At 38.7% G+C, this 59,434-nt stretch overlaps 6 protein-coding genes across 6 annotated transcripts; all 6 read left to right on the forward strand.

Moving 5' to 3' along the window:
* The first annotated feature begins 3,455 nt into the window (after window positions 1–3,455).
* On the forward strand, window positions 3,456–4,354 carry LOC143883211 (germin-like protein 8-2). Its single transcript, XM_077386561.1, has 3 exons — window positions 3,456–3,573; window positions 3,798–4,061; window positions 4,149–4,354. The coding sequence occupies exons 1-3, from the start codon at window positions 3,456–3,458 to the stop codon at window positions 4,352–4,354; spliced, it is 588 nt and encodes a 195-aa protein (XP_077242676.1).
* A 12,710-nt stretch (window positions 4,355–17,064) lies between these two features.
* On the forward strand, window positions 17,065–18,060 carry LOC143883212 (germin-like protein 8-2). The gene is made up of 2 exons (XM_077386562.1): window positions 17,065–17,182; window positions 17,409–18,060. The coding sequence occupies exons 1-2, from the start codon at window positions 17,065–17,067 to the stop codon at window positions 17,963–17,965; spliced, it is 675 nt and encodes a 224-aa protein (XP_077242677.1). The 3' UTR covers window positions 17,966–18,060.
* A 4,104-nt stretch (window positions 18,061–22,164) lies between these two features.
* LOC143883213 (germin-like protein 8-2) lies at window positions 22,165–23,063 on the forward strand. The gene is made up of 3 exons (XM_077386563.1): window positions 22,165–22,282; window positions 22,507–22,770; window positions 22,858–23,063. The coding sequence occupies exons 1-3, from the start codon at window positions 22,165–22,167 to the stop codon at window positions 23,061–23,063; spliced, it is 588 nt and encodes a 195-aa protein (XP_077242678.1).
* A 12,737-nt stretch (window positions 23,064–35,800) lies between these two features.
* LOC143883214 (germin-like protein 8-2) lies at window positions 35,801–36,796 on the forward strand. The gene is made up of 2 exons (XM_077386565.1): window positions 35,801–35,918; window positions 36,145–36,796. Exons 1-2 carry the CDS (start codon window positions 35,801–35,803, stop codon window positions 36,699–36,701), a joined length of 675 nt encoding a protein of 224 aa, XP_077242680.1. The 3' UTR covers window positions 36,702–36,796.
* Window positions 36,797–40,906: 4,110 nt separating this feature from the next.
* LOC143883215 (germin-like protein 8-2) lies at window positions 40,907–41,805 on the forward strand. The gene is made up of 3 exons (XM_077386566.1): window positions 40,907–41,024; window positions 41,249–41,512; window positions 41,600–41,805. The coding sequence occupies exons 1-3, from the start codon at window positions 40,907–40,909 to the stop codon at window positions 41,803–41,805; spliced, it is 588 nt and encodes a 195-aa protein (XP_077242681.1).
* A 13,216-nt stretch (window positions 41,806–55,021) lies between these two features.
* Window positions 55,022–55,921, forward strand: LOC143883216 (germin-like protein 8-2). The gene is made up of 2 exons (XM_077386567.1): window positions 55,022–55,139; window positions 55,365–55,921. The coding sequence occupies exons 1-2, from the start codon at window positions 55,022–55,024 to the stop codon at window positions 55,919–55,921; spliced, it is 675 nt and encodes a 224-aa protein (XP_077242682.1).
* Window positions 55,922–59,434: the final 3,513 nt, after the last annotated feature.

Consider the following 59,434-nt stretch of genomic DNA (forward strand, 5'->3'; position numbering starts at 1 on the left):
AAACACAAGTAACTAAGATCAAAATATACGAATGAACAAAGTCGGGATATTCAAAAGGATTCATATATCACGTGACATAAACAATGTCTTCATCATAGTAGACCAAAACTGAAAATTAGCACCTTTAAACAAAGGAACGTTTTGCTGAAAACTTGAAGAATTGGTATTGCCTGCCATATTGCCAACTTACCGAACCCGTGCCGATCTTCTTTTGAAATTGTCCCCAGCCTTTCTGGTCTGATACCACTTTGTAGAATTTAAAGAACAAGTAATACAGAAACACAGAAGAGAACAGAACACAAAAGAACTTTATTATATTGCTGAATGTATTTAACACACACGAAATAGCCTTTCAATAAGACTTTGACTTTGTATCTCGCGGCCAATCCATAAAGCATGTTTCCTATCTACTTTTAACCGATACAACACTACTCCAATCCGGTGTCTCTCTCTCTCTCCAACGTGCATGAACTGTTGGTGGGCCCAATAATTAATTTGTTTTAATTTGTGAGGAAGGTAGGTCCCACCATAGGATGATCCAAACCATCCATTCGATGGCCCACAACGTAAATAGGTTGCACCGCGAAATATTATTTCCAAAGAATGATCCTAGCCCTCTGATCTAAAGAGAAACCTCTATAGATTTGAGGGTTGCGATCATCCTTTGAAAATGATATTCTGGAGTGAAACCTATTTAAGTTGTGGGCCATCGAATAGATGGTTTGGATCATCCTATGGTTCAGGTCTTACAGTAACATTAAGGCCCAATTGTAGGTAGGGGTGGTTATTCGGTTTTCACCGAACCGAATAGACCGAAATTTGGTAACCGAAATAATTTCAGTTACCAAATTTCGGTAACCGAAACCGAACCGAATAAAAATTCGGTTATTCAGTTATAACCGAATAACCGAATTGTGGGAGAAATAGAGGGGAAAAATTAAAATCTCGGTTTGGATCGGAGGGCTAGGATCATCCTATCAGAATGATTTTTTGAGCACAACCTAATTAAGTTGGGATCAATCAAATGGATGGTTTGGATCATCCTATGGTGGGGCCTACCTTGCTTGATGTAGTATTGTACAGCTGTAGAGTAGAGTGGGGTGATTTTATCCTGGAAGGGGAGAGAAAAAGGAAATGACTGCTTCGTCGGTAAAAAGTAGATGGGAATCGTACTTTATAGTTAGTGGGCTGTCAAGAGGGAAACTAGCCTCCAAGGGGGCCGTCAAGGGCGAAAATATCAGCGCCCTAAAAATAAATTAACATGCAAAAGGAGTTTTGTATGCTTTCTAGATGACTATACGATGGACTTGAATTAGGTGGGCCCCACAAGTTTTTAATTACTTCATCTAACAATCTCGCAAGGGGGTTTTCCACATCACAAGTTCACAACTACCTCGTCACCTAGTTTAGTGAAATGACGTATACTCAGCTCAACAAATCAATAATTAGTGGGAACAGAAACTTTGAAAATGTATAAAACTGGACGTGGCATGGAACTGCATTGTTCTCTGTCGTTGGAGGATACACATCCTTGGATAAGCAATTCTTTGGATTGGCCTCCTTTCATATATAATTTCAAGACGAAAATGCTAAAATGAATGGTGCCCTTGCAAAAAACCATCTGCATGGGCGCTCCTATTGGGACTTCTGATCAAGGTGGATTTCTTTTTCCATTAATTTAATATCTGTCCGTGCCATTTTCATATTTTCCTGTGCTCTTTCAAATGATTTTTGTTGGGATGGACCAATGTGGAGCGACCTTTAGCTGGTTTTTGCAAGGCAGCCATTCCCATTATCATTTCTCTAATTTATATATGGAATAAACCCCTTGGATTAGCTACATATAGAGTATGCCTTTCCCGCTCAATAAGTGGTGCCCTTTTTCAGATAAATAGGGCATTAATTAAAGGGAAAAATACAGGATACACCCCCTCAACTAGGGCGAAATTCCACTTCTAACCCCGTGGTATCGAAGGTACCAAAGGCAACCCCTCAACTTTCTGACATTTTTAAGTAGATCCCCTACTTTTCACCCTATAGTTCAAAATCCATCAAAGACACCCCCTAACAATTTATTCGTTCCTGTACACCCCGTCATATAACAAGCATTATTGAAAACTAAGGGGGTGTCTTTGGTACCTTTGATACCACGGGGTTAGAAGTGGAATTTTACCATATTTGAGGGGGTGTATCTGTAATTTTCCCTTAATTAAATTATCCAACCTAATGAAAGTCAAGTTGGGAAAAAAGATGTATTAGGTAGTAGTAGATATACTATTGGAGCCATATTGGTACAAATATATAGATAAGGGCGTCTTAGTTGCCCCCAAAATTTATGATATTAAGTTATTGAAAAAATCGTTTTTAAATTCTTTAAGACGTTTTTTGAAAAAATTGCCATCAGTGGGTTAGGATCATCCTACCATAGTTTTAGCGTAGATGATGGATGGCCTTTCGGTGTGAGTTGGGGTCCACCAGATCAACAGCTTCAACGATAGAAAATCGACGCCATTTTTTTTTCTCAAATTGCATATTTGAAAAACAACCAAATGGTAAAAGGAGTTTAAAATATATTTATTATTTTATTTACAATCTAACTAAGATTTCGCAAAAAATCTTTAATAACGAAGTAACTAAAATAAAAAATTTTAGAGATGCCATAAGTTTTTTTTAATAATTACAAGTGAAATTTTAATTTCTACCTCATTCCTCAGCATATCCATCCTTTTGTTTGTGCTTTCTTGGAAATGACTATTTTCAGAGAAAGGCAAACAAAAGGTGGAAATGTAGCCATTCTTAAGAAAAGATTAACAAAAGGAGAAGGAAATGCTGAAGAGGGGTCGGGAAAAATCAATTTCCTAATTAGAGTGGTATTGGCCAACCTTAAAAAAAGGTCTGCAAATTAGCAATCAAATGGGTAAGTATTTTGGGAATATATACATGGTATAAATAGGGTAGGCATTGTTTGAGGCCGTGTGGGAGATCACCCAGTTTGATTTCAGCATGTCCATCCCTCGGCTAATAGTGTAGCGGACGGTTTTGCGAGAGATGGAGTGAATTGGATCTTTGGTTTTCTTCCTGCATAATATGTCGTTTTTTATTTTTCTTTGTATACTTACGACCAGCTCGTGGGGCTCGCTCCACTTATTAATTTAGATCTTACCATTTCAAAATATTAAAAACAAAATTTACACAGAAAAACAAGTCCGATGATTGCTTCTATTCTTTGCTGGAAAAGATCTACTTGGATAAAAAATTAGATTAGATAGCGTAGTTGTTAAACCGTGTATTGATTTGGTAGTAACAAGACCATTTCCATGAAATCACATGACCCCTAAGCCATGCATCTCTCTATCTATCTCTCTCTCTCTCTCTGCTATAAATATGCACCCTTTCTAAGCTTCTTCCACACCGTCAAAACACTTGCACCCAATACTCTTCTTTAGATTGATAAAATGGAGAAGGCTACTCCCCTCCTTGTACTTGTACTCCTTTCCTTGGCATCTTCTCTTACCTTTGCCGCTGATCCCAGTCCTCTACAGGACTTTTGTGTTGCTGACAATATGTCTCCAGGTACAAATGCTTTTTTTTTATTTCTCAATATAACTTCCATTAGTATCATGATAATCACGTGTTTGTGCAAACTCAATTCCATTTTTGGTAGGTATTGTGGGGTTTGGCTAGATGACTTGAGAAATATTGTTATTGCATTTACTCTGCGTGTGGACACCGGCCCTACGTGCATGGGTTATGTTTTTTTTTATTGGCTGATCTTTTTTGATGTTTTTCCTTCTCAGTGTTAGTCAATGGCGTGGTTTGCAAGGACCCAATGCTCGCTCAAGCAAGCGATTTCTTCTTCCCAGGGCTTGACATGCCACGCAACACAAATAACCGAGTTGGGTCCAATGTGACCGCAGTGAACGTGGTCCAAATACCAGGACTCAACACTCTTGGCATCTCCATGGCTCGCATAGACTTTGCACCCTATGGACTAAACCCTCCCCACACACACCCAAGGGGCACTGAGATGATTGTAGTTCAAGAGGGCACCCTCCTCGTTGGTTTCGTCACCTCTAACCTTGCAAATGGCGAAAATCGGCTCATATCAAAGGTCCTCAATAAGGGTGATGTGTTTGTGTTTCCAATAGGTCTCATTCACTTCCAATTCAATGTTGGACAGACCAATGCGGTGGCCATTGCCGCTCTGGCAAGTCAGAACCCAGGTGTGATCACCATAGCTAATGCCGTCTTCGGAACAAACCTGCCCATCTCCGATGATGTTCTCGCCAAGGCCTTCCAACTTGACAAGAAAGTAGTTGATTTTCTTCAGGCACAGTTCGGGCCCAAAAACTAGATAACTACCGACAAGGATCCCATGCATTAACTACAATAGTGTATTTGAATAAGCAAACTTGGTGTTTGCATTTCTTAAAATCGTAATAATAATACAGTTTGAGAATGTCAATGGAACAATCAAGCGATTGATTGAATATACAGTCTTGTTTTTCATGAATTCTCTCTCTCTCTCTCTCTCTCTCTCTCTCTCTCTCTCTCTCTCTCTCTCTCTCTCTCTCAAACTAAAACATCGATATCCATCAATACTATTAAAAGATGTATACACGCTCAAGTGCAAATTACTAGTCCTTTGACCAAATAAAACGAGGGTACGCTCCCACTCCAGATCTTTGCACAAGTCCAATTTCAATATCTGAAAATTTTAAACTACGAGTGAGCTAACGCTCAGATAGTAAACAAGCATTACTCTAGCTGGGTCTAGCATGGTAGGGAAACAGAAGGCTGCAACAGAAAGTCAAAGTGAAGCCGAAACTTAGAGTGAGGGATACACTACACATTCTGATGGTTCAACACAAGTAATTTTGAGCCACACAAAATATGCTTAACACAAGGTAAATAATCAGGGATTCATATTACCACAAATGGATAAGAGCCAAAATAGAACATACAAAATTTGCATGTAGAAACCGAAACTGAAATGAGAAGCATGGCCACAATTATAAAAGCCGAAATAGGAGGCAAGGAGCAATGTGAAGTAAAATAGGCATAGAATGAGTAATCAGAGAATCATTTTCCCAAGATACGAACCAAACAAGATCAAATCACATACCTAGACTAAAAATGAAGCTGGAACTGAAATATGCAACAAGAAGCATGGTCGCGTATTTCAAAAGTTCACAGTGGAGATTTTACAAGTACCATGATCAAACACAAGTAACTGAGATCAAAATATACCAATAGACATAGTCAGGATATTCAAAAGGATTCACTTATCACAAGACATAAACAAGGTCTTCATCATAATATTTTGAAGAAGATCAAAAGTTTGAACCTTCTTCCAAAAATGATTTTAGTAAAGAACTTGAATATTTGAAGAAAGAAAATGAAACCCTCAAGGAAGAAAATGAGGGATTAATTCTTGAATTTTCTTATCAAATTGTTGAATTAAAAAGTGATCATGAAAATTAATAAATACTCAAACAGGGAAAATCAAGAAGAAATTAATGATTTTTTAAACCAAATTCAAGATCTTAAAAGAGAAAATGAAAAGTTGAGAATATGTCTAAATAGGTTTATTAATGGGGATAGAATTGTAGACATTATTCTTAAAAGATCTAGATGCACAACTTACTATAGAACATATTTTGCATCTAGAAGGCATGCTAACCCATCCATAAGATGTCACTATTGTGGATCTTATGGACATTATAAATTTCAATGTGAGCATAGAAATCAATATTCTAAATGGGTTAGAAGGAATGGACCCAATAAAACTTGGGTTCTAAAAGCTCCAACATGAATCATTGTTTGAGTTTTTACTCAGATTTAGGGGCTGGAGCTAAAAATTGAAAAATCTTTACAATTTGAAAATGAATGTTGAAAATCATTTTGAGATGATGAGTTAAGCCGAAGGTTGAACTTAAAATGAAAATTCTAGAGTCCTTGGCAATTTCTTTTTGAAAACCCCCTCTTATATTGAATTTCTAAATAAAAAAAGAGGGAGTTGTAGTTTTAAATTCTATTTGACTAAGGCGACCCTAAAACTTATGTATTAATATTTCAAAACCCCTTGATATTTTGATATGCTCTCATCTCTTCTTTATGTGGATGACAAAGGAGGAAAGAAATTTGGTGTTATGTTTTAAAGTTCTAAGTTGGCATATCATTTACTTCAAAACATATTTTATTGGAAAATCCCTTGTATGATGTCATCAAAAAAGGGGGGAGATGTAAGCCTAATTGTTCAACCCTTGGCTATCTTCTATTTTATGATGATTCAAAACACAAATGATTATATGTACTAATTGTGTTTGTTATTTAAGTTGAAGGTTCGTCAAGGTTCAAAGTCAAAGCAAGAGGAGATCCACGAAGTTGAAAGGGACTAGAAGACACAATTTGAAGAAGATCAAAAGTCAAGTCTTGTGTCAAATAGAATGTAAAATCCAATCCCACACTTAGGATCCAAACAAGGCATCAAAAGAGGGTTAAAATACCCCAAGTAAGCTAATGGAATGAAGAAAATCAAGCGGACCAAGTTCCCAAGGCAAAACAATAGGAAAATATGAAATGGCCAAAATTCAGGGGGGGACGGTCGATCGAGACATGGTCGGTCGACCGGTGCCATTCTGATATAAAAAAAAGGAAAAAAATACATTTACACCCCCTCTTGTTTCTGACAACTCTAACCCTGACTTTCAAAACGTGACAAGTACACCCCCTGAGGTTTCAATTTGTGACAAGTACACCCCCTCCTTCAACTGTCCGTCGGTTTAACCTGATAGAAAGACTAAAACTAACCATGGTTAATATTTTGACGCCAGAAATACCCTCATTTGCAGAGGGATTAGGGTTACGCCATTTTCCACTGCTGCCGTCGCCACTTTCGGCCACCGCCGACACCTCCAGCCACCGCCGTCACCTCCACCACAAACAATGAAACCCCACCCATGGCTACATCAAAGCCACATTTCAAGAAAAAAAATAAAACAAAAAAAGCCCTAAAATATTAGGGTTTATGTGCAATTCATGATAATGGTGCGAATGAAGATAAATAAAACTCCTAAATCGAGGGTTTATGTTGATAAATAAACAAGGGTTTGAATCAAACCCTAATTTCAGTTTTTAAGTAACCCTAATTTCAGTTTTGAAGTCTGAAAACCTTAATTTTCAGTTGGGGAAGACGAGGGCATTTTGGTCATTTCTACCTCGCCATCTACTCCGTCACGTTAAAACAACTTCAGGGGGTGTACTTGTCACGTTTTGAAAGTCAGGGTTAGAATTGAATGTGTTAGAAACTAAAGGGGGTGTGTCTGTATTTTTCCCTTAAAAAACATGAGAGAGCCTCTGGCGGTCCACCGTGAGTGACTTTGCAAGTATTTTAAATAGCCTAACGGCTAGTTTAAACTATCCATTACAGAGCCGTTGGGGGTGTCCCAAATGGCTAGTTTTTGGGTTTTTGGCTATAAAAGGGTTCTCAAACCACTTAGGCAAAATCAACAAGCTCTAATATACACTTAAAGCATCTCTTGAGTGAAAAGTCACTCCTTGTGCCTCTCTTCGAGAAATCTTATGAGGGATTGGATTCAAGGCTTAAAATTGTATATCTTTATGAGAGCATCTTGTGTAATTGCCTTTGAACAATGCATTCCTTCATTCTTTTAATCTTATATTTGGCAAGTAATCAGAGATGCAGAGCCTTCTCCGAAGGTGAGTGTTAGGAGACATAGATCCGTCTCCGTCGACAAGTGTTGAGGCGCAGAGCAACCTCGTTGTATTGGTTTGATCTTCACCGTTAAGAACAGATTTTAGTGACCATCAACAGTTGTGGTGGAGATGTAGGTCTGGGGTTTTAAACCGAACCCCTATTAAATCTCATTGTACTCCTTCCCTTATCTCCTTTACTTTACTTGTGCATTGATTTTAAGTTCTTTGTGTTTATTGTTAAAATTTTCTTTGATTTAATTTCTTAATCAATCCTTTAAAAGGGCACAATTTTATAAATCTAATTCGCTTCCCCTTTGGGTTGCAATCACCTAGGCCTACACATATTTATTTTCAGATTCCTTGCAAGATTCCATTGCCGCCATGTATTCGGGCTCGGTACAGGATAATGCAACCGTTGGTAGCAAGTTTGACATCAAACTAATAAGACCATTCCTAAACTCGAATACATTACCCATAATAGATCTTCCTTTGTCCATAACATTAGCATAACTTGCATAAAAAAAACCATGCAACGACTTCGAATCCTTCTCATATGTGATAGCATAATCACTAGTACCTCTCACATAGAAAAGCGCTCATTTGACTGAAACTCGGCAGTGGAATCAATATGCACGGCAGAAACAAGATTGAGCTAAAAACAAAAACTTTTCGATCCACCAACTGAACCAAGATCTTAGTTGCTAGATTAATCAATGTTTATGAATTGAAATTCGGATGGTTAAGGACATTTACCAATTGGTTGACCGATACTGCCAATCTCTGCTTGATCTACTCCCCATTAGGTACCCGACGTTTCTGAAACCCAAGCTGGTCCGGAAGTCGAAGTAGTGGCTTCTCAAACCGTGCGGTTGAAGGAGAAATAGGAGAGAACTTGGAATCCTCTCCCAAACTAAAACCAATAAGGCTTTCAAGTTCTTCTAAAGAACTAGAAACAAAACTAGAAGCGGGAAAAAGAAAGGAGAAAAATGAAATTGGGAGGGGAGATGGGCTGGACGAATTTTGCATATGGCTTTCCAAATTGTGCAAGTAATCCAAATTGTCCACCCATCCCCTCCGTTTATAGAGTTCCCTCTAGCAATTCGTTCCCTTGTATGTGTCCCCTTGATTTTGGAAACTAAATTCAATTAAAACTCTTTGTTTCTTAAACATGTAAAACACATGGATACTCAAAATGATTTTTTCTTATTGAATGTTACCAATAACCAATGGGACTTTTAGAAATAGGAAACCTTCTCCAACTCAAATTCTCTCTTTTCCTTTTTAAATTTCCACCAATAGGAAATTAGAATAAATCAACCAATAGGATCTCTCATAACTCTTATCCAATAGGATTTGAGCATTTAATAAGCACATGTTAATTAAGACATGTACACACCATAATATGGTGTATCTCATCTTTAATACATGTGTGTGCACCCTATGTATGGTGCTCTTCCTCCCTGTATCACATATAGTGGATCCAATCCATATCACACATACGATCAAATCTGAAACCCATATTGTCCAACAATCCATAAGGGTCTAGCGAGTTGTGAGTGTGATCGGCCCAGGGATCCAATGATCATTCTCACAGGGTCCACAATGGGCCCTACTGTGATCTCACGCAATGTAGTCCAACTACGATAGCATTAGGCAAGTGAACCCCACCATGACGTTACCCTGAAGAAGACCATTAGATCAAATTACCCAAATCACATCCAATGTGTAGTCCTTCCTCCAATCCTTCATTTACCGAGTTGGGTCTTGTGGAGGGTGGACATCAATTACCCCATGGGCTCACTCAATGGTATACCTTTCTACCTATCAAGCTTGGGCCCGCAAATGCATTTGCAACTCCCTTTTGAAACAATCAATGTTTTTGAAAAACTTTGATAAACAATTTATCAAACGGATTGGCCAGTCATTATTTAATGGCCTAGCTGAGATCGAAATTGCAAATGATTTTCCTCTATGGGAGGGGTGGAGGATTCCATGATGGGCATCACTATTGACCCCACGGGTTTACCCCATGACCCAGCACTACCCGCTGGTAACCCCGGACCGGGGACTACTGTTAGATAGACCAAAGCCATAAGGTGTGCCCACAGACTAAAAATATCCCTCAGGTCTAAGGACAGATCCAAGGGTCCTGTCTGACAGAATAACCTTATCCAATTCCTTGTCCACAGGTTATTCTACAAAGCCATCCGTTCAGTGTGTGATCCAATCATTTCGCCCATTCCACCTACTTAGAATCAACTACCCCAGTGACCTAGATAAGCCACCCCAATGCGTATATGGAGGCAGGTTCGATTCTAGTTGTGTACAGGTACGAGATGTCCAATCTCAACCCCAACCAAGAACATTCTAGGTCTGCAAAGAACCTGAAGATCATATCTCCCCACCACATAATCTCAATGTGCATGACCTATCCTACGATGCTACCTAAGGATAAAGGTGTGCCTAGAAGCACATTAGGTTAATGATTTATCTATCTTTTAAGGGTTTCTAACATCTAAAACCTAAGGCTCCATGGGTTGACCAGTCTCATGCTTGGGTTGCATTCATGGAAGAGAATTGTGTCTCCACCCTTAAACAATTGGGCATATAAGTTAATAATATATTGTTGCTAGGCATATTCTCACGATTCACTCCAACAAATACCCAATAGATGTCATGTAACAATAAATAATAGTTGCAACATTACAACAACTGGATTTTGATTAGAGCACACACCCTAACAATGACGGCTTCTGAATGCGCTTTACCCAGATTCCCCATAAACCGGCTTAAAACTCCAACCGCGTAAGTAATTTTTGGCCTAGTATATACCATGGAAAACATCAAGCTCCCGACAAGGGTAGCATATGGGATTCGATCCATTTTCTTCACATCCTCTTCCGATTTTGGGCACTGATTGGAACATAACTTAAAGTAAGCTGCTAATGTGTCTTTATCGGCTTAGACTTGCTCATCCCAAACCATTCAAGCACCTTTTTTATAAACATCTTTTGTGAAAGCAACAAAGTTCCAAGGATAAAAAGAATGGAACTTTGTTGCTTTCACAAAATATGTTTGTAAAAAAGGGGCTTGAAAGGTTTGGGATAAGCAAATCTAAGCCGATAAAGCCATCATCAGCGGCTCACTTTAAGATATGTTCCGATCAATTCCCAAAATCGGAAGAGGAGAAGAAGAAAATGGATCGAGTCCCATATGCTAGCATTGTTGGGAGCTTGATGTTTATCGTGATATGAACTAGGCCGAACATTGCTTATGCGGTTGGAGTTTTAATCCGGTTTATGGCGAATCCAGGTAAAGCACATTCGGAGGCCGCCAAATTGGTGCTTCGCTACCTAAGAAGTACTACTGATTATGTTATGATATATGGAAAGGATTCGAATCCGTTGCATGATTTTGTTGATACAAGTTATGCTAATGATATGGACAAAGAAAGATCTACTACGGGTTATATATTTAGGTTTGGGAATGGTCCTATTAATTAGATGTCAAAGCTGCAACCAACGGTTGCATTATCCACTATCGAGGCATTAAGTTAAAACCTATGGATTTATTTTGTGATAACATGAGTATCATTTATTTGGCCAAGAATTCAATTTTTCACAAAGGACCACATATATATCGGTTCAATATCACTACATTTAGGAAGTCATTAAAGATGGAAGGATCTATTTGTTGAAGGTGTGAACCAAAGAGAATGTGGTGGATATGCTCATAAAGATGGTTCAAGGAGAGAAGTTATATTGAAGTTTATCTTCTCCCAGTCTCAAGAAGGAAGGGTTGGCACGCTGGTGATTGTGCATCAAGGTGGAGATTGTTAAAATGGTGACGCATGAGCACCATTTTTTTATTTCTTTTTTCGAAGTCGGTATCTCTTGGTCTTTTAAATGGGATGTTTTCCTTGCCTCTCTCATATGGTTTTTTAAAGACAAAAGATAAATAGGGTTTAAAAAAGGAGAAGAGTGAGATATTTGAGAGGAGAAAAGGTTTAGACAAGAAAAGAGGGGTTTCCTCTTGGGGCTTTAGGAGGGCTTTGTGGTAAAGCGAAAACAAGTTTCTTCTTCTTGGTTTTCCAAGGTGTGTTCCTCTTCTTATGGTGTGCCCATCAAATGGATGGTTTGGATCTTCCTATGGTGTGGCACGTACAGTACTTTTTGGCAAGTGGGATTGGAAATTAGGGATCTGCTAGGGACTATCGATCAATTAAATGAATCTGAGAGCAACCACCTTTGTCCCCAGGTTAATAAAATGAATAAGACAAAATCTTAGCCTGTGTGGGTTGTGTGGCTACTCTCACATGCAACAGCCAAGCCGCAACATGCCTGAAGTGATTGTCCCTAGCAAATCTTTAGTTTTAAACCTAACATTTAACAAAGTAAAGTGATTGTCCCCAAAGGATGCGGGGCGGGGATGGGGATTAGATATTCCCCATGGGGAGGGGAGGGGGATTCCCCATGATCCCCGCAGTGGGGAGGGGAAGGGGAGGGGGAAAATTCCCCGCATAGGGCAAGGGGTAGGGGACCCCAACATCCGGCCCCGACCCGCCCCGTTGCCAGCCTTAAGAAAGATCTCTCAAGGAAGAAGATGCTAGTATGTTTAAATCTGTCAGTGATAACAAACTGATCTTGATCAGTTCTTCTTCATGCATTCAACAAGAAAATAATGGAATGAAGAGAAAAAGGACTATAACACTAGTCTACAATTCCAATTCATTAACAAGGAAAGAAAGAATAAAGGAGAAGAGCCTCTCTCTCTCTCTCTCTCTCTCTCTCTCTCTCTCTCTCTCTCTCTCTCTCAAATCAATGTCATTCTCAGAAATGAAATGAGATTGGCTTCATATAGACAGCCCTTACAACTAACATCAACCAACATAACCCCCAATGGTAAAGAGACTAAAAAAGGACATGTATAATAATCAAATGATTAATAATGACGACTACTAAATATAACAAAATATGGAAGGACAATAGTATAATAACATTACTATTGCAAGTAATGGTCAAGCAGATGCACCAAAGGATGTAGTGCATCACACTTGCCTTCTTAGAAAGAACTCGGCCCTGAGTTCACATAAACTCCACCCGGGAATTAGTCCACCTGGATCAAAGATGAAGATATACACACCCTCGTCCCAAGGAATATAACCTCCCACCTTAATTCTCTTATTGAGTTGTATCTTACCATGTGATGTGCGTGGGCTAGTAGAATACCTATAATCCCCAATTCAATGTCTGCTGAATATGACATATGTGTAGTAGTCCGCTGTTTAAACCAAATATGACATATGTGTAGCAGTCCACTATGTAAACGTATCATATATAGAATTATATAATAGTTGCGGGCAAAACCATATCACTAGCAACAATGGCAGTCATAGGTTCCTTTGCGGTGATGGCAAAGCAATATCACTTCCATATAACTTTCCATGCTCTTCTTCTTTGTACTTCTCATATGCTTCTTGTATGTAATCTGGCCTTGTATTCTCTTTGTCATCTTCCATATCATCATCAGCGTATCTAACAGTGGACGCGCACACGCAGGGCATGCGTGCGAAAGTGAACGAGATATTTAAAAGTTTTGAACTCTTACAAGAGACATTTGTTAAAATGGGTGATAAGACCGTTGCATCACGTTAAATCTTCTCAAATAGCTAATTGCTTACCCTTCTCAAAGAAGTAAATCTCATTTACAAATACAGTTGAGGCTCTCGTAATTAATGCTCTATAAATTAATAATCTCTTATATCCTATTTCTAGACCAGGAACCGACATTGTTCCTACGTTGGTAATTTATATTCTCTTATCTCTAATACTTAATAAAGAAAAATAGAAAATACTAAGTGACATAAGATATAAGAGAACCTTCCTAGAAAATGTTGTTCAAAGTACATGTATTTAACTGTATGTTGGTACAAAATAGGAGAAGGAAGAGAAAAGACATAAGTGAAAGAGCATTAACAGTACAATCATATCTCTCAAGTGTAAGAGCATTAAATGCTCGGGCAGTTACAAGTCATCTCTCTTTTAATTGACAACCATTAGCCCCATCTCCTTCTCTTTGAAATGACAAGTGTAAGGCCCATCTCTCTCCTCTCTCTCTCTCTCTCTCTCTCTCTCTCTCTCTCTCTCTCTCTCTCTCTCTCTCTCTCTCTCAGCATTAAAATCATTAAATGTTAAAAACGAAATAAATGTAAAGTGTAATGATAAAGGGCGGTGAAACTTTGAGAAATTCGGGTGATAGAATTTTTTTTAATACTTTATAGGTTCTAATAGTTTATATAAAAATAAGCCATGGAAAATATTAATTATAAGGGCTGTGACTACAAGGTTCTAATGCTTCACACGCACACACACGCACACGCACGCACGCACTAGCACACTGGCGCACACGCACATAGGGATTTGCTAGCATTCATCGCAGAAGCCATTTTACGGCTGCGCTGTTGTATGTGAGGGCAGCCACCTCGTGAATGAAGACAAACTCTCACATCGCGGATGGTCTGTTGATGGATGCTAGCAAATCCCTACGTACACTCACACACGATGGGTTATGCTAATGGGAATGGTCCTATTAGTTGGATGGCAAAGTTGCAACCAACGGTTGCCTTATCCACTATCGAGGCCGAGTACATGGAGACAGCGGAAGCTTGCTAGAAAGTAGTTTGGCTTCAAGGTTTGATGGGTGAGATTGGCATCGAGTCAAAACCCATGGATTATTTTTTTGTGATAACATGTGCATCATTTGTTTGGCCATGAATTCAGTTAATCACAAAAGGACCAAACATATATCGGTACAATATCACTACATTCAGGAAGTCTGATGGAAGGATCTATTTGTTGAAAGTCTGAACCAAGGAGAATGTAGTGGATATGATCGTAACGATGGTTCAAGGAGAAAAGTTAGATCGAAGTTTATCTTCTCTCGGTCTCAAGAAGGAAGACTTGGTATGCCGATGATTATGCATCAATGTGGAGATTGTTAAAATGGTGACGCATGAGCACCAGTTTTTTCATTTTTTGTTTTTTTTGGAGCGGGTCTCACTTGGTCTTTTAAGTGGGATGTTTTCCATGCCTCTCTCATATGGTTTTGTAAAGGCAAGAGATAAAAAGGTCTTTAAAAAGGAGGAGAAGAGTGAGAGGTTTGAGAGGAGAAAAGGTTACTACAAGAAATGAGGGGTTTTCTCTTTGGGCTCTAGGAGGGCTTCTCTGGTGAGGCAAAAACATGTTTCTTCTTCCTGGTTACTTAGGGTGTGTTCCTCTTCTTTCATTCTTCATTTCCATTAGTTTTTCCTTGCAACCCTAGCATAATGTTGGAGGTTTTTTATGGGGATTTCTCCTCACACTTAGTGTATAGATTTGGGGTTTTTTTGTGATTGTATAGAAGGTTGGAGAGAAGGGTTTTTCGGTAGTTTTTACAAGTGTGGAGGTAACGTTGTACTATTTGGTTTGAAATAATGGACCTGTGTTACCTTGTCGTTGGATGTAGCCCATTATGGTGAACTGCATATATTGTTTTCTTCTTGTGATTGCTTGTGATTTATTTCTTTTGCTCCTCTTAAAAATTGGGCTGTTGTTGGATCAAATATCAAGGGGGTACCGCCCACATGGGACTTGACCGTCGGGCACCGTATTAAAACTCTTGTTTTATAATATTGTAAAGTAGTAACGGTTTGCTAGAAGAACTCTTAATTTGACAATATATTTTCTGAATTATAGTTTATAATGTAAAAGATATTAACAAGGGAAAAGTGTTTCTACTCGGTCAAAAGTAGATAACGTTGTCTACTACGTCGCATGAAACACAGTGGGCCCACATCGCTTGGATAATCCAGAGCATTCATTTGTTAGGCCCTGAGATAGATAGGGTGTGCCCTTAAAAATCAACTTCAAACGATCATCCTAACCCTTCAATTTGTGGAGGTTAAAAATGGGAGGTTCATAGCCCTCCATATTTAACCTCCACAAATAGAAGGGTTGGGATGATCTTATGGTGCTGGTTTTTTTTTTTTTTTTTTTTGGCACACCCTAACTATTGCGATCAGGACCCAAACAATGTGGGCCCCACTGTAATTTTGGCCGACGGAGTAGATAATGTATCTACTCGGCCGTGTAGAAACACTTTTCCCTATTAACAATTAGATTGGTATGGAAATTCCATCACAATATTATCTGAAAACATGAAATTGTCAAAACGATTTCCCGAAGGAAATGATATATTAAGACGTTTTTTGGTAAATTTGCCATCAGTGGATCAGGATCATCCTATCATAGTTTTAACGTAGATGATGGATGGATTTTTTATGTGAGTGGGTGTCCACCATATCAACAGCTTGAACGACAGAAAATCGACACCAATTATTTCTCAAATCGCATATTTGAAAAACATCCAAATGGTCAAAGGAGTTTAAAATATATTTATTTACCATTTAACCAAGTTTTGGCAACTAATCTTTAATAGCGAAGTAACGAAAATAAAAAATTTTATAGATGCTGTAAGTTTTTTTATAATTACAAGTGAAATTTTATTTTCTACCCCATTCCTCAGCATATCCATCCTTTTGTTTGTGCTTTCTTGGAAATGACTATTTTCAGGGAAAGGCAAACAAAAGGTGGAAATATAGCCATTCTTAAGAAAAGATAAACAAGAGGAGGTGGAAATGCTGAAAAGGGGTCGGGAAAAATCAATTTCCTAATTAGAGTGGTATTGGCCAACCTTAAAAAAAGGTCTGCAAATTAGCAATCAAATGGGTAGGTATAAATAGGGTAGGCATTGTTCGAGACCATGTGGGAGATCACCCAGTTTGATTTCAGCATGTCCTTCGCTCGGCTAATAGGGTAGCGGACCGTTTAGCGAGAAATGGAGTAAATTGGATCTTTGATTTTCTTCCTCCATAATATGTTGTTTCTTATTTTTCTTTGTATATTTTCTTTGTCTGTACTCATGACCAGTTCGGTGGTGGGGCAAGCCCCACTTATTAATTTAGATCTAAGCATTTAAAAAAAGGGCAGGCATTTTTCAACTCAGATAAGTTACATTATAATTTAGGTAAGAAAAGATTGTTTCAACTTTCACAGAAAAAAGAGTCTGACGACTGCTTCTATTCTTTGCGGGGAAAGATCTACTTGGATGAAAAAAATAGATTAGATAGCGTAGTTGTTAAACCATATATTGATTAAGTTGTAACAAGACCATTTCCATGAAATCACATGACCCTTAAGCCATGCATCTATTTCTCTCTCTCTCTCTGCCTATAAATATGCACCCATTCTAAGCTTCTTCCACACCATCAAAACACTCGCACCCAATACTCCTCTTTAGATTGATAAAATGGAGAAGGCTACTCCCCTCGTTGTACTTGTACTCCTTTCCTTGGCATCTTCTCTTACCTTTGCCGCTGATCCCAGTCCTCTACAGGACTTTTGTGTTGCTGACAATATGTCTCCAGGTACAAATGCTTTTTTTTTATTTCTCAATTTAACTTCCATTAGTATCATGATAATCACGTGTTTGTGCAAACTCAATTCCATTTTTTGGTAGGTAATGTGGGGTTTGGCTAGATGACTTGAGAAATATTGTTATTGCATTTACTCTGCGTGTGGACACCGGCCCTACGTGCATGGGTTATGTTTTTTTTTATTGGCTGATCTTTTTTTGATGTTTTTCCTTCTCAGTGTTAGTCAATGGCGTGGTTTGCAAGGACCCAATGCTCGCTCAAGCAAGCGATTTCTTCTTCCCAGGGCTTGACATGCCACGCAACACAAATAACCGAGTTGGGTCCAATGTGACCGCAGTGAACGTGGTCCAAATACCAGGACTCAACACTCTTGGCATCTCCATGGCTCGCATAGACTTTGCACCCTATGGACTAAACCCTCCCCACACACACCCAAGGGGCACTGAGATGATTGTAGTTCAAGAGGGCACCCTCCTCGTTGGTTTCGTCACCTCTAACCTTGCAAATGGCGAAAATCGGCTCATATCAAAGGTCCTCAATAAGGGTGATGTGTTTGTGTTTCCAATAGGTCTCATTCACTTCCAATTCAATGTTGGACGGACCAATGCGGTGGCCATTGCCGCTCTGGCAAGTCAGAACCCAGGTGTGATCACCATAGCTAATGCCGTCTTCGGATCAAACCTGCCCATCTCCGATGATGTTCTCGCCAAGGCCTTCCAACTTGACAAGAAAGTAGTTGATTTTCTTCAGGCACAGTTCGGGCCCAAAAACTAGATGACTACCGACAAGGATCCCATGCATTAACTACCATAGTGTATTGGAATATGCAAACTTGATGTTTGCATTTCTTAAAATAGTAATAATAATACAGTCTGAGTATGTCACTGGGGAAATCAAGGGATTGATTGAATATACAGTCTTGTTTTTCATGAATTCTCTCTCTCTCTCTCTCTCTCTCTCTCTCTCTCTCTCTCTCTCTCTCTCACACACACACACACACACACCGATCATGAAGTCTGCAACAGGATGATCCTAACCCACTGATGGGAAACAGAAAGTCAAAGTGAAGCCCAAACTTAAAGCGAGGGATACACTACACATTCTGATGGTTATCTTTTATAGTTCATCACAAAGAAATTCACATAGGGTTCATCACAAGTGATTTGGAACCACACAAAGTATACTTAAGACAAGGTAAATAATCAAGGATTCATATTACCACAAATCGATAAGAGCCAAAATAGAACATACAAAATTTACATGTAGAAACCGAAACTGAAATGTGAAGCATGGCCACAATAATAAGAACCGAAGTAGGAGGCAAGGACCAATGTGAAGTAAAATAGGCATAGAATGAGTAATCAGAGAATCATTTTGCCAAGATACGAACCAAACAGGATCAAATCACATCCCGAGACTAAAAATGTAGCTGAAACTGAAACATGCAACGAGAAGCATGGTCGCGTATTTCAAAAGTTCACAGTGGAGATTTACAAGCATGATCAAACACAAGTAACTAAGATCAAAATATACGAATGAACAAAGTCGGGATATTCAAAAGGATTCATATATCACGTGACATAAACAATGTCTTCATCATAGTAGACCAAAACTGAAAATTAGCACCTTTAAACAAAGGAACGTTTTGCTGAAAACTTGAAGAATTGGTATTGCCTGCCATATTGCCAACTTACCGAACCCGTGCCGATCTTCTTTTGAAATTGTCCCCAGCCTTTCTGGTCTGATACCACTTTGTAGAATTTAAAGAACAAGTAATACAGAAACACAGAAGAGAACAGAACACAAAAGAACTTTATTATATTGCTGAATGTATTTAACACACACGAAATAGCCTTTCAATAAGACTTTGACTTTGTATCTCGCGGCCAATCCATAAAGCATGTTTCCTATCTACTTTTAACCGATACAACACTACTCCAATCCGGTGTCTCTCTCTCTCTCCAACGTGCATGAACTGTTGGTGGGCCCAATAATTAATTTGTTTTAATTTGTGAGGAAGGTAGGTCCCACCATAGGATGATCCAAACCATCCATTCGATGGCCCACAACATAAATAGGTTGCACCGCGAAATATTATTTCCAAAGAATGATCCTAGCCCTCTGATCTAAAGAGAAACCTCTATAGATTTGAGGGTTGCGATCATCCTTTGAAAATGATATTTTGAAAATGATATTCTGGAGTGAAACCTATTTAAGTTGTGGGCCATCGAATAGATGGTTTGGATCATCCTATGGTTCAGGTCTTACAGTAACATTAAGGCCCAATTGTAGGTAGGGGTGGTTATTCGGTTTTCACCGAACCGAATAGACCGAAATTTGGTAACCGAAATAATTTCAGTTACCAAATTTCGGTAACCGAAACCGAACCGAATAAAAATTCGGTTATTCAGTTATAACCGAATAACCGAATTGTGGGAGAAATAGAGGAGAAAAATTAAAATCTCGGTTTGGATCGGAGGGCTAGGATCATCCTATCAGAATGATTTTTTGAGCACAACCTAATTAAGTTGGGATCAATCAAATGGATGGTTTGGATCATCCTATGGTGGGGCCTACCTTGCTTGATGTAGTATTGTACAGCTGTAGAGTAGAGTGGGGTGATTTTATCCTGGAAGGGGAGAGAAAAAGGAAATGACTGCTTCGTCGGTAAAAAGTAGATGGGAATCGTACTTTATAGTTAGTGGGCTGTCAAGAGGGAAGCTAGCCTCCAAGGGGGCCGTCAAGGGCGAAAATATCAGCGCCCTAAAAATAAATTAACATGCAAAAGGAGTTTTGTATGCTTTCTAGATGACTATACGATGGACTTGAATTAGGTGGGCCCCACAAGTTTTTAATTACTTCATCTAACAATCTCGCAAGGGGGTTTTCCACATCACAAGTTCACAACTACCTCGTCACCTAGTTTAGTGAAATGACGTATACTCAGCTCAACAAATCAATAATTAGTGGGAACAGAAACTTTGAAAATGTATAAAACTGGACGTGGCATGGAACTGCATTGTTCTCTGTCGTTGGAGGATACACATCCTTGGATAAGCAATTCTTTGGATTGGCCTCCTTTCATATATAATTTCAAGACGAAAATGCTAAAATGAATGGTGCCCTTGCAAAAAACCATCTGCATGGGCGCTCCTATTGGGACTTCTGATCAAGGTGGATTTCTTTTTCCATTAATTTAATATCTGTCCGTGCCATTTTCATATTTTCCTGTGCTCTTTCAAATGATTTTTGTTGGGATGGACCAATGTGGAGCGACCTTTAGCTGGTTTTTGCAAGGCAGCCATTCCCATTATCATTTCTCTAATTTATATATGGAATAAACCCCTTGGATTAGCTACATATAGAGTATGCCTTTCCCGCTCAATAAGTGGTGCCCTTTTTCAGATAAATAGGGCATTAATTAAAGGGAAAAATACAGGATACACCCCCTCAACTAGGGCGAAATTCCACTTCTAACCCCGTGGTATCGAAGGTACCAAAGGCAACCCCTCAACTTTCTGACATTTTTAAGTAGATCCCCTACTTTTCACCCTATAGTTCAAAATCCATCAAAGACACCCCCTAACAATTTATTCGTTCCTGTACACCCCGTCATATAACAAGCATTATTGAAAACTAAGGGGGTGTCTTTGGTACCTTTGATACCACGGGGTTAGAAGTGGAATTTTACCATATTTGAGGGGGTGTATCTGTAATTTTCCCTTAATTAAATTATCCAACCTAATGAAAGTCAAGTTGGGAAAAAAGATGTATTAGGTAGTAGTAGATATACTATTGGAGCCATATTGGTACAAATATATAGATAAGGGCGTCTTAGTTGCCCCCAAAATTTATGATATTAAGTTATTGAAAAAATCGTTTTTAAATTCTTTAAGACGTTTTTTGAAAAATTTGCCATCAGTGGGTTAGGATCATCCTACCATAGTTTTAGCGTAGATGATGGATGGCCTTTCGGTGTGAGTTGGGGTCCACCAGATCAACAGCTTCAACGATAGAAAATCGACGCCATTTTTTTTTCTCAAATTGCATATTTGAAAAACAACCAAATGGTAAAAGGAGTTTAAAATATATTTATTATTTTATTTACAATCTAACTAAGATTTCGCAAAAAATCTTTAATAACGAAGTAACTAAAATAAAAAATTTTAGAGATGCCATAAGTTTTTTTTAATAATTACAAGTGAAATTTTAATTTCTACCTCATTCCTCAGCATATCCATCCTTTTGTTTGTGCTTTCTTGGAAATGACTATTTTCAGAGAAAGGCAAACAAAAGGTGGAAATGTAGCCATTCTTAAGAAAAGATTAACAAAAGGAGAAGGAAATGCTGAAGAGGGGTCGGGAAAAATCAATTTCCTAATTAGAGTGGTATTGGCCAACCTTAAAAAAAGGTCTGCAAATTAGCAATCAAATGGGTAAGTATTTTGGGAATATATACATGGTATAAATAGGGTAGGCATTGTTTGAGGCCGTGTGGGAGATCACCCAGTTTGATTTCAGCATGTCCATCCCTCGGCTAATAGTGTAGCGGACGGTTTTGCGAGAGATGGAGTGAATTGGATCTTTGGTTTTCTTCCTGCATAATATGTCGTTTTTTATTTTTCTTTGTATACTTACGACCAGCTCGTGGGGCTCGCTCCACTTATTAATTTAGATCTTACCATTTCAAAATATTAAAAACAAAATTTACACAGAAAAACAAGTCCGATGATTGCTTCTATTCTTTGCTGGAAAAGATCTACTTGGATAAAAAATTAGATTAGATAGCGTAGTTGTTAAACCGTGTATTGATTTGGTAGTAACAAGACCATTTCCATGAAATCACATGACCCCTAAGCCATGCATCTCTCTATCTATCTATCTCTCTCTCTCTGCTATAAATATGCACCCTTTCTAAGCTTCTTCCACACCGTCAAAACACTTGCACCCAATACTCTTCTTTAGATTGATAAAATGGAGAAGGCTACTCCCCTCCTTGTACTTGTACTCCTTTCCTTGGCATCTTCTCTTACCTTTGCCGCTGATCCCAGTCCTCTACAGGACTTTTGTGTTGCTGACAATATGTCTCCAGGTACAAATGCTTTTTTTTTATTTCTCAATTTAACTTCCATTAGTATCATGATAATCACGTGTTTGTGCAAACTCAATTCCATTTTTGGTAGGTATTGTGGGGTTTGGCTAGATGACTTGAGAAATATTGTTATTGCATTTACTCTGCGTGTGGACACCGGCCCTACGTGCATGGGTTATGTTTTTTTTTATTGGCTGATCTTTTTTTATGTTTTTCCTTCTCAGTGTTAGTCAATGGCGTGGTTTGCAAGGACCCAATGCTCGCTCAAGCAAGCGATTTCTTCTTCCCAGGGCTTGACATGCCACGCAACACAAATAACCGAGTTGGGTCCAATGTGACCGCAGTGAACGTGGTCCAAATACCAGGACTCAACACTCTTGGCATCTCCATGGCTCGCATAGACTTTGCACCCTATGGACTAAACCCTCCCCACACACACCCAAGGGGCACTGAGATGATTGTAGTTCAAGAGGGCACCCTCCTCGTTGGTTTCGTCACCTCTAACCTTGCAAATGGCGAAAATCGGCTCATATCAAAGGTCCTCAATAAGGGTGATGTGTTTGTGTTTCCAATAGGTCTCATTCACTTCCAATTCAATGTTGGACAGACCAATGCGGTGGCCATTGCCGCTCTGGCAAGTCAGAACCCAGGTGTGATCACCATAGCTAATGCCGTCTTCGGATCAAACCTGCCCATCTCCGATGATGTTCTCGCCAAGGCCTTCCAACTTGACAAGAAAGTAGTTGATTTTCTTCAGGCACAGTTCGGGCCCAAAAACTAGATAACTACCGACAAGGATCCCATGCATTAACTACAATAGTGTATTTGAATAAGCAAACTTGGTGTTTGCATTTCTTAAAATCGTAATAATAATACAGTTTGAGAATGTCAATGGAACAATCAAGCGATTGATTGAATATACAGTCTTGTTTTTCATGAATTCTCTCTCTCTCTCTCTCTCTCTCTCTCTCTCTCTCTCTCTCTCTCTCTCTCTCTCTCTCTCTCTCTCAAACTAAAACATCGATATCCATCAATACTATTAAAAGATGTATACACGCTCAAGTGCAAATTACTAGTCCTTTGACCAAATAAAACGAGGGTACGCTCCCACTCCAGATCTTTGCACAAGTCCAATTTCAATATCTGAAAATTTTAAACTACGAGTGAGCTAACGCTCAGATAGTAAACAAGCATTACTCTAGCTGGGTCTAGCATGGTAGGGAAACAGAAGGCTGCAACAGAAAGTCAAAGTGAAGCCGAAACTTAGAGTGAGGGATACACTACACATTCTGATGGTTCAACACAAGTAATTTTGAGCCACACAAAATATGCTTAACACAAGGTAAATAATCAGGGATTCATATTACCACAAATGGATAAGAGCCAAAATAGAACATACAAAATTTGCATGTAGAAACCGAAACTGAAATGAGAAGCATGGCCACAATTATAAAAGCCGAAATAGGAGGCAAGGAGCAATGTGAAGTAAAATAGGCATAGAATGAGTAATCAGAGAATCATTTTCCCAAGATACGAACCAAACAAGATCAAATCACATACCTAGACTAAAAATGAAGCTGGAACTGAAATATGCAACAAGAAGCATGGTCGCGTATTTCAAAAGTTCACAGTGGAGATTTTACAAGCAGCATGATCAAACACAAGTAACTGAGATCAAAATATACCAATAGACATAGTCAGGATATTCAAAAGGATTCACTTATCACAAGACATAAACAAGGTCTTCATCATAATATTTTGAAGAAGATCAAAAGTTTGAACCTTCTTCCAAAAATGATTTTAGTAAAGAACTTGAATATTTGAAGAAAGAAAATGAAACCCTCAAGGAAGAAAATGAGGGATTAATTCTTGAATTTTCTTATCAAATTGTTGAATTAAAAAGTGATCATGAAAATTAATAAATACTCAAACAGGGAAAATCAAGAAGAAATTAATGATTTTTTAAACCAAATTCAAGATCTTAAAAGAGAAAATGAAAAGTTGAGAATATGTCTAAATAGGTTTATTAATGGGGATAGAATTGTAGACATTATTCTTAAAAGATCTAGATGCACAACTTACTATAGAACATATTTTGCATCTAGAAGGCATGCTAACCCATCCATAAGATGTCACTATTGTGGATCTTATGGACATTATAAATTTCAATGTGAGCATAGAAATCAATATTCTAAATGGGTTAGAAGGAATGGACCCAATAAAACTTGGGTTCTAAAAGCTCCAACATGAATCATTGTTTGAGTTTTTACTCAGATTTAGGGGCTGGAGCTAAAAATTGAAAAATCTTTACAATTTGAAAATGAATGTTGAAAATCATTTTGAGATGATGAGTTAAGCCGAAGGTTGAACTTAAAATGAAAATTCTAGAGTCCTTGGCAATTTCTTTTTGAAAACCCCCTCTTATATTGAATTTCTAAATAAAAAAAGAGGGAGTTGTAGTTTTAAATTCTATTTGACTAAGGCGAACCTAAAACTTATGTATTAATATTTCAAAACCCCTTGATATTTTGATATGCTCTCATCTCTTCTTTATGTGGATGACAAAGGAGGAAAGAAATTTGGTGTTATGTTTTAAAGTTCTAAGTTGGCATATCATTTACTTCAAAACATATTTTATTGGAAAATCCCTTGTATGATGTCATCAAAAAATGGGGGAGATGTAAGCCTAATTGTTCAACCCTTGGCTATCTTCTATTTTATGATGATTCAAAACACAAATGATTATATGTACTAATTGTGTTTGTTATTTAAGTTGAAGGTTCGTCAAGGTTCAAAGTCAAAGCAAGAGGAGATCCACGAAGTTGAAAGGGACTAGAAGACACAATTTGAAGAAGATCAAAAGTCAAGTCTTGTGTCAAATAGAATGTAAAATCCAATCCCACACTTAGGATCCAAACAAGGCATCAAAAGAGGGTTAAAATACCCCAAGTAAGCTAATGGAATGAAGAAAATCAAGCGGACCAAGTTCCCAAGGCAAAACAATAGGAAAATATGAAATGGCCAAAATTCAGGGGGGGACGGTCGATCGAGACATGGTCGGTCGACCGGTGCCATTCTGATATAAAAAAAAGGAAAAAAATACATTTACACCCCCTCTTGTTTCTGACAACTCTAACCCTGACTTTCAAAACGTGACAAGTACACCCCCTGAGGTTTCAATTTGTGACAAGTACACCCCCTCCTTCAACTGTCCGTCGGTTTAACCTGATAGAAAGACTAAAACTAACCATGGTTAATATTTTGACGCCAGAAATACCCTCATTTGCAGAGGGATTAGGGTTACGCCATTTTCCACTGCTGCCGTCGCCACTTTCGGCCACCGCCGACACCTCCGGCCACCGCCGTCACCTCCACCACAAACAATGAAACCCCACCCATGGCTACATCAAAGCCACATTTCAAGAAAAAAAATAAAACAAAAAAAGCCCTAAAATATTAGGGTTTATGTGCAATTCATGATAATGGTGCGAATGAAGATAAATAAAACTCCTAAATCGAGGGTTTATGTTGATAAATAAACAAGGGTTTGAATCAAACCCTAATTTCAGTTTTTAAGTAACCCTAATTTCAGTTTTGAAGTCTGAAAACCTTAATTTTCAGTTGGGGAAGACGAGGGCATTTTGGTCATTTCTACCTCGCCATCTACTCCGTCACGTTAAAACAACTTCAGGGGGTGTACTTGTCACGTTTTGAAAGTCAGGGTTAGAATTGAATGTGTTAGAAACTAAAGGGGGTGTGTCTGTATTTTTCCCTTAAAAAACATGAGAGAGCCTCTGGCGGTCCACCGTGAGTGACTTTGCAAGTATTTTAAATAGCCTAACGGCTAGTTTAAACTATCCATTACAGAGCCGTTGGGGGTGTCCCAAATGGCTAGTTTTTGGGTTTTTGGCTATAAAAGGGTTCTCAAACCACTTAGGCAAAATCAACAAGCTCTAATATACACTTAAAGCATCTCTTGAGTGAAAAGTCACTCCTTGTGCCTCTCTTCGAGAAATCTTATGAGGGATTGGATTCAAGGCTTAAAATTGTATATCTTTATGAGAGCATCTTGTGTAATTGCCTTTGAACAATGCATTCCTTCATTCTTTTAATCTTATATTTGGCAAGTAATCAGAGATGCAGAGCCTTCTCCGAAGGTGAGTGTTGGGAGACATAGATCCGTCTCCGTCGACAAGTGTTGAGGCGCAGAGCAACCTCGTTGTATTGGTTTGATCTTCACCGTTAAGAACAGATTTTAGTGACCATCAACAGTTGTGGTGGAGATGTAGGTCTGGGGTTTTAAACCGAACCCCTATTAAATCTCATTGTACTCCTTCCCTTATCTCCTTTACTTTACTTGTGCATTGATTTTAAGTTCTTTGTGTTTATTGTTAAAATTTTCTTTGATTTAATTTCTTAATCAATCCTTTAAAAGGGCACAATTTTATAAATCTAATTCGCTTCCCCTTTGGGTTGCAATCACCTAGGCCTACACATATTTATTTTCAGATTCCTTGCAAGATTCCATTGCCGCCATGTATTCGGGCTCGGTACAGGATAATGCAACCGTTGGTAGCAAGTTTGACATCAAACTAATAAGACCATTCCTAAACTCGAATACATTACCCATAATAGATCTTCCTTTGTCCATAACATTAGCATAACTTGCATAAAAAAAACCATGCAACGACTTCGAATCCTTCTCATATGTGATAGCATAATCACTAGTACCTCTCACATAGAAAAGCGCTCATTTGACTGAAACTCGGCAGTGGAATCAATATGCACGGCAGAAACAAGATTGAGCTAAAAACAAAAACTTTTCGATCCACCAACTGAACCAAGATCTTAGTTGCTAGATTAATCAATGTTTATGAATTGAAATTCGGATGGTTAAGGACATTTACCAATTGGTTGACCGATACTGCCAATCTCTGCTTGATCTACTCCCCATTAGGTACCCGACGTTTCTGAAACCCAAGCTGGTCCGGAAGTCGAAGTAGTGGCTTCTCAAACCGTGCGGTTGAAGGAGAAATAGGAGAGAACTTGGAATCCTCTCCCAAACTAAAACCAATAAGGCTTTCAAGTTCTTCTAAAGAACTAGAAACAAAACTAGAAGCGGGAAAAAGAAAGGAGAAAAATGAAATTGGGAGGGGAGATGGGCTGGACGAATTTTGCATATGGCTTTCCAAATTGTGCAAGTAATCCAAATTGTCCACCCATCCCCTCCGTTTATAGAGTTCCCTCTAGCAATTCGTTCCCTTGTATGTGTCCCCTTGATTTTGGAAACTAAATTCAATTAAAACTCTTTGTTTCTTAAACATGTAAAACACATGGATACTCAAAATGATTTTTTCTTATTGAATGTTACCAATAACCAATGGGACTTTTAGAAATAGGAAACCTTCTCCAACTCAAATTCTCTCTTTTCCTTTTTAAATTTCCACCAATAGGAAATTAGAATAAATCAACCAATAGGATCTCTCATAACTCTTATCCAATAGGATTTGAGCATTTAATAAGCACATGTTAATTAAGACATGTACACACCATAATATGGTGTATCTCATCTTTAATACATGTGTGTGCACCCTATGTATGGTGCTCTTCCTCCCTGTATCACATATAGTGGATCCAATCCATATCACACATACGATCAAATCTGAAACCCATATTGTCCAACAATCCATAAGGGTCTAGCGAGTTGTGAGTGTGATCGGCCCAGGGATCCAATGATCATTCTCACAGGGTCCACAATGGGCCCTACTGTGATCTCACGCAATGTAGTCCAACTACGATAGCATTAGGCAAGTGAACCCCACCATGACGTTACCCTGAAGAAGACCATTAGATCAAATTACCCAAATCACATCCAATGTGTAGTCCTTCCTCCAATCCTTCATTTACCGAGTTGGGTCTTGTGGAGGGTGGACATCAATTACCCCATGGGCTCACTCAATGGTATACCTTTCTACCTATCAAGCTTGGGCCCGCAAATGCATTTGCAACTCCCTTTTGAAACAATCAATGTTTTTGAAAAACTTTGATAAACAATTTATCAAACGGATTGGCCAGTCATTATTTAATGGCCTAGCTGAGATCGAAATTGCAAATGATTTTCCTCTATGGGAGGGGTGGAGGATTCCATGATGGGCATCACTATTGACCCCACGGGTTTACCCCATGACCCAGCACTACCCGCTGGTAACCCCGGACCGGGGACTACTGTTAGATAGACCAAAGCCATAAGGTGTGCCCACAGACTAAAAATATCCCTCAGGTCTAAGGACAGATCCAAGGGTCCTGTCTGACAGAATAACCTTATCCAATTCCTTGTCCACAGGTTATTCTACAAAGCCATCCGTTCAGTGTGTGATCCAATCATTTCGCCCATTCCACCTACTTAGAATCAACTACCCCAGTGACCTAGATAGGCCACCCCAATGCGTATATGGAGGCAGGTTCGATTCTAGTTGTGTACAGGTACGAGATGTCCAATCTCAACCCCAACCAAGAACATTCTAGGTCTGCAAAGAACCTGAAGATCATATCTCCCCACCACATAATCTCAATGTGCATGACCTATCCTACGATGCTACCTAAGGATAAAGGTGTGCCTAGAAGCACATTAGGTTAATGATTTATCTATCTTTTAAGGGTTTCTAACATCTAAAACCTAAGGCTCCATGGGTTGACCAGTCTCATGCTTGGGTTGCATTCATGGAAGAGAATTGTGTCTCCACCCTTAAACAATTGGGCATATAAGTTAATAATATATTGTTGCCAGGCATATTCTCACGATTCACTCCAACAAATACCCAATAGATGTCATGTAACAATAAATAATAGTTGCAACATTACAACAACTGGATTTTGATTAGAGCACACACCCTAACAATGACGGCTTCTGAATGCGCTTTACCCAGATTCCCCATAAACCGGCTTAAAACTCCAACCGCGTAAGTAATTTTTGGCCTAGTATATACCATGGAAAACATCAAGCTCCCGACAAGGGTAGCATATGGGATTCGATCCATTTTCTTCACATCCTCTTCCGATTTTGGGCACTGATTGGAACATAACTTAAAGTAAGCTGCTAATGTGTCTTTATCGGCTTAGACTTGCTCATCCCAAACCATTCAAGCACCTTTTTTATAAACATCTTTTGTGAAAGCAACAAAGTTCCAAGGATAAAAAGAATGGAACTTTGTTGCTTTCACAAAATATGTTTGTAAAAAAGGGGCTTGAAAGGTTTGGGATAAGCAAATCTAAGCCGATAAAGCCATCATCAGCGGCTCACTTTAAGATATGTTCCGATCAATTCCCAAAATCGGAAGAGGAGAAGAAGAAAATGGATCGAGTCCCATATGCTAGCATTGTTGGGAGCTTGATGTTTATCGTGATATGAACTAGGCCGAACATTGCTTATGCGGTTGGAGTTTTAATCCGGTTTATGGCGAATCCAGGTAAAGCACATTCGGAGGCCGCCAAATTGGTGCTTCGCTACCTAAGAAGTACTACTGATTATGTTATGATATATGGAAAGGATTCGAATCCGTTGCATGATTTTATTGATACAAGTTATGCTAATGATATGGACAAAGAAAGATCTACTACGGGTTATATATTTAGGTTTGGGAATGGTCCTATTAATTAGATGTCAAAGCTGCAACCAACGGTTGCATTATCCACTATCGAGGCATTAAGTTAAAACCTATGGATTTATTTTGTGATAACATGAGTATCATTTATTTGGCCAAGAATTCAATTTTTCACAAAGGACCACATATATATCGGTTCAATATCACTACATTTAGGAAGTCATTAAAGATGGAAGGATCTATTTGTTGAAGGTGTGAACCAAAGAGAATGTGGTGGATATGCTCATAAAGATGGTTCAAGGAGAGAGGTTATATTGAAGTTTATCTTCTCCCAGTCTCAAGAAGGAAGGGTTGGCACGCTGGTGATTGTGCATCAAGGTGGAGATTGTTAAAATGGTGACGCATGAGCACCATTTTTTTATTTCTTTTTTCGAAGTCGGTATCTCTTGATCTTTTAAATGGGATGTTTTCCTTGCCTCTCTCATATGGTTTTTTAAAGACAAAAGATAAATAGGGTTTAAAAAAGGAGAAGAGTGAGATATTTGAGAGGAGAAAAGGTTTAGACAAGAAAAGAGGGGTTTCCTCTTGGGGCTTTAGGAGGGCTTTGTGGTAAAGCGAAAACAAGTTTCTTCTTCTTGGTTTTCCAAGGTGTGTTCCTCTTCTTATGGTGTGCCCATCAAATGGATGGTTTGGATCTTCCTATGGTGTGGCACGTACAGTACTTTTTGGCAAGTGGGATTGGAAATTAGGGATCTGCTAGGGACTATCGATCAATTAAATGAATCTGAGAGCAACCACCTTTGTCCCCAGGTTAATAAAATGAATAAGACAAAATCTTAGCCTGTGTGGGTTGTGTGGCTACTCTCACATGCAACAGCCAAGCCGCAACATGCCTGAAGTGATTGTCCCTAGCAAATCTTTAGTTTTAAACCTAACATTTAACAAAGTAAAGTGATTGTCCCCAAAGGATGCGGGGCGGGGATGGGGATTAGATATTCCCCATGGGGAGGGGAGGGGGATTCCCCATGATCCCCGCAGTGGGGAGGGGAAGGGGAGGGGGAAAATTCCCCGCATAGGGCAAGGGGTAGGGGACCCCAACATCCGGCCCCGACCCGCCCCGTTGCCAGCCTTAAGAAAGATCTCTCAAGGAAGAAGATGCTAGTATGTTTAAATCTGTCAGTGATAACAAACTGATCTTGATCAGTTCTTCTTCATGCATTCAACAAGAAAATAATGGAATGAAGAGAAAAAGGACTATAACACTAGTCTACAATTCCAATTCATTAACAAGGAAAGAAAGAATAAAGGAGAAGAGCCTCTCTCTCTCTCTCTCTCTCTCTCTCTCTCTCTCTCTCTCTCTCTCTCTCTCTCTCTCTCTCAAATCAATGTCATTCTCAGAAATGAAATGAGATTGGCTTCATATAGACAGCCCTTACAACTAACATCAACCAACATAACCCCCAATGGTAAAGAGACTAAAAAAGGACATGTATAATAATCAAATGATTAATAATGACGACTACTAAATATAACAAAATATGGAAGGACAATAGTATAATAACATTACTATTGCAAGTAATGGTCAAGCAGATGCACCAAAGGATGTAGTGCATCACACTTGCCTTCTTAGAAAGAACTCGGCCCTGAGTTCACATAAACTCCACCCGGGAATTAGTCCACCTGGATCAAAGATGAAGATATACACACCCTCGTCCCAAGGAATATAACCTCCCACCTTAATTCTCTTATTGAGTTGTATCTTACCATGTGATGTGCGTGGGCTAGTAGAATACCTATAATCCCCAATTCAATGTCTGCTGAATATGACATATGTGTAGTAGTCCGCTGTTTAAACCAAATATGACATATGTGTAGCAGTCCACTATGTAAACGTATCATATATAGAATTATATAATAGTTGCGGGCAAAACCATATCACTAGCAACAATGGCAGTCATAGGTTCCTTTGCGGTGATGGCAAAGCAATATCACTTCCATATAACTTTCCATGCTCTTCTTCTTTGTACTTCTCATATGCTTCTTGTATGTAATCTGGCCTTGTATTCTCTTTGTCATCTTCCATATCATCATCAGCGTATCTAACAGTGGACGCGCACACGCAGGGCATGCGTGCGAAAGTGAACGAGATATTTAAAAGTTTTGAACTCTTACAAGAGACATTTGTTAAAATGGGTGATAAGACCGTTGCATCACGTTAAATCTTCTCAAATAGCTAATTGCTTACCCTTCTCAAAGAAGTAAATCTCATTTACAAATACAGTTGAGGCTCTCGTAATTAATGCTCTATAAATTAATAATCTCTTATATCCTATTTCTAGACCAGGAACCGACATTGTTCCTACGTTGGTAATTTATATTCTCTTATCTCTAATACTTAATAAAGAAAAATAGAAAATACTAAGTGACATAAGATATAAGAGAACCTTCCTAGAAAATGTTGTTCAAAGTACATGTATTTAACTGTATGTTGGTACAAAATAGGAGAAGGAAGAGAAAAGACATAAGTGAAAGAGCATTAACAGTACAATCATATCTCTCAAGTGTAAGAGCATTAAATGCTCGGGCAGTTACAAGTCATCTCTCTTTTAATTGACAACCATTAGCCCCATCTCCTTCTCTTTGAAATGACAAGTGTAAGGCCCATCTCTCTCTCTCTCTCTCTCTCTCTCTCTCTCTCTCTCTCTCTCTCTCTCTCTCTCTCTCTCTCTCTCTCTCTCTCAGCATTAAAATCATTAAATGTTAAAAACGAAATAAATGTAAAGTGTAATGATAAAGGGCGGTGAAACTTTGAGAAATTCGGGTGATAGAATTTTTTTTAATACTTTATAGGTTCTAATAGTTTATATAAAAATAAGCCATGGAAAATATTAATTATAAGGGCTGTGACTACAAGGTTCTAATGCTTCACACGCACACACACGCACACGCACGCACGCACTAGCACACTGGCGCACACGCACATAGGGATTTGCTAGCATTCATCGCAGAAGCCATTTTACGGCTGCGCTGTTGTATGTGAGGGCAGCCACCTCGTGAATGAAGACAAACTCTCACATCGCGGATGGTCTGTTGATGGATGCTAGCAAATCCCTACGTACACTCACACACGATGGGTTATGCTAATGGGAATGGTCCTATTAGTTGGATGGCAAAGTTGCAACCAACGGTTGCCTTATCCACTATCGAGGCCGAGTACATGGAGACAGCGGAAGCTTGCTAGAAAGTAGTTTGGCTTCAAGGTTTGATGGGTGAGATTGGCATCGAGTCAAAACCCATGGATTATTTTTTTGTGATAACATGTGCATCATTTGTTTGGCCATGAATTCAGTTAATCACAAAAGGACCAAACATATATCGGTACAATATCACTACATTCAGGAAGTCTGATGGAAGGATCTATTTGTTGAAAGTCTGAACCAAGGAGAATGTAGTGGATATGATCGTAACGATGGTTCAAGGAGAAAAGTTAGATCGAAGTTTATCTTCTCTCGGTCTCAAGAAGGAAGACTTGGTATGCCGATGATTATGCATCAATGTGGAGATTGTTAAAATGGTGACGCATGAGCACCAGTTTTTTCATTTTTTGTTTTTTTTGGAGCGGGTCTCACTTGGTCTTTTAAGTGGGATGTTTTCCATGCCTCTCTCATATGGTTTTGTAAAGGCAAGAGATAAAAAGGTCTTTAAAAAGGAGGAGAAGAGTGAGAGGTTTGAGAGGAGAAAAGGTTACTACAAGAAATGAGGGGTTTTCTCTTTGGGCTCTAGGAGGGCTTCTCTGGTGAGGCAAAAACATGTTTCTTCTTCCTGGTTACTTAGGGTGTGTTCCTCTTCTTTCATTCTTCATTTCCATTAGTTTTTCCTTGCAACCCTAGCATAATGTTGGAGGTTTTTTATGGGGATTTCTCCTCACACTTAGTGTATAGATTTGGGGTTTTTTTGTGATTGTATAGAAGGTTGGAGAGAAGGGTTTTTCGGTAGTTTTTACAAGTGTGGAGGTAACGTTGTACTATTTGGTTTGAAATAATGGACCTGTGTTACCTTGTCGTTGGATGTAGCCCATTATGGTGAACTGCATATATTGTTTTCTTCTTGTCATTGCTTGTGATTTATTTCTTTTGCTCCTCTTAAAAACTGGGGTGTCGTTGGATCAAATATCAAGGGGGTACCGCCCACATGGGACTTGACCGTCGGGCACCGTATTAAAACTCTTGTTTTATAATATTGTAAAGTAGTAACGGTTTGCTAGAAGAACTCTTAATTTGACAATATATTTTCTGAATTATAGTTTATAATGTAAAAGATATTAACAAGGGAAAAGTGTTTCTACTCGGTCAAAAGTAGATAACGTTGTCTACTACGTCGCATGAAACACAGTGGGCCCACATCGCTTGGATAATCCAGAGCATTCATTTGTTAGGCCCTGAGATAGATAGGGTGTGCCCTAAAAATCAACTTCAAACGATCATCCTAACCCTTCAATTTGTGGAGGTTAAAAATGGGAGGTTCATAGCCCTCCATATTTAACCTCCACAAATAGAAGGGTTGGGATGATCTTATGGTGCTGGTTTTTTTTTGTTTTTTTTTTTTTGGCACACCCTAACTATTGCGATCAGGACCCAAACAATGTGGGCCCCACTGTAATTTTGGCCGACGGAGTAGATAACGTATCTACTCGGCCGTGTAGAAACACTTTTCCCTATTAACAATTAGATTGGTATGGAAATTCCATCACAATATTATCTGAAAACATGAAATTGTCAAAACGATTTCCCAAAGGAAATGATATATTAAGACGTTTTTTGGTAAATTTGCCATCAGTGGATCAGGATCATCCTATCATAGTTTTAACGTAGATGATGGATGGATTTTTTATGTGAGTGGGTGTCCACCATATCAACAGCTTGAACGACAGAAAATCGACACCAATTATTTCTCAAATCGCATATTTGAAAAACATCCAAATGGTCAAAGGAGTTTAAAATATATTTATTTACCATTTAACCAAGTTTTGGCAACTAATCTTTAATAGCGAAGTAACGAAAATAAAAAATTTTATAGATGCTGTAAGTTTTTTTATAATTACAAGTGAAATTTTATTTTCTACCCCATTCCTCAGCATATCCATCCTTTTGTTTGTGCTTTCTTGGAAATGACTATTTTCAGGGAAAGGCAAACAAAAGGTGGAAATATAGCCATTCTTAAGAAAAGATAAACAAGAGGAGGTGGAAATGCTGAAAAGGGGTCGGGAAAAATCAATTTCCTAATTAGAGTGGTATTGGCCAACCTTAAAAAAAGGTCTGCAAATTAGCAATCAAATGGGTAGGTATAAATAGGGTAGGCATTGTTCGAGACCATGTGGGAGATCACCCAGTTTGATTTCAGCATGTCCTTCGCTCGGCTAATAGGGTAGCGGACCGTTTAGCGAGAAATGGAGTAAATTGGATCTTTGATTTTCTTCCTCCATAATATGTTGTTTCTTATTTTTCTTTGTATATTTTCTTTGTCTGTACTCATGACCAGTTCGGTGGTGGGGCAAGCCCCACTTATTAATTTAGATCTAAGCATTTAAAAAAAGGGCAGGCATTTTTCAACTCAGATAAGTTACATTATAATTTAGGTAAGAAAAGATTGTTTCAACTTTCACAGAAAAAAGAGTCTGACGACTGCTTCTATTCTTTGCGGGGAAAGATCTACTTGGATGAAAAAAATAGATTAGATAGCGTAGTTGTTAAACCATATATTGATTAAGTTGTAACAAGACCATTTCCATGAAATCACATGACCCTTAAGCCATGCATCTATTTCTCTCTCTCTCTCTGCCTATAAATATGCACCCATTCTAAGCTTCTTCCACACCATCAAAACACTCGCACCCAATACTCCTCTTTAGATTGATAAAATGGAGAAGGCTACTCCCCTCGTTGTACTTGTACTCCTTTCCTTGGCATCTTCTCTTACCTTTGCCGCTGATCCCAGTCCTCTACAGGACTTTTGTGTTGCTGACAATATGTCTCCAGGTACAAATGCTTTTTTTTTATTTCTCAATTTAACTTCCATTAGTATCATGATAATCACGTGTTTGTGCAAACTCAATTCCATTTTTTGGTAGGTAATGTGGGGTTTGGCTAGATGACTTGAGAAATATTGTTATTGCATTTACTCTGCGTGTGGACACCGGCCCTACGTGCATGGGTTATGTTTTTTTTTATTGGCTGATCTTTTTTTGATGTTTTTCCTTCTCAGTGTTAGTCAATGGCGTGGTTTGCAAGGACCCAATGCTCGCTCAAGCAAGCGATTTCTTCTTCCCAGGGCTTGACATGCCACGCAACACAAATAACCGAGTTGGGTCCAATGTGACCGCAGTGAACGTGGTCCAAATACCAGGACTCAACACTCTTGGCATCTCCATGGCTCGCATAGACTTTGCACCCTATGGACTAAACCCTCCCCACACACACCCAAGGGGCACTGAGATGATTGTAGTTCAAGAGGGCACCCTCCTCGTTGGTTTCGTCACCTCTAACCTTGCAAATGGCGAAAATCGGCTCATATCAAAGGTCCTCAATAAGGGTGATGTGTTTGTGTTTCCAATAGGTCTCATTCACTTCCAATTCAATGTTGGACGGACCAATGCGGTGGCCATTGCCGCTCTGGCAAGTCAGAACCCAGGTGTGATCACCATAGCTAATGCCGTCTTCGGATCAAACCTGCCCATCTCCGATGATGTTCTCGCCAAGGCCTTCCAACTTGACAAGAAAGTAGTTGATTTTCTTCAGGCACAGTTCGGGCCCAAAAACTAGATGACTACCGACAAGGATCCCATGCATTAACTACCATAGTGTATTGGAATATGCAAACTTGATGTTTGCATTTCTTAAAATAGTAATAATAATACAGTCTGAGTATGTCACTGGGGAAATCAAGGGATTGATTGAATATACAGTCTTGTTTTTCATGAATTCTCTCTCTCTCTCTCTCTCTCTCTCTCTCTCTCTCTCTCTCTCTCTCTCTCACACACACACACACACACACACACCGATCATGAAGTCTGCAACAGGATGATCCTAACCCACTGATGGGAAACAGAAAGTCAAAGTGAAGCCCAAACTTAAAGCGAGGGATACACTACACATTCTGATGGTTATCTTTTATAGTTCATCACAAAGAAATTCACATAGGGTTCATCACAAGTGATTTGGAACCACACAAAGTATACTTAAGACAAGGTAAATAATCAAGGATTCATATTACCACAAATCGATAAGAGCCAAAATAGAACATACAAAATTTACATGTAGAAACCGAAACTGAAATGTGAAGCATGGCCACAATAATAAGAACCGAAGTAGGAGGCAAGGACCAATGTGAAGTAAAATAGGCATAGAATGAGTAATCAGAGAATCATTTTGCCAAGATACGAACCAAACAGGATCAAATCACATCCCGAGACTAAAAATGTAGCTGAAACTGAAACATGCAACGAGAAGCATGGTCGCGTATTTCAAAAGTTCACAGTGGAGATTTACAAGCATGATCAAACACAAGTAACTAAGATCAAAATATACGAATGAACAAAGTCGGGATATTCAAAAGGATTCATATATCACGTGACATAAACAATGTCTTCATCATAGTAGACCAAAACTGAAAATTAGCACCTTTAAACAAAGGAACGTTTTGCTGAAAACTTGAAGAATTGGTATTGCCTGCCATATTGCCAACTTACCGAACCCGTGCCGATCTTCTTTTGAAATTGTCCCCAGCCTTTCTGGTCTGATACCACTTTGTAGAATTTAAAGAACAAGTAATACAGAAACACAGAAGAGAACAGAACACAAAAGAACTTTATTATATTGCTGAATGTATTTAACACACACGAAATAGCCTTTCAATAAGACTTTGACTTTGTATCTCGCGGCCAATCCATAAAGCATGTTTCCTATCTACTTTTAACCGATACAACACTACTCCAATCCGGTGTCTCTCTCTCTCTCCAACGTGCATGAACTGTTGGTGGGCCCAATAATTAATTTGTTTTAATTTGTGAGGAAGGTAGGTCCCACCATAGGATGATCCAAACCATCCATTCGATGGCCCACAACGTAAATAGGTTGCACCGCGAAATATTATTTCCAAAGAATGATCCTAGCCCTCTGATCTAAAGAGAAACCTCTATAGATTTGAGGGTTGCGATCATCCTTTGAAAATGATATTTTGAAAATGATATTCTGGAGTGAAACCTATTTAAGTTGTGGGCCATCGAATAGATGGTTTGGATCATCCTATGGTTCAGGTCTTACAGTAACATTAAGGCCCAATTGTAGGTAGGGGTGGTTATTCGGTTTTCACCGAACCGAATAGACCGAAATTTGGTAACCGAAATAATTTCAGTTACCAAATTTCGGTAACCGAAACCGAACCGAATAAAAATTCGGTTATTCAGTTATAACCGAATAACCGAATTGTGGGAGAAATAGAGGGGAAAAATTAAAATCTCGGTTTGGATCGGAGGGCTAGGATCATCCTATCAGAATGATTTTTTGAGCACAACCTAATTAAGTTGGGATCAATCAAATGGATGGTTTGGATCATCCTATGGTGGGGCCTACCTTGCTTGATGTAGTATTGTACAGCTGTAGAGTAGAGTGGGGTGATTTTATCCTGGAAGGGGAGAGAAAAAGGAAATGACTGCTTCGTCGGTAAAAAGTAGATGGGAATCGTACTTTATAGTTAGTGGGCTGTCAAGAGGGAAGCTAGCCTCCAAGGGGGCCGTCAAGGGCGAAAATATCAGCGCCCTAAAAATAAATTAACATGCAAAAGGAGTTTTGTATGCTTTCTAGATGACTATACGATGGACTTGAATTAGGTGGGCCCCACAAGTTTTTAATTACTTCATCTAACAATCTCGCAAGGGGGTTTTCCACATCACAAGTTCACAACTACCTCGTCACCTAGTTTAGTGAAATGACGTATACTCAGCTCAACAAATCAATAATTAGTGGGAACAGAAACTTTGAAAATGTATAAAACTGGACGTGGCATGGAACTGCATTGTTCTCTGTCGTTGGAGGATACACATCCTTGGATAAGCAATTCTTTGGATTGGCCTCCTTTCATATATAATTTCAAGACGAAAATGCTAAAATGAATGGTGCCCTTGCAAAAAACCATCTGCATGGGCGCTCCTATTGGGACTTCTGATCAAGGTGGATTTCTTTTTCCATTAATTTAATATCTGTCCGTGCCATTTTCATATTTTCCTGTGCTCTTTCAAATGATTTTTGTTGGGATGGACCAATGTGGAGCGACCTTTAGCTGGTTTTTGCAAGGCAGCCATTCCCATTATCATTTCTCTAATTTATATATGGAATAAACCCCTTGGATTAGCTACATATAGAGTATGCCTTTCCCGCTCAATAAGTGGTGCCCTTTTTCAGATAAATAGGGCATTAATTAAAGGGAAAAATACAGGATACACCCCCTCAACTAGGGCGAAATTCCACTTCTAACCCCGTGGTATCGAAGGTACCAAAGGCAACCCCTCAACTTTCTGACATTTTTAAGTAGATCCCCTACTTTTCACCCTATAGTTCAAAATCCATCAAAGACACCCCCTAACAATTTATTCGTTCCTGTACACCCCGTCATATAACAAGCATTATTGAAAACTAAGGGGGTGTCTTTGGTACCTTTGATACCACGGGGTTAGAAGTGGAATTTTACCATATTTGAGGGGGTGTATCTGTAATTTTCCCTTAATTAAATTATCCAACCTAATGAAAGTCAAGTTGGGAAAAAAGATGTATTAGGTAGTAGTAGATATACTATTGGAGCCATATTGGTACAAATATATAGATAAGGGCGTCTTAGTTGCCCCCAAAATTTATGATATTAAGTTATTGAAAAAATCGTTTTTAAATTCTTTAAGACGTTTTTTGAAAAATTTGCCATCAGTGGGTTAGGATCATCCTACCATAGTTTTAGCGTAGATGATGGATGGCCTTTCGGTGTGAGTTGGGGTCCACCAGATCAACAGCTTCAACGATAGAAAATCGACGCCATTTTTTTTTCTCAAATTGCATATTTGAAAAACAACCAAATGGTAAAAGGAGTTTAAAATATATTTATTATTTTATTTACAATCTAACTAAGATTTCGCAAAAAATCTTTAATAACGAAGTAACTAAAATAAAAAATTTTAGAGATGCCATAAGTTTTTTTTAATAATTACAAGTGAAATTTTAATTTCTACCTCCTTCCTCAGCATATCCATCCTTTTGTTTGTGCTTTCTTGGAAATGACTATTTTCAGAGAAAGGCAAACAAAAGGTGGAAATGTAGCCATTCTTAAGAAAAGATTAACAAAAGGAGAAGGAAATGCTGAAGAGGGGTCGGGAAAAATCAATTTCCTAATTAGAGTGGTATTGGCCAACCTTAAAAAAAGGTCTGCAAATTAGCAATCAAATGGGTAAGTATTTTGGGAATATATACATGGTATAAATAGGGTAGGCATTGTTTGAGGCCGTGTGGGAGATCACCCAGTTTGATTTCAGCATGTCCATCCCTCGGCTAATAGTGTAGCGGACGGTTTTGCGAGAGATGGAGTGAATTGGATCTTTGGTTTTCTTCCTGCATAATATGTCGTTTTTTATTTTTCTTTGTATACTTACGACCAGCTCGTGGGGCTCGCTCCACTTATTAATTTAGATCTTACCATTTCAAAATATTAAAAACAAAATTTACACAGAAAAACAAGTCCGATGATTGCTTCTATTCTTTGCTGGAAAAGATCTACTTGGATAAAAAATTAGATTAGATAGCGTAGTTGTTAAACCGTGTATTGATTTGGTAGTAACAAGACCATTTCCATGAAATCACATGACCCCTAAGCCATGCATCTCTCTATCTATCTCTCTCTCTCTCTCTGCTATAAATATGCACCCTTTCTAAGCTTCTTCCACACCGTCAAAACACTTGCACCCAATACTCTTCTTTAGATTGATAAAATGGAGAAGGCTACTCCCCTCCTTGTACTTGTACTCCTTTCCTTGGCATCTTCTCTTACCTTTGCCGCTGATCCCAGTCCTCTACAGGACTTTTGTGTTGCTGACAATATGTCTCCAGGTACAAATGCTTTTTTTTTATTTCTCAATTTAACTTCCATTAGTATCATGATAATCACGTGTTTGTGCAAACTCAATTCCATTTTTGGTAGGTATTGTGGGGTTTGGCTAGATGACTTGAGAAATATTGTTATTGCATTTACTCTGCGTGTGGACACCGGCCCTACGTGCATGGGTTATGTTTTTTTTTATTGGCTGATCTTTTTTTATGTTTTTCCTTCTCAGTGTTAGTCAATGGCGTGGTTTGCAAGGACCCAATGCTCGCTCAAGCAAGCGATTTCTTCTTCCCAGGGCTTGACATGCCACGCAACACAAATAACCGAGTTGGGTCCAATGTGACCGCAGTGAACGTGGTCCAAATACCAGGACTCAACACTCTTGGCATCTCCATGGCTCGCATAGACTTTGCACCCTATGGACTAAACCCTCCCCACACACACCCAAGGGGCACTGAGATGATTGTAGTTCAAGAGGGCACCCTCCTCGTTGGTTTCGTCACCTCTAACCTTGCAAATGGCGAAAATCGGCTCATATCAAAGGTCCTCAATAAGGGTGATGTGTTTGTGTTTCCAATAGGTCTCATTCACTTCCAATTCAATGTTGGACAGACCAATGCGGTGGCCATTGCCGCTCTGGCAAGTCAGAACCCAGGTGTGATCACCATAGCTAATGCCGTCTTCGGATCAAACCTGCCCATCTCCGATGATGTTCTCGCCAAGGCCTTCCAACTTGACAAGAAAGTAGTTGATTTTCTTCAGGCACAGTTCGGGCCCAAAAACTAGATAACTACCGACAAGGATCCCATGCATTAACTACAATAGTGTATTTGAATAAGCAAACTTGGTGTTTGCATTTCTTAAAATCGTAATAATAATACAGTTTGAGAATGTCAATGGAACAATCAAGCGATTGATTGAATATACAGTCTTGTTTTTCATGAATTCTCTCTCTCTCTCTCTCTCTCTCTCTCTCTCTCTCTCTCTCTCTCTCTCTCTCTCTCTCTCTCTCTCTCTCAAACTAAAACATCGATATCCATCAATACTATTAAAAGATGTATACACGCTCAAGTGCAAATTACTAGTCCTTTGACCAAATAAAACGAGGGTACGCTCCCACTCCAGATCTTTGCACAAGTCCAATTTCAATATCTGAAAATTTTAAACTACGAGTGAGCTAACGCTCAGATAGTAAACAAGCATTACTCTAGCTGGGTCTAGCATGGTAGGGAAACAGAAGGCTGCAACAGAAAGTCAAAGTGAAGCCGAAACTTAGAGTGAGGGATACACTACACATTCTGATGGTTCAACACAAGTAATTTTGAGCCACACAAAATATGCTTAACACAAGGTAAATAATCAGGGATTCATATTACCACAAATGGATAAGAGCCAAAATAGAACATACAAAATTTGCATGTAGAAACCGAAACTGAAATGAGAAGCATGGCCACAATTATAAAAGCCGAAATAGGAGGCAAGGAGCAATGTGAAGTAAAATAGGCATAGAATGAGTAATCAGAGAATCATTTTCCCAAGATACGAACCAAACAAGATCAAATCACATACCTAGACTAAAAATGAAGCTGGAACTGAAATATGCAACAAGAAGCATGGTCGCGTATTTCAAAAGTTCACAGTGGAGATTTTACAAGCACCATGATCAAACACAAGTAACTGAGATCAAAATATACCAATAGACATAGTCAGGATATTCAAAAGGATTCACTTATCACAAGACATAAACAAGGTCTTCATCATAATATTTTGAAGAAGATCAAAAGTTTGAACCTTCTTCCAAAAATGATTTTAGTAAAGAACTTGAATATTTGAAGAAAGAAAATGAAACCCTCAAGGAAGAAAATGAGGGATTAATTCTTGAATTTTTTTATCAAATTGTTGAATTAAAAAGTGATCATGAAAATTAATAAATACTCAAACAGGGAAAATCAAGAAGAAATTAATGATTTTTTAAACCAAATTCAAGATCTTAAAAGAGAAAATGAAAAGTTGAGAATATGTCTAAATAGGTTTATTAATGGGGATAGAATTGTAGACATTATTCTTAAAAGATCTAGATGCACAACTTACTATAGAACATATTTTGCATCTAGAAGGCATGCTAACCCATCCATAAGATGTCACTATTGTGGATCTTATGGACATTATAAATTTCAATGTGAGCATAGAAATCAATATTCTAAATGGGTTAGAAGGAATGGACCCAATAAAACTTGGGTTCTAAAAGCTCCAACATGAATCATTGTTTGAGTTTTTACTCAGATTTAGGGGCTGGAGCTAAAAATTGAAAAATCTTTACAATTTGAAAATGAATGTTGAAAATCATTTTGAGATGATGAGTTAAGCCGAAGGTTGAACTTAAAATGAAAATTCTAGAGTCCTTGGCAATTTCTTTTTGAAAACCCCCTCTTATATTGAATTTCTAAATAAAAAAAGAGGGAGTTGTAGTTTTAAATTCTATTTGACTAAGGCGAACCTAAAACTTATGTATTAATATTTCAAAACCCCTTGATATTTTGATATGCACTCATCTCTTCTTTATGTGGATGACAAAGGAGGAAAGAAATTTGGTGTTATGTTTTAAAGTTCTAAGTTGGCATATCATTTACTTCAAAACATATTTTATTGGAAAATCCCTTGTATGATGTCATCAAAAAATGGGGGAGATGTAAGCCTAATTGTTCAACCCTTGGCTATCTTCTATTTTATGATGATTCAAAACACAAATGATTATATGTACTAATTGTGTTTGTTATTTAAGTTGAAGGTTCGTCAAGGTTCAAAGTCAAAGCAAGAGGAGATCCACGAAGTTGAAAGGGACTAGAAGACACAATTTGAAGAAGATCAAAAGTCAAGTCTTGTGTCAAATAGAATGTAAAATCCAATCCCACACTTAGGATCCAAACAAGGCATCAAAAGAGGGTTAAAATACCCCAAGTAAGCTAATGGAATGAAGAAAATCAAGCGGACCAAGTTCCCAAGGCAAAACAATAGGAAAATATGAAATGGCCAAAATTCAGGGGGGGACGGTCGATCGAGACATGGTCGGTCGACCGGTGCCATTCTGATATAAAAAAAAGGAAAAAAATACATTTACACCCCCTCTTGTTTCTGACAACTCTAACCCTGACTTTCAAAACGTGACAAGTACACCCCCTGAGGTTTCAATTTGTGACAAGTACACCCCCTCCTTCAACTGTCCGTCGGTTTAACCTGATAGAAAGACTAAAACTAACCATGGTTAATATTTTGACGCCAGAAATACCCTCATTTGCAGAGGGATTAGGGTTACGCCATTTTCCACTGCTGCCGTCGCCACTTTCGGCCACCGCCGACACCTCCGGCCACCGCCGTCACCTCCACCACAAACAATGAAACCCCACCCATGGCTACATCAAAGCCACATTTCAAGAAAAAAAATAAAACAAAAAAAGCCCTAAAATATTAGGGTTTATGTGCAATTCATGATAATGGTGCGAATGAAGATAAATAAAACTCCTAAATCGAGGGTTTATGTTGATAAATAAACAAGGGTTTGAATCAAACCCTAATTTCAGTTTTTAAGTAACCCTAATTTCAGTTTTGAAGTCTGAAAACCTTAATTTTCAGTTGGGGAAGACGAGGGCATTTTGGTCATTTCTACCTCGCCATCTACTCCGTCACGTTAAAACAACTTCAGGGGGTGTACTTGTCACGTTTTGAAAGTCAGGGTTAGAATTGAATGTGTTAGAAACTAAAGGGGGTGTGTCTGTATTTTTCCCTTAAAAAACATGAGAGAGCCTCTGGCGGTCCACCGTGAGTGACTTTGCAAGTATTTTAAATAGCCTAACGGCTAGTTTAAACTATCCATTACAGAGCCGTTGGGGGTGTCCCAAATGGCTAGTTTTTGGGTTTTTGGCTATAAAAGGGTTCTCAAACCACTTAGGCAAAATCAACAAGCTCTAATATACACTTAAAGCATCTCTTGAGTGAAAAGTCACTCCTTGTGCCTCTCTTCGAGAAATCTTATGAGGGATTGGATTCAAGGCTTAAAATTGTATATCTTTATGAGAGCATCTTGTGTAATTGCCTTTGAACAATGCATTCCTTCATTCTTTTAATCTTATATTTGGCAAGTAATCAGAGATGCAGAGCCTTCTCCGAAGGTGAGTGTTGGGAGACATAGATCCGTCTCCGTCGACAAGTGTTGAGGCGCAGAGCAACCTCGTTGTATTGGTTTGATCTTCACCGTTAAGAACAGATTTTAGTGACCATCAACAGTTGTGGTGGAGATGTAGGTCTGGGGTTTTAAACCGAACCCCTATTAAATCTCATTGTACTCCTTCCCTTATCTCCTTTACTTTACTTGTGCATTGATTTTAAGTTCTTTGTGTTTATTGTTAAAATTTTCTTTGATTTAATTTCTTAATCAATCCTTTAAAAGGGCACAATTTTATAAATCTAATTCGCTTCCCCTTTGGGTTGCAATCACCTAGGCCTACACATATTTATTTTCAGATTCCTTGCAAGATTCCATTGCCGCCATGTATTCGGGCTCGGTACAGGATAATGCAACCGTTGGTAGCAAGTTTGACATCAAACTAATAAGACCATTCCTAAACTCGAATACATTACCCATAATAGATCTTCCTTTGTCCATAACATTAGCATAACTTGCATAAAAAAAACCATGCAACGACTTCGAATCCTTCTCATATGTGATAGCATAATCACTAGTACCTCTCACATAGAAAAGCGCTCATTTGACTGAAACTCGGCAGTGGAATCAATATGCACGGCAGAAACAAGATTGAGCTAAAAACAAAAACTTTTCGATCCACCAACTGAACCAAGATCTTAGTTGCTAGATTAATCAATGTTTATGAATTGAAATTCGGATGGTTAAGGACATTTACCAATTGGTTGACCGATACTGCCAATCTCTGCTTGATCTACTCCCCATTAGGTACCCGACGTTTCTGAAACCCAAGCTGGTCCGGAAGTCGAAGTAGTGGCTTCTCAAACCGTGCGGTTGAAGGAGAAATAGGAGAGAACTTGGAATCCTCTCCCAAACTAAAACCAATAAGGCTTTCAAGTTCTTCTAAAGAACTAGAAACAAAACTAGAAGCGGGAAAAAGAAAGGAGAAAAATGAAATTGGGAGGGGAGATGGGCTGGACGAATTTTGCATATGGCTTTCCAAATTGTGCAAGTAATCCAAATTGTCCACCCATCCCCTCCGTTTATAGAGTTCCCTCTAGCAATTCGTTCCCTTGTATGTGTCCCCTTGATTTTGGAAACTAAATTCAATTAAAACTCTTTGTTTCTTAAACATGTAAAACACATGGATACTCAAAATGATTTTTTCTTATTGAATGTTACCAATAACCAATGGGACTTTTAGAAATAGGAAACCTTCTCCAACTCAAATTCTCTCTTTTCCTTTTTAAATTTCCACCAATAGGAAATTAGAATAAATCAACCAATAGGATCTCTCATAACTCTTATCCAATAGGATTTGAGCATTTAATAAGCACATGTTAATTAAGACATGTACACACCATAATATGGTGTATCTCATCTTTAATACATGTGTGTGCACCCTATGTATGGTGCTCTTCCTCCCTGTATCACATATAGTGGATCCAATCCATATCACACATACGATCAAATCTGAAACCCATATTGTCCAACAATCCATAAGGGTCTAGCGAGTTGTGAGTGTGATCGGCCCAGGGATCCAATGATCATTCTCACAGGGTCCACAATGGGCCCTACTGTGATCTCACGCAATGTAGTCCAACTACGATAGCATTAGGCAAGTGAACCCCACCATGACGTTACCCTGAAGAAGACCATTAGATCAAATTACCCAAATCACATCCAATGTGTAGTCCTTCCTCCAATCCTTCATTTACCGAGTTGGGTCTTGTGGAGGGTGGACATCAATTACCCCATGGGCTCACTCAATGGTATACCTTTCTACCTATCAAGCTTGGGCCCGCAAATGCATTTGCAACTCCCTTTTGAAACAATCAATGTTTTTGAAAAACTTTGATAAACAATTTATCAAACGGATTGGCCAGTCATTATTTAATGGCCTAGCTGAGATCGAAATTGCAAATGATTTTCCTCTATGGGAGGGGTGGAGGATTCCATGATGGGCATCACTATTGACCCCACGGGTTTACCCCATGACCCAGCACTACCCGCTGGTAACCCCGGACCGGGGACTACTGTTAGATAGACCAAAGCCATAAGGTGTGCCCACAGACTAAAAATATCCCTCAGGTCTAAGGACAGATCCAAGGGTCCTGTCTGACAGAATAACCTTATCCAATTCCTTGTCCACAGGTTATTCTACAAAGCCATCCGTTCAGTGTGTGATCCAATCATTTCGCCCATTCCACCTACTTAGAATCAACTACCCCAGTGACCTAGATAGGCCACCCCAATGCGTATATGGAGGCAGGTTCGATTCTAGTTGTGTACAGGTACGAGATGTCCAATCTCAACCCCAACCAAGAACATTCTAGGTCTGCAAAGAACCTGAAGATCATATCTCCCCACCACATAATCTCAATGTGCATGACCTATCCTACGATGCTACCTAAGGATAAAGGTGTGCCTAGAAGCACATTAGGTTAATGATTTATCTATCTTTTAAGGGTTTCTAACATCTAAAACCTAAGGCTCCATGGGTTGACCAGTCTCATGCTTGGGTTGCATTCATGGAAGAGAATTGTGTCTCCACCCTTAAACAATTGGGCATATAAGTTAATAATATATTGTTGCCAGGCATATTCTCACGATTCACTCCAACAAATACCCAATAGATGTCATGTAACAATAAATAATAGTTGCAACATTACAACAACTGGATTTTGATTAGAGCACACACCCTAACAATGACGGCTTCTGAATGCGCTTTACCCAGATTCCCCATAAACCGGCTTAAAACTCCAACCGCGTAAGTAATTTTTGGCCTAGTATATACCATGGAAAACATCAAGCTCCCGACAAGGGTAGCATATGGGATTCGATCCATTTTCTTCACATCCTCTTCCGATTTTGGGCACTGATTGGAACATAACTTAAAGTAAGCTGCTAATGTGTCTTTATCGGCTTAGACTTGCTCATCCCAAACCATTCAAGCACCTTTTTTATAAACATCTTTTGTGAAAGCAACAAAGTTCCAAGGATAAAAAGAATGGAACTTTGTTGCTTTCACAAAATATGTTTGTAAAAAAGGGGCTTGAAAGGTTTGGGATAAGCAAATCTAAGCCGATAAAGCCATCATCAGCGGCTCACTTTAAGATATGTTCCGATCAATTCCCAAAATCGGAAGAGGAGAAGAAGAAAATGGATCGAGTCCCATATGCTAGCATTGTTGGGAGCTTGATGTTTATCGTGATATGAACTAGGCCGAACATTGCTTATGCGGTTGGAGTTTTAATCCGGTTTATGGCGAATCCAGGTAAAGCACATTCGGAGGCCGCCAAATTGGTGCTTCGCTACCTAAGAAGTACTACTGATTATGTTATGATATATGGAAAGGATTCGAATCCGTTGCATGATTTTGTTGATACAAGTTATGCTAATGATATGGACAAAGAAAGATCTACTACGGGTTATATATTTAGGTTTGGGAATGGTCCTATTAATTAGATGTCAAAGCTGCAACCAACGGTTGCATTATCCACTATCGAGGCATTAAGTTAAAACCTATGGATTTATTTTGTGATAACATGAGTATCATTTATTTGGCCAAGAATTCAATTTTTCACAAAGGACCACATATATATCGGTTCAATATCACTACATTTAGGAAGTCATTAAAGATGGAAGGATCTATTTGTTGAAGGTGTGAACCAAAGAGAATGTGGTGGATATGCTCATAAAGATGGTTCAAGGAGAGAAGTTATATTGAAGTTTATCTTCTCCCAGTCTCAAGAAGGAAGGGTTGGCACGCTGGTGATTGTGCATCAAGGTGGAGATTGTTAAAATGGTGACGCATGAGCACCATTTTTTTATTTCTTTTTTCGAAGTCGGTATCTCTTGGTCTTTTAAATGGGATGTTTTCCTTGCCTCTCTCATATGGTTTTTTAAAGACAAAAGATAAATAGGGTTTAAAAAAGGAGAAGAGTGAGATATTTGAGAGGAGAAAAGGTTTAGACAAGAAAAGAGGGGTTTCCTCTTGGGGCTTTAGGAGGGCTTTGTGGTAAAGCGAAAACAAGTTTCTTCTTCTTGGTTTTCCAAGGTGTGTTCCTCTTCTTATGGTGTGCCCATCAAATGGATGGTTTGGATCTTCCTATGGTGTGGCACGTACAGTACTTTTTGGCAAGTGGGATTGGAAATTAGGGATCTGCTAGGGACTATCGATCAATTAAATGAATCTGAGAGCAACCACCTTTGTCCCCAGGTTAATAAAATGAATAAGACAAAATCTTAGCCTGTGTGGGTTGTGTGGCTACTCTCACATGCAACAGCCAAGCCGCAACATGCCTGAAATGATTGTCCCTAGCAAATCTTTAGTTTTAAACCTAACATTTAACAAAGTAAAGTGATTGTCCCCAAAGGATGCGGGGCGGGGATGGGGATTAGATATTCCCCATGGGGAGGGGAGGGGGATTCCCCATGATCCCCGCAGTGGGGAGGGGAAGGGGAGGGGGAAAATTCCCCGCATAGGGCAAGGGGTAGGGGACCCCAACATCCGGCCCCGACCCGCCCCGTTGCCAGCCTTAAGAAAGATCTCTCAAGGAAGAAGATGCTAGTATGTTTAAATCTGTCAGTGATAACAAACTGATCTTGATCAGTTCTTCTTCATGCATTCAACAAGAAAATAATGGAATGAAGAGAAAAAGGACTATAACACTAGTCTACAATTCCAATTCATTAACAAGGAAAGAAAGAATAAAGGAGAAGAGCCTCTCTCTCTCTCTCTCTCTCTCTCTCTCTCTCTCTCTCTCTCTCTCTCTCTCTCTCTCAAATCAATGTCATTCTCAGAAATGAAATGAGATTGGCTTCATATAGACAGCCCTTACAACTAACATCAACCAACATAACCCCCAATGGTAAAGAGACTAAAAAAGGACATGTATAATAATCAAATGATTAATAATGACGACTACTAAATATAACAAAATATGGAAGGACAATAGTATAATAACATTACTATTGCAAGTAATGGTCAAGCAGATGCACCAAAGGATGTAGTGCATCACACTTGCCTTCTTAGAAAGAACTCGGCCCTGAGTTCACATAAACTCCACCCGGGAATTAGTCCACCTGGATCAAAGATGAAGATATACACACCCTCGTCCCAAGGAATATAACCTCCCACCTTAATTCTCTTATTGAGTTGTATCTTACCATGTGATGTGCGTGGGCTAGTAGAATACCTATAATCCCCAATTCAATGTCTGCTGAATATGACATATGTGTAGTAGTCCGCTGTTTAAACCAAATATGACATATGTGTAGCAGTCCACTATGTAAACGTATCATATATAGAATTATATAATAGTTGCGGGCAAAACCATATCACTAGCAACAATGGCAGTCATAGGTTCCTTTGCGGTGATGGCAAAGCAATATCACTTCCATATAACTTTCCATGCTCTTCTTCTTTGTACTTCTCATATGCTTCTTGTATGTAATCTGGCCTTGTATTCTCTTTGTCATCTTCCATATCATCATCAGCGTATCTAACAGTGGACGCGCACACGCAGGGCATGCGTGCGAAAGTGAACGAGATATTTAAAAGTTTTGAACTCTTACAAGAGACATTTGTTAAAATGGGTGATAAGACCGTTGCATCACGTTAAATCTTCTCAAATAGCTAATTGCTTACCCTTCTCAAAGAAGTAAATCTCATTTACAAATACAGTTGAGGCTCTCGTAATTAATGCTCTATAAATTAATAATCTCTTATATCCTATTTCTAGACCAGGAACCGACATTGTTCCTACGTTGGTAATTTATATTCTCTTATCTCTAATACTTAATAAAGAAAAATAGAAAATACTAAGTGACATAAGATATAAGAGAACCTTCCTAGAAAATGTTGTTCAAAGTACATGTATTTAACTGTATGTTGGTACAAAATAGGAGAAGGAAGAGAAAAGACATAAGTGAAAGAGCATTAACAGTACAATCATATCTCTCAAGTGTAAGAGCATTAAATGCTCGGGCAGTTACAAGTCATCTCTCTTTTAATTGACAACCATTAGCCCCATCTCCTTCTCTTTGAAATGACAAGTGTAAGGCCCATCTCTCTCCTCTCTCTCTCTCTCTCTCTCTCTCTCTCTCTCTCTCTCTCTCTCTCTCTCTCTCTCTCTCTCTCTCTCTCTCTCTCTCTCTCAGCATTAAAATCATTAAATGTTAAAAACGAAATAAATGTAAAGTGTAATGATAAAGGGCGGTGAAACTTTGAGAAATTCGGGTGATAGAATTTTTTTTAATACTTTATAGGTTCTAATAGTTTATATAAAAATAAGCCATGGAAAATATTAATTATAAGGGCTGTGACTACAAGGTTCTAATGCTTCACACGCACACACACGCACACGCACGCACGCACTAGCACACTGGCGCACACGCACATAGGGATTTGCTAGCATTCATCGCAGAAGCCATTTTACGGCTGCGCTGTTGTATGTGAGGGCAGCCACCTCGTGAATGAAGACAAACTCTCACATCGCGGATGGTCTGTTGATGGATGCTAGCAAATCCCTACGTACACTCACACACGATATAGTTACTTAACTTTTAAAGAGGCAATTCCTTAATATTCTATTTGTAGATAAGATTAATTTAAAATTAACCTATTTACACATTATGCCCCTTCGTATTTGATTGTTTAAGGCGTTCATATATTTGGCCCAATTGCGGATGGACCATTGTTTCAAAAATCTCCATTGTGAGACAATCTTAGAATCTAAATTTATGGCATATAAATGGATGAAAATGAATGATTGTAATTTTAAAAAAAAAAAAGATTAGCGGCATTAACTTATCTATTTTAGGAATGTTTTAAAAGATCAAGAATGGTAGGGATTATTATTTTAAAAAAAAGAATAAGTCGCACCCTTAGCGAATTCATCAGAATGATATGGATTCCTCTTCAAAATTTGGGGAGTTTTCTTTAAAAAATTGGACCATTTACAAATCCTAATTATAAGATATATAAGACCATATGTAAATACATAAGACATGAGAGATATAATAGCTTATATTACGAAATTTTATTAGTTTTTTTATAAACACATAAGATATAAGAGATTTACTCTTGGCATTTACACTTATCTGTTCAGATTGTATAATTATCTTCGTCATATGCAAAAGAAAATTTAGGGCAGAATGTGAAATTCTCATCAGTTTTATTTGTACCATGAGCTTTATCTTAAATGCGAATGATTTTTTAAATTAAAAGAAATTTTGTGTAGTTGTTTGATTTTTTAACTTTTAATAATTTATGGACAAAGGAAGATCTATTATGGGTTATGCTAATGGGAATGGTCCTATTAGTTGGATGGCAAAGTTGCAACCAACGGTTGCCTTATCCACTATCGAGGCCGAGTACATGGAGACAGCGGAAGCTTGCTAGAAAGTAGTTTGGCTTCAAGGTTTGATGGGTGAGATTGGCATCGAGTCAAAACCCATGGATTATTTTTTTGTGATAACATGTGCATCATTTGTTTGGCCATGAATTCAGTTAATCACAAAAGGACCAAACATATATCGGTACAATATCACTACATTCAGGAAGTCTGATGGAAGGATCTATTTGTTGAAAGTCTGAACCAAGGAGAATGTAGTGGATATGATCGTAACGATGGTTCAAGGAGAAAAGTTAGATCGAAGTTTATCTTCTCTCGGTCTCAAGAAGGAAGACTTGGTATGCCGATGATTATGCATCAATGTGGAGATTGTTAAAATGGTGACGCATGAGCACCAGTTTTTTCATTTTTTGTTTTTTTTGGAGCGGGTCTCACTTGGTCTTTTAAGTGGGATGTTTTCCATGCCTCTCTCATATGGTTTTGTAAAGGCAAGAGATAAAAAGGTCTTTAAAAAGGAGGAGAAGAGTGAGAGGTTTGAGAGGAGAAAAGGTTACTACAAGAAATGAGGGGTTTTCTCTTTGGGCTCTAGGAGGGCTTCTCTGGTGAGGCAAAAACATGTTTCTTCTTCCTGGTTACTTAGGGTGTGTTCCTCTTCTTTCATTCTTCATTTCCATTAGTTTTTCCTTGCAACCCTAGCATAATGTTGGAGGTTTTTTATGGGGATTTCTCCTCACACTTAGTGTATAGATTTGGGGTTTTTTTGTGATTGTATAGAAGGTTGGAGAGAAGGGTTTTTCGGTAGTTTTTACAAGTGTGGAGGTAACGTTGTACTATTTGGTTTGAAATAATGGACCTGTGTTACCTTGTCGTTGGATGTAGCCCATTATGGTGAACTGCATATATTGTTTTCTTCTTGTGATTGCTTGTGATTTATTTCTTTTGCTCCTCTTAAAAACTGGGGTGTCGTTGGATCAAATATCAAGGGGGTACCGCCCACATGGGACTTGACCGTCGGGCACCGTATTAAAACTCTTGTTTTATAATATTGTAAAGTAGTAACGGTTTGCTAGAAGAACTCTTAATTTGACAATATATTTTCTGAATTATAGTTTATAATGTAAAAGATATTAACAAGGGAAAAGTGTTTCTACTCGGTCAAAAGTAGATAACGTTGTCTACTACGTCGCATGAAACACAGTGGGCCCACATCGCTTGGATAATCCAGAGCATTCATTTGTTAGGCCCTGAGATAGATAGGGTGTGCCCTAAAAATCAACTTCAAACGATCATCCTAACCCTTCAATTTGTGGAGGTTAAAAATGGGAGGTTCATAGCCCTCCATATTTAACCTCCACAAATAGAAGGGTTGGGATGATCTTATGGTGCTGGTTTTTTTTTTTTTTTTTTTTTTTGGCACACCCTAACTATTGCGATCAGGACCCAAACAATGTGGGCCCCACTGTAATTTTGGCCGACGGAGTAGATAACGTATCTACTCGGCCGTGTAGAAACACTTTTCCCTATTAACAATTAGATTGGTATGGAAATTCCATCACAATATTATCTGAAAACATGAAATTGTCAAAACGATTTCCCAAAGGAAATGATATATTAAGACGTTTTTTGGTAAATTTGCCATCAGTGGATCAGGATCATCCTATCATAGTTTTAACGTAGATGATGGATGGATTTTTTATGTGAGTGGGTGTCCACCATATCAACAGCTTGAACGACAGAAAATCGACACCAATTATTTCTCAAATCGCATATTTGAAAAACATCCAAATGGTCAAAGGAGTTTAAAATATATTTATTTACCATTTAACCAAGTTTTGGCAACTAATCTTTAATAGCGAAGTAACGAAAAAAAAAAAATTTATAGATGCTGTAAGTTTTTTTATAATTACAAGTGAAATTTTATTTTCTACCCCATTCCTCAGCATATCCATCCTTTTGTTTGTGCTTTCTTGGAAATGACAATTTTCAGGGAAAGGCAAACAAAAGGTGGAAATATAGCCATTCTTAAGAAAAGATAAACAAGAGGAGGTGGAAATGCTGAAAAGGGGTCGGGAAAAATCAATTTCCTAATTAGAGTGGTATTGGCCAACCTTAAAAAAAGGTCTGCAAATTAGCAATCAAATGGGTAGGTATAAATAGGGTAGGCATTGTTCGAGACCATGTGGGAGATCACCCAGTTTGATTTCAGCATGTCCTTCGCTCGGCTAATAGGGTAGCGGACCGTTTAGCGAGAGATGGAGTAAATTGGATCTTTGATTTTCTTCCTCCATAATATGTTGTTTCTTATTTTTCTTTGTATATTTTCTTTTCTGTACTCATGACCAGTTCGGTGGTGGGGCAAGCCCCACTTATTAAAACACTCATTCTAAGCTTCTTCCACACCATCAAAACACTCGCACCCAATACTCCTCTTTAGATTGATAAAATGGAGAAGGCTACTCCCCTCGTTGTACTTGTACTCCTTTCCTTGGCATCTTCTCTTACCTTTGCCGCTGATCCCAGTCCTCTACAGGACTTTTGTGTTGCTGACAATATGTCTCCAGGTACAAATGCTTTTTTTTATTTCTCAATTTAACTTCCATTAGTATCATGATAATCACGTGTTTGTGCAAACTCAATTCCATTTTTTGGTAGGTAATGTGGGGTTTGGCTAGATGACTTGAGAAATATTGTTATTGCATTTACTCTGCGTGTGGACACCGGCCCTACGTGCATGGGTTATGTTTTTTTTTATTGGCTGATCTTTTTTTGATGTTTTTCCTTCTCAGTGTTAGTCAATGGCGTGGTTTGCAAGGACCCAATGCTCGCTCAAGCAAGCGATTTCTTCTTCCCAGGGCTTGACATGCCACGCAACACAAATAACCGAGTTGGGTCCAATGTGACCGCAGTGAACGTGGTCCAAATACCAGGACTCAACACTCTTGGCATCTCCATGGCTCGCATAGACTTTGCACCCTATGGACTAAACCCTCCCCACACACACCCAAGGGGCACTGAGATGATTGTAGTTCAAGAGGGCACCCTCCTCGTTGGTTTCGTCACCTCTAACCTTGCAAATGGCGAAAATCGGCTCATATCAAAGGTCCTCAATAAGGGTGATGTGTTTGTGTTTCCAATAGGTCTCATTCACTTCCAATTCAATGTTGGACGGACCAATGCGGTGGCCATTGCCGCTCTGGCAAGTCAGAACCCAGGTGTGATCACCATAGCTAATGCCGTCTTCGGATCAAACCTGCCCATCTCCGATGATGTTCTCGCCAAGGCCTTCCAACTTGACAAGAAAGTAGTTGATTTTCTTCAGGCACAGTTCGGGCCCAAAAACTAGATAACTACCGACAAGGATCCCATGCATTAACTACCGTAGTGTCTATTTGAATAAGCAAACTTGATGTTTGCATTTCTTAAAATAGTAATAATAATACAGTTTGAGTATGTCACTTGGGTAATCATGGGATTGATTTACTATGCAATCTTGTTTTTCATGAATTCCTCTCTCTCTCTCTCTCTCTCTCTCTCTCTCTCTCTCTCTCACACACACACACACACACACCGATCATGAAGTCTGCAACAGGATGATCCTAACCCACTGATGGGAAACAGAAAGTCAAAGTGAAGCCCAAACTTAAAGCGAGGGATACACTACACATTCTGATGGTTATCTTTTATAGTTCATCACAAAGAAATTCACATAGGGTTCATCACAAGTGATTTGGAACCACACAAAGTATACTTAAGACAAGGTAAATAATCAAGGATTCATATTACCACAAATCGATAAGAGCCAAAATAGAACATACAAAATTTACATGTAGAAACCGAAACTGAAATGTGAAGCATGGCCACAATAATAAGGACCGAAGTAGGAGGCAAGGACCAATGTGAAGTAAAATAGGCATAGAATGAGTAATCAGAGAATCATTTTGCCAAGATACGAACCAAACAGGATCAAATCACATCCCGAGACTAAAAATGTAGCTGAAACTGAAACATGCAACGAGAAGCATGGTCGCGTATTTCAAAAGTTCACAGTGGAGATTTACAAGCATGATCAAACACAAGTAACTAAGATCAAAATATACGAATGAACAAAGTCGGGATATTCAAAAGGATTCATATATCACGTGACATAAACAATGTCTTCATCATAGTAGACCAAAACTGAAAATTAGCACCTTTAAACAAAGGAACGTTTTGCTGAAAACTTGAAGAATTGGTATTGCCTGCCATATTGCCAACTTACCGAACCCGTGCCGATCTTCTTTTGAAATTGTCCCCAGCCTTTCTGGTCTGATACCACTTTGTAGAATTTAAAGAACAAGTAATACAGAAACACAGAAGAGAACAGAACACAAAAGAACTTTATTATATTGCTGAATGTATTTAACACACACGAAATAGCCTTTCAATAAGACTTTGACTTTGTATCTCGCGGCCAATCCATAAAGCATGTTTCCTATCTACTTTTAACCGATACAACACTACTCCAATCCGGTGTCTCTCTCTCTCTCCAACGTGCATGAACTGTTGGTGGGCCCAATAATTAATTTGTTTTAATTTGTGAGGAAGGTAGGTCCCACCATAGGATGATCCAAACCATCCATTCGATGGCCCACAACGTAAATAGGTTGCACCGCGAAATATTATTTCCAAAGAATGATCCTAGCCCTCTGATCTAAAGAGAAACCTCTATAGATTTGAGGGTTGCGATCATCCTTTGAAAATGATATTTTGAAAATGATATTCTGGAGTGAAACCTATTTAAGTTGTGGGCCATCGAATAGATGGTTTGGATCATCCTATTGTTCAGGTCTTACAGTAACATTAAGGCCCAATTGTAGGTAGGGGTGGTTATTCGGTTTTCACCGAACCGAATAGACCGAAATTTGGTAACCGAAATAATTTCAGTTACCAAATTTCGGTAACCGAAACCGAACCGAATAAAAATTCGGTTATTCAGTTATAACCGAATAACCGAATTGTGGGAGAAATAGAGGGGAAAAATTAAAATCTCGGTTTGGATCGGAGGGCTAGGATCATCCTATCAGAATGATTTTTTGAGCACAACCTAATTAAGTTGGGATCAATCAAATGGATGGTTTGGATCATCCTATGGTGGGGCCTACCTTGCTTGATGTAGTATTGTACAGCTGTAGAGTAGAGTGGGGTGATTTTATCCTGGAAGGGGAGAGAAAAAGGAAATGACTGCTTCGTCGGTAAAAAGTAGATGGGAATCGTACTTTATAGTTAGTGGGCTGTCAAGAGGGAAACTAGCCTCCAAGGGGGCCGTCAAGGGCGAAAATATCAGCGCCCTAAAAATAAATTAACATGCAAAAGGAGTTTTGTATGCTTTCTAGATGACTATACGATGGACTTGAATTAGGTGGGCCCCACAAGTTTTTAATTACTTCATCTAACAATCTCGCAAGGGGGTTTTCCACATCACAAGTTCACAACTACCTCGTCACCTAGTTTAGTGAAATGACGTATACTCAGCTCAACAAATCAATAATTAGTGGGAACAGAAACTTTGAAAATGTATAAAACTGGACGTGGCATGGAACTGCATTGTTCTCTGTCGTTGGAGGATACACATCCTTGGATAAGCAATTCTTTGGATTGGCCTCCTTTCATATATAATTTCAAGACGAAAATGCTAAAATGAATGGTGCCCTTGCAAAAAACCATCTGCATGGGCGCTCCTATTGGGACTTCTGATCAAGGTGGATTTCTTTTTCCATTAATTTAATATCTGTCCGTGCCATTTTCATATTTTCCTGTGCTCTTTCAAATGATTTTTGTTGGGATGGACCAATGTGGAGCGACCTTTAGCTGGTTTTTGCAAGGCAGCCATTCCCATTATCATTTCTCTAATTTATATATGGAATAAACCCCTTGGATTAGCTACATATAGAGTATGCCTTTCCCGCTCAATAAGTGGTGCCCTTTTTCAGATAAATAGGGCATTAATTAAAGGGAAAAATACAGGATACACCCCCTCAACTAGGGCGAAATTCCACTTCTAACCCCGTGGTATCGAAGGTACCAAAGGCAACCCCTCAACTTTCTGACATTTTTAAGTAGATCCCCTACTTTTCACCCTATAGTTCAAAATCCATCAAAGACACCCCCTAACAATTTATTCGTTCCTGTACACCCCGTCATATAACAAGCATTATTGAAAACTAAGGGGGTGTCTTTGGTACCTTTGATACCACGGGGTTAGAAGTGGAATTTTACCATATTTGAGGGGGTGTATCTGTAATTTTCCCTTAATTAAATTATCCAACCTAATGAAAGTCAAGTTGGGAAAAAAGATGTATTAGGTAGTAGTAGATATACTATTGGAGCCATATTGGTACAAATATATAGATAAGGGCGTCTTAGTTGCCCCCAAAATTTATGATATTAAGTTATTGAAAAAATCGTTTTTAAATTCTTTAAGACGTTTTTTGAAAAATTTGCCATCAGTGGGTTAGGATCATCCTACCATAGTTTTAGCGTAGATGATGGATGGCCTTTCGGTGTGAGTTGGGGTCCACCAGATCAACAGCTTCAACGATAGAAAATCGACGCCATTTTTTTTTCTCAAATTGCATATTTGAAAAACAACCAAATGGTAAAAGGAGTTTAAAATATATTTATTATTTTATTTACAATCTAACTAAGATTTCGCAAAAAATCTTTAATAACGAAGTAACTAAAATAAAAAATTTTAGAGATGCCATAAGTTTTTTTTAATAATTACAAGTGAAATTTTAATTTCTACCTCCTTCCTCAGCATATCCATCCTTTTGTTTGTGCTTTCTTGGAAATGACTATTTTCAGAGAAAGGCAAACA

Source organism: Tasmannia lanceolata, unplaced genomic scaffold, assembly GCF_043159265.1.
Source record: "Tasmannia lanceolata isolate RefF3 unplaced genomic scaffold, GAP_Taslan_0.1 ptg000008l, whole genome shotgun sequence".
Taxonomy (NCBI): Eukaryota; Viridiplantae; Streptophyta; class Magnoliopsida; order Canellales; family Winteraceae; genus Tasmannia; species Tasmannia lanceolata.

Bases quoted from the DNA above. Each gene is read 5' to 3' on its own strand.
- LOC143883213 (XM_077386563.1), top strand. From the start codon at position 22,165: ATGGAGAAGGCTACTCCCCTCCTTGTACTTGTACTCCTTTCCTTGGCA. The intron at 22,283-22,506 runs GTACAAATGCTT...TTTCCTTCTCAG, and splicing joins TGCTGACAATATGTCTCCAG to TGTTAGTCAATGGCGTGGTT. The intron at 22,771-22,857 runs GTTTCGTCACCT...TGTTTCCAATAG, and splicing joins AGAGGGCACCCTCCTCGTTG to GTCTCATTCACTTCCAATTC.
- LOC143883214 (XM_077386565.1), top strand. From the start codon at position 35,801: ATGGAGAAGGCTACTCCCCTCGTTGTACTTGTACTCCTTTCCTTGGCA. The intron at 35,919-36,144 runs GTACAAATGCTT...TTTCCTTCTCAG, and splicing joins TGCTGACAATATGTCTCCAG to TGTTAGTCAATGGCGTGGTT.
- LOC143883212 (XM_077386562.1), top strand. From the start codon at position 17,065: ATGGAGAAGGCTACTCCCCTCGTTGTACTTGTACTCCTTTCCTTGGCA. The intron at 17,183-17,408 runs GTACAAATGCTT...TTTCCTTCTCAG, and splicing joins TGCTGACAATATGTCTCCAG to TGTTAGTCAATGGCGTGGTT.
- LOC143883211 (XM_077386561.1), top strand. From the start codon at position 3,456: ATGGAGAAGGCTACTCCCCTCCTTGTACTTGTACTCCTTTCCTTGGCA. The intron at 3,574-3,797 runs GTACAAATGCTT...TTTCCTTCTCAG, and splicing joins TGCTGACAATATGTCTCCAG to TGTTAGTCAATGGCGTGGTT. The intron at 4,062-4,148 runs GTTTCGTCACCT...TGTTTCCAATAG, and splicing joins AGAGGGCACCCTCCTCGTTG to GTCTCATTCACTTCCAATTC.
- LOC143883216 (XM_077386567.1), top strand. From the start codon at position 55,022: ATGGAGAAGGCTACTCCCCTCGTTGTACTTGTACTCCTTTCCTTGGCA. The intron at 55,140-55,364 runs GTACAAATGCTT...TTTCCTTCTCAG, and splicing joins TGCTGACAATATGTCTCCAG to TGTTAGTCAATGGCGTGGTT.
- LOC143883215 (XM_077386566.1), top strand. From the start codon at position 40,907: ATGGAGAAGGCTACTCCCCTCCTTGTACTTGTACTCCTTTCCTTGGCA. The intron at 41,025-41,248 runs GTACAAATGCTT...TTTCCTTCTCAG, and splicing joins TGCTGACAATATGTCTCCAG to TGTTAGTCAATGGCGTGGTT. The intron at 41,513-41,599 runs GTTTCGTCACCT...TGTTTCCAATAG, and splicing joins AGAGGGCACCCTCCTCGTTG to GTCTCATTCACTTCCAATTC.